Below are 72,089 nucleotides of genomic sequence, written 5' to 3' on the forward strand. Positions count from 1 at the left end.
TGTTGGTCATGATCCTTTCAAGCTGTTTGCTATCTGAATTTCATTGAATAAAAAAAGGCATCTAATGGTAGAACTTTCTTTCTTCATCTATAAAGCAATGTACAATATCCTTAGTGCTGAATCTCTTGAATCAAATTATTTTTAGCTCCATAATTCAAGTAGCTCCATTTTTTCCTGTTGGTGAAATGCAGACGGTTAAATGGTTTTTTGAAGATGAACCACAGTGTTTCATCATACAATTAATGGTCAAGCAGATAATTATCTTAACTTTAGTGAAGTTTATTCATTACCAGAGGTGTTTCAAGCAACTAGATTCTATTCTATCCTAGAAGAAAAACCTCACAAGAGCTAATGACGTCAGTATAGTGAAGAAGCATCTAGATATTTCTTTTTCCCCCTAATAAATGTATCTGCAGGCTTAAGCAGTCTAAACTCATATGGACTATTGCCACAGTAGGCAAAAAAAGACCTAAACTCAAATCCATTCCCCCAGTCTAAACTAGTTACTCTTTTTTGTGTTTGTATTTCCAAATACATTTTAAACCAAAAACAAAACTATTCTAGCTGAGATTAAAGCTACAGTGGAACCATTTCATATTTCAACATTTCTTCTTGCCCTCATTACACAGGGTAGAGGAAAACCTATATATTTTGATTTTTTCCCTTGATTCTTCACAAAGCATCACTGAACATAACTGAGGTTTAGGATGGCTTTATTTTTGATGTTTCTTGTTTCTGAGCTTCAGCTTTTGTGTCTTTCCGGAGCTTGAGCTTGTATAAAAAAGGCAACACTGGAGGTATACAAAGTGAAACATACTATGCTCTCTAATCCATTGGTTTTCCCTGCTGTACCATGGCATCCTCCCTGTTTCTCTTCCTCTTTGGTGTTACAGTAAGGGTAGATCCAAAAAGAGTTTAGATTTGCTCTTGGAATGGAATCCAGATTGCTGTGCTAGGTGCCAAGGTTTTCTTTGCAACAGTAAGAAAAAAGAAAAAGATTATGCTAAGCTTCAGAAAAGTAACCCAGCCAGTCCCCTGAGCAAACCTAGTTGATTGGGAGATCTAGGCAACAGGAAACATATTAGAAATACAAGCAATATGTTTTCTGAAATATTACCTCTCTCTGGAGCTTAAGTGCATTACTCCCAACTTTTGTGGTTGCATATTTAGTAGTAAGCAAAATAAGCCACAAACCATTCAGTGATCCTAGGATTAGCTGGCATATGACATTTCAGCTAAACCCTCTTCCCCACCACAAAAGAGTAGCCACAACAATACGATCTATTTGCCTGTGCTGACTCCTGAGTCAGATCTGGGCATTGCTTTCAAGAGTGTTTCTTGGCCTGGTTCAAGACTTCTGCTGCTCCTGCCAGGGATTTGGCTGTGTAAATTATTGTGTGACAGCTCATGGGCACGTGCCTTGGCTTTGTCACATTCACTAATGTAGATATAAGTTGTAAGGTATCTTCATCACTTCAAAATAAAGGAAGCACAAACCTTGTGTCTTCTCTCTCAAATAATGTCTCTAATTGTTGTTCTACTTTTTAAGCTGTGCTACTTTTTAAGAGGAGTGAGACCTCAGTTTGTCTCATATCCTCATTTTGAACTCCAGATCTCTGAAATGTGATTATTAAAAACTTTGTGCTCTGTACACACATGATAAGACATGTCAGATCACATTCTCTACTTTTCTGTGATAAGACCTTTGAAAATACCAGCTCCTATCAACCTGATTTTTCACAGGCTGAGCTGCAGCATTCTCATCTTCAAAGCCTAAAGTAATTGATCATCTCTCTTCCCTTCTATCTGAACTTTGTCTGAGACAGATCCAAATAAATATCTCATATGTTTAGCTTTTTTGCTGTTCTAGGAAATTTCAATCACAGAAATTATTTGCTCTCTGTTGTCCTTCAACTGTATGATTGCTTTGACACTGAAGTTCAAAGAGGGAGGTTAAACAAACATTAATTACTGCTGTTATTACCATCCCCAGGGTAGCAATATAGAATATTTAGCATTTTAATGTAACATTTGATTTAATTAGGGAAAAGGTGAGCAACTGCAGGATGATAACTGTGAATAGAGTAATCCCACATGAGGCTGGAAAAGGCCAAAGATCACCTACAACCTTGCTGCTTTGTTCTTTGTTGATAATCCTAGATTTAGAGATTGGGATGTTTCGTTACAAGTATGCAAATTAAAGGGGATGAAGATTCTTTCAGTATATTAAATTCAGTATATTAAATTCTAGATACAACCATTATCTAATTCTGCATAAGTTGCAGAAACATGATCATCAAGGAGTTCACTTGAGCAGAGATTCACAACAGCAATTAAACAGCAATGCAGGACTCTTGGCAAACTGATTCTTATATCAGCATTCACAGTTGTGACAACCCATTTTCCCTATAAACATATGGAGGAAATTTCACCAGTGACTGCATAACATCAAATATCTGGGCAAGGAGATAAAATAATCAAAGTTACATAAAATCTGAATAGTATGGAGAGGGCAACGATGACTTGGTTATTTGCTGTTTTCCAGCACAAAAATGAGGGCACATCATATGAATTTAGAGATTTAATAGAAACAAAAGGGGATGGTTTTCTGGCAGTGGGTAGTAGTTCTGCAAAATTCCTTGCCAAAGGATGTTGTGTACACAAGAAGTTTATGTGGATTCAATAAAAAATTAGTCATATACTTAGAAGAGACATCTGTTGGGGGTTACCAAACAGAAAAACCACACTAGGCTTAGGAATTCTTATACTGAAAAGAGCTGGAAGATTTAAAAAGATGATGAGGGGAGGATCCTGTATTTTTGGCTGCCTGCTTCCTCTTCCCTGGCATCTGCTTACATACTCTGGGCATTGGGTTTGGCTGTTTAGAAGTGCACCAGCCCACTGGCGATGAAACATAAAAGACCTTTTCAAATGTTCTTCTTCAGGTGGCTTCAGAGAAATTCAGGGGAGGGAGAAGCCCTCTCTGCAGGTGCTGAACATGGCACGCTGCAACTGGGAGGCCTTGGGACTATGCAGAGCCCTTGATCCCTGCTGCACAAGATTGCACAGAGGGTTAGTCTGGGTGCTGTAGTTAGTAGATGGCCTGGGACCGCTGTGGTTTCGAGCAATTGGTGGATGGCTGCTTTCATGAGATCATATCTTACTCTCTGTAGGTGTAGGGGCTCTGAGAGCCATTCTGGTCATGGCATAGGGGTGGTTGTCTTCTTTTCATGAGGTAGGGTACAGGGGAAGTATGTACAGGGAGAGATCTAGGGAAAATGATCTGCCACCAGCATACTCCATCCACCAAGCAGCAGGGCATGGGATCCATTCTCCTGATTAAACACTCATTGCACTATTCAATTTAATTCATTTTCAAGCCACTTTTATTTTTCCCTTCCTTGAAACCAACCAGAATAAAGACCAAGGCTTACTCGGCAGGCAAACAAAGTCTGTACAAATGGTGTACACAATACTCCACTGTTTATGGTAGTGAAGGTGTTGCTATAACCTCCAGCACAGCCTGTAGTGAGCATTTCAAGAACACGTCAGAGGAGAGATGGCTCCTGCACACTCGGGCCAGCCAATAACTGTTCATATTAAGAGAACAATGTCTTAGTCATCTGTCTTAAACTTGTTGCTGATGTAGGAAATACAGGCAAGGGTCAGTTTCCAATATATGGACTATGCCAAGCCTAGATCCGCAGTTCTAGTTGATGAAAGCAGGGAGGGGATTCAGTTCTGTAAGGGTTGGACATGACTTAACCCTAAAACCTTGCTTTACATCCTGCTCTTGGCCCCTCAGACTCCTGAACCGCACTGCTGGAAATGGGAGAATCAGAGATGGACCTCCCATTTGAACTAGTGCAGCTGTACATGTGTTTTTTGATAGAATTTGGCATCGATACTGAAATTTAGTCTCCCTATTCCCAGTTCTTTCTCCACGGCTAGAGACATTTTGCATTTTCCCTCCTTCTCTTTGATTCTAAACTGAATGGCTCAGATGAGGAAGGCAAAACAATGCCTGCTTCATGCTCCCAGACTAGTATTTGCATGCAAGGGTCAAGTTGCTCAGTGGAGTCAGGGGTAAAACACTTTCAGGCAGAAGTTTCAATGCCTGGAAATTTTAATCCATTAAATTTAGTTGCTGAATGTCTTCTGGCATCTTCAGAAGAAGGTGATAACTGCACAGGAGTTTTAAGAAAATGCTGATTTTAGCCCCATGGTTTCCATTGTGGCAGATGAGAGCAGTCAGGGCTGTGCTTGACCTTCAGGATGACCTGTTCCTCTGTACTGCAGGAAATCCCTTGACAAGCTGCACCAGCAAGAGGCTGGGAATGACAACGGCAGCCAAAAGGGAGGAGAGCTATAGAAAGGTGAGGCAGGGAGCACACTGCAACAGCCTGAAGGGTCACTGAACATGAAGTGTGCTTTATGTCACTGTGTCAAAATTATCTCCCCATGGGATGACTGTCTCCTGACATACAGATATTATTGCTATGGAGGGGACAGCCTACTCTAAATCCTCAAGCGGGGGAGATTAAAAGAGAATAGATCATATTGTGAGACTGAGGTTAATATAGAATAGATCATATTGTAAGACTTCCTGTCCCAAGGGTAGCTTAGCATGTGTCTGGAGGATAAAAACTTTTAAAATAATTTATTTTCAAAGGTTTCCCCTCATCTATCCAGCAGTTTGTAGATAAGTATTTGCCTTGAGCTACAGCTTCCCTGATTTTCCTGTGAATTGCATTTATATGTACTTTTCTAATGTAGCAATTTTTGGAAGGATGAAGGCCCACTCTTGTCAGACCCTCACGCTGGCAGGACAGAACTCTTATTTAATTTGCAGTCTTTGGAACTGACTCAAGAAGGAATAAGTACACAAAAAAGCAGCCTCAACTCTAATATTGTAGCAGCTCTGATATGTACATACTACTCCTCTTGTCTTGGAAATCCATAGGAATTTTCTAGTCTTTTATAAGAGCAGCATAATTCAGAATATGATGGATGTATCTCAGTGTAGATATTTAGACTGCTGGGCTGATGTTTTTCTATATTTTGTAGTTTAGTTATGTGTCAATAATCCTGAAACATAATGCAACAAATCTCTGTTGTTTATGCTAACATTGTTACCTAGAACACAATGAAACTGAAATTCACTGGGATGAGCAGGGTTCATTTATATCGGTATAGGTCTAGCATAGGCTGTATTTTGCAAGTAATTGTGTTACACACATTGAGATTTTATTTTTATTTTAGTCATCAGTTCTTCTTACATTATATATAGTTGTTTAATTAGGTCAGGAGCATAGATAGTGGATGACAATTTAAGAATAGTTTCTTGATAAGCAGTTGGAACAAAAATCTGCAAAATCTGCTAGGATTATAACATTTAAATCTCTTGTGATGGCTTAGAGTTCAACCAGAGTAAAACTCATAAAATAGACTATAACTGAAATCATTCTTACTGATGGATAAAGTTTTGAAGGCAACACTTATACTTGATAAACTACAGGAATCTTAAGGTCATTATTTCCTTTATAGGATTGCATGTGATGTATGTAATAGGTTAAATGTTGCTTGTACCTGTTTAAAAGCTATGAGGACATTTATAGTGCCAAAAAAACCTTTTATTTTTTGTAAGTTATAAACACAACCAAATGGAAGCAAAATAATTGCAGACTATGGCAAAAAAAAAAAAATCTAAAGAAGTAAGATTAAGCAATTAGAGATCTATTATGCTATTATGCCCTAGACAAACAGGGAGAGAAAAAGCACTTCTAGAGGTCATATAAGTCCACGTTCTCCACTGGTAGCAAAAAGTACTCAACATTTAGAGAAGTCTGTGGAGCTCTAGATGATACTCCAGCAAATAATTTTCATTTGTGTATCTGCAAAAGCCATCAGCAGCAGGGCAACATCAGGCAGTCAGGAGCAGATTTACAGCCCTGGCTGCACTTGCTAAGGAGCAGGGCTGCTGGTGCATCCTGGCGTGGCTGCACAGAGCTGCAGCCTTCTGCTCCCCCAAGTCACAGCAGGGTTTGTCTCTGAGCAGGCACTGTGAAAATGAAGAGAAAAGGCATTGCCTGATTTATTAAACTCAGAGCTCGTAGTCAAGATGGACTTGTTATGACAGTTACATGTGGCTTAAGACCTTAGGTTAATCTACCCAGTCTGTGAATTTTGTATCAATGTGGACTGTGGTTTAAAATCACAGATAATTTTTGGCTGGTTTAGGTCCTTAGAAAAAAGTCTTGTTGTGCCCCTGTTTTTCATAGTGTGTATCAGAATATCTATCTACTAGAAGGCAGTATCCTCAGTAATCTCAAGTGGTTTGTCCCCAATTAATTCATTTTCTCTAAGCTAACTTCACACCATTTGAGAAGTTTGTCCACTGATTTTGCTCAAGAAGGACATAAACCAGACATGAACTAACAGTTTGAGGGAGTCCTTTAGACTGACATTTAAAAAATGCACAATCAGAGAAAGAAAAACTCATTCTAATTACTGCCTGCTTTCTTCTTCAGGCTTTTGAGCATCCCTGTGATGTTTAAATATATGTTGATTTTATTAATTTGTGAGTAAAGACAGTCTCTTCCCAGACTTTTCATTAATGTTGATCCTTACAGTGTTCCCACATCAACAGCTCTTTATCAGAGTTTTATAGTACCCATGTCCCACTTTCTGTTCAGTATTTATTCTTTGAGATTATCTTTTTGCTCAGAGTGACTCTATTCCTGGTTTATGACTTGTTTACAAGGATCTCCTTAGTTACACACATGTTGATGTAAGCTTTTGGATGAACTTTTCAGGCAATCCTCTTGGGGCTAGAATTCACCCCACCTTTTTGCTGAATGGTGTCCTCCTTTGCAATTGCTGCCAACTCCTCACATGTTTTAAATTTGTCATGGGTTATGTTACAGCAGCTAAGAAGTCAGTTCCAGAAATGATTCCTACACCATTACTTGTGATGTAACCTACTGCTCTTATATAAAAATGGAAATCATATCTCTGCTGTTGAAAGAAGCAGTAAAGTTAGAACAGCACACACCGCTAAATTATTAAAAGTAGCCTAATCATGGCTTTAGATCAGGTAAGGATTGTGTGTTGCACTGTTTTGTGATAAAATGGAAGAGGGAATCAGAAATCACTTTTATAAGCTGCAGACAGTTTTCACTGCAGATAAGGAAGGAAATTATTTTGCTTTGGCTGCACTCACTAAAAAAATGTTTTATTGAATTGCAATTTGTCCCTACATTTTTTTTGGGAAGACATGAAAACCAGAATGACAACATCTTGTTGCTGAGACACTGAAGCACTCAGAGCTCTATAGTGGATTTCTGAGAACACAGCAACCTGCAGAGAAATGCACAGACTTGCCTTGAATTCAGAATTACTTTGAATGTACTTTGGGTGCTTGGGTGTTCAACCACTGAAAGGCCCTGAGGTAACCTTCCTGATTTCCAAATGCCTCTCCAGGAGTTCAAAATCCTATGCCATGTCCACTCTGTGAAGTCTCAGACAACTGAAGCAGAACCTCTGATCTTCACAAACAGAGTGGTATAAAACACCTATGATCTAGGGTCAGGAGTAAATAAAACATTAGACCTGGAATACTGTAAATTTGGACCCTCAATAGCACTCTGACTCAAGAACAGACAATACTAAAGTGACCTGTCATTATCTCCCATGCTTTCTCTTAGCTGTACAGATGGAAACCAGAGGATACTGAAGTTAAATGCTGAAAGCTCTACTGGCAAAGCTTTTAGACTCAGAGTTTGACAGATCTTTTGTTTTTAAAACCTGTTTGCAAAATCCAAGGGTTTTTTGAAAGGTTTATTTTCCCCTCAAGGAGTCTAAGCAATTGGTGCCAACAGGCCAGCTGTCAAGTCCCAGTACTATATATCTGTGTAGAGTGAAGTTGGATTAATGGAAAAACTCATAAGAAAGCATTTCAGTGTTGAGATTTCCAAATAGTTTGTGTTAATAATAAGGGGGTTGGGAAAAATAATTTGAAATTGTTCATATCTGGTTCTGGTTTTTCAAATCTGGCTTAAGTGGACCAATTCAAAGACATGCCACACGGCTATGGCTTTGTGAAAAAGGAGACTATTAACTGTTATGGACTCCAGAATAGGTAATAAGTTGACTGTATGCCATTGCCAATTTTTAATAATAAAAAAAATAACAATAAAACTCTTTTAAAATCAAGATGAATATATAGTATCCATTAATATGGATCTCATTAACCCCATATAAAAAGGGCAAATGGGATTTTGAATGCTAGTGATTCACTGGACAGTAGGGAATTTGAACGAGATGGATTATAAAGACAAACTATCTAGAACATCTGCTAATTTACCAGTCTTGAAATAAACTTATGACAACAGCAGCATGTGCAGTCAAATCTGCCAAGTATCAGTTATTTATTAAGTGTTGTTGAAGATTTTGTATAATTGCTTTACAATAAATAGTTATTTTCCAAAACTATATCTGATTGAAAGATCAGACAATTTCCCCTAATACTCCAGTCCTTCACTCGCTGGTATCTTAAACTTGGGTTGGTGGTAATTGGATGATCAGCTGTGCAGTTACAATCCTTTGGTGATTGCTCTAAAGTAAAACTGTATTTTCCCCCAGTCTACCCTATAACCTCCTCCTCTGTGAGCCAGAACATTAAGGTTTTGCTCAGTGTATTGTCTTCAGCAACTTCCAAAGGACTGACTCTCACCTGCCCCTTTCATCTAAACATAAAACAAGCCCCAGCCTTTTTGTTTGAGAGTTGTTGAACACTCGAACAAAATGTTCAGAGAAGCCATGGAGTCTCCATCCTTGGAGATATTCACACCCATCCTGGACAGAGGCCTGAGCAACCTGCTTTGAGCAGGCGGGTGGGCAAGAGGCTCTCCAGAATTCCAATCCAATCTCAACCAGTTCTGTGACTCTTTTATTTTCACTAGCAACAGATACGTGTTATCCTTTAAAGGCTAAAAGGAAAAAACATTCTTCTCTTTGCTTCCAATATGACAGAAAAATGTTTTTCCAGTGATAAATGAGAGTCACCAGTTTACACAGGAATGCCAGATTTTTAAAAAACAGGGCCTGCAGATATTTAGGCAGCTAAGCAGCTACATTTTAAGAAGTGCTGAACTGGTCTCCCCAAAGTGCTATGAAAATCAGGCCAGTATTGGTTTTGCACCCTGGAATGCTGGGTGTATCAGGTGGTTCCTTCACTGTTGAACTCCTGTGCAATTTTACATAAATGTCTTTACTGGTCCTGTTTCCCTGATAGCCTGAGACTCAGGCAATCATCTGCATCACTGAAGTGAAACACTTTCTCAGCTTTCTTCAGGCAAAAAGCAAATGGATAAAAATTAATCAGACTTTGAAGGCAGAAGAAGAAAAAAGGGGTCTGGATAAAAAATTAACATTCTGAAGTGGAATTTGGACTCTGAAAAACATGTTTGTTAACTAGGGCCAGGTGAAAAAATCCTTATTGGCTCTTCCTTCCAAGGTGCCTTTGTTATATTGCTATAAATTTAAAATGCATTCTACTATTTGTTTTGGCAGGAGTGAGCAGAGTTGTTCATTAATTGTGATCCAGAAAAATGGAAGTTCCTACAAATATGTTTTCTGAGATGAGCCATTGGTGTTAGGATCCTGATCAAATTCTCTTCTTGCCACCACTTTCTTTTGAAAAAAATGCGAATACCAGAAAGATGCCAATCAGGGTTTATGCCATACCTTAACGGTGAGAGCACTGTCTGTAGAATTTGCAGAGCTGAGTTTCATTTCCTGTTCAGTCTGAAAGGGTCCAAATTCAGAAAGTCTCCATCCTAGGGAAGTTCCTTAACTCTGGCTGAGCTGGGAACAGTCAGACACTTTTGCATCCCTCCTTTTAGTATTATTCTATTAAGCAAAGGCATGAAAGATTTATGAGCTCAGCAAGCAAAACACTAAAAGAAGTTTAGTCTTTCAGCTGAAAATGAAGAATTTTATTTTGTTTCCTGCCTTGGTCCCTGTTTAAACATTTTTCATTAAGCAGTTGTTAAATGGAGTACAGAAACAGGAGCCCAAAGCATCCTGATGTTTTCCACTCAGCAGGGATGGATCCTTCTTTTAAAGCACTGAGGAGGAGGAGGCCATGATTCCAAGGGTTAGTTTGCTTCCGAGCAAGCATGAAACCTGGGTTCCAGGTCTGTTTTAACATTAGGGATTCAAAATTCCTTTCCAGAAGACTTCCTTGCCCACAAAGACATATTAGGTATTTTAGAGGGAATAAGCATTGTTTTGCAGCTGGCCCAGTGTGCAATTCACAGGCCAAAACCAAGCACTAGGAAAATGGAAGTTACTTCATTTTACAGACTGGGGGCACAGAGAAGACATTAGTTTCTAAACTTTTTTTCCCCACTATTCCAATGGTACTGTTTAATGTAAACTGGATAAACAGCTAACAGAGCAGGAAATTGAACTCAGATGTAAGTTGAAATTGTCCGAGGTGAAAGAAACTGTGAAACCATAAGATCCTCCCTTTTGTTGGAGAGTTGCATGAATGCTCATCTGTTATGAAAATGCTGGCATAAAGCTGGCATGGTGCAATTTAAAAGAGGTGGGCCTGAGTTTTTATTTACCCCAAAAAAATTTTCATGGAGCTGGGATTTGAAGTGAATAGAAGCAACTCCACCCTAGCTCTGGAGACCTCAGGTTGGATGGTGGCAGAGCACTCAGGTCCACACTTGTGATGGATGTTTTTGTTCCTGGGTATCTTTCCATTTCTTGTGTAGGTACTGGGTTGCTCTAACGAGACACCTCATTCTCCAACCCAGTTCAAGGCACTGTGGTTTGGGTCCTTGAGGGAGACACCCAGCAGTGAGAGACAATGTGGTGCCCAACTTTGAGGTGTCTCCTCCCTTCACCAGCCCAGGTTCCAAATTCTGCATTTGTTTTCTTGCCTGGAGGATGACTCTAATAGTACTTACTTGTGTATTTTTAATACATATGCACAATTCTTTGAAGATTTCTAAATGTTGACTTACAGCAAACCCATTTTTTAATCTCAGAGAAAATCTCCTGGTCCTCATTAAAATGAATAACATGCATTTATATGGGTATAATTCATTTTGCATTAAATAATACAGCTACAGCAAGAGCTACAGCTGTAATACATCTTACAAGGTAAAGATCAACAAAAATGAATCTTATGTGCTGTACCATTAGCAAATCACTGATTCTTTCTCCAGGTGGAGGCAGGCATCTCAAGAGGGGAAAAATATTTCTAGAATGACAGTAAATTAGCTCAACAGTAAACATGCAGTAATGAATTCCTGGATTAGAAGAGCATGGCTATTCTGCTGCAGAAATTAGCCAAGTTGGGAAAATTTTTTGAATGCAGACAGAAAATATCCCAAATGGCACTGGAATCTAACAAATGCAGACACAGTTTTCAATCCTTTCTTCATTGCTCTGTGTATGAAGTAGAAAAGGATTTAAAAGGAAATTGATGTCAACAGAAGTGAGGGTGCCTTGAAAGTACAGCTCCTCATGAACCTGACTATATTCTCATGGTTACCAGATGGTTATCTCCTCACCCAACTCAAACCAGCCCATCTAAGGCATATCGATGTATCACACGCAGTAATTAAAGCAAGCACAGCTTAGGGGAGATAAACTGAAAACCCTGACAGATCCTCAGCTGGTTTAAATCAGTACAGATCCACTGATGTCAACAGGCTTTTGCCAATCTACACAAGCTGAGAATCATGTCCCGTGTGTCCGCATTTCATCCAAGCCCAGTCTGGACTCATTGCAGCTAAAGTGTGAGATGGCGGTGTTTCTAAAAAGCCACTCTATTCCCTTCATCCCAGACCATCTTGGTGTCAGAGTGGCTCCTTGCCTAATTTAGGAAGCAGCTCTGGCTGCTTGGGTACCTCTTCTGGCTGCTGCAGTGTGGCAGCTTTCAGGCTGGTAGCACAGGAAGAGCACCACAGGGAGGAAACAGAGTGAGAAGGTGGAAAAAGTGAAAAGAAAGAAAGAACAATCAGTTATAGAAATAAAACAAGCTTTGCCACTAAGTTTCTTGGACAAATCTGGTTGGCCTTAAACTATCACCCCATACTTTTCCAAGTCACTGACTAACTTCTGAGTCTTTGGCATTCCATCTGAGTCACCACTGAATTTTGTACCCATCTGTTCATCCATTCATTCTCCTGGTCTGTTGCCTCTGCAACAGCACCAGAACAGCTCTACAATTTATTCCAGCACCTTTTTGGGTCTCCAAGCTCCATCACAATTTTTTTTTTCATTCTTGGGAAAAATACAAAAAACCCAAACCCAGATTTCTCAGCTCTTCCTTCCTTTATGGTGTCTGATGTCTGGATTCACAAGATGATTTTAATTAGTGATCACAGTCTCCTGATGTCAGAACAAACTATCTGATGCTTGTCAATTATTTTCCACATTTACAAGGAGCCTTTGTGGCCACAGACAGATCTACTTATTTCATAACCTTTTCCTTCCAAATGGTTCCCATTTTCTACATATCTTTTGCCATCTTTAATTCATTTTATTTTTTTCTTTCAGTTGCATTAATATTATATGGTTGAGTCACTATTCTTCAGTGCCACCTTCAGTTTTGTTTCTCACAGCAAACGAGGTAAAACAAATGGACCCACAAACTAGTGTGGAAAATTAAAGTTTATTTTTGCTTTTTAAATCATGCATATTTCTTTTCTGAGATTCATGACAACAAACAAGGGACTTAACCTGTGACCCATTTAAACTTGTTTCAATGTTTCCAGCGAGAAACTTCTAAAGAAAAAAAAAAATCAACTATCTGCTTCCCTCAGAATTCTAAAAGAAAGTAATTATTTACAGTTTCTCCTTTATCAGAAATCAGTCTAGTTATGCTACTTTTTCTTGAATTTTATTTCAGAAAGTTGAATGAAATTCTATATGTTCAATGGACTGTCCATTTGTCCAACATATACAAATTCATGACAACTTTTGATATTGTTCTGGTCGTTGTCATTATGTTGTGAAAATTTACATTAACTTCCGATTTTTATGTTAAATTCTATTGCTTTATTATCAGAAACATTCATCTGTGTGACTGTTTTGAGTGACCAAAGACTGTCCATTGTTTATTAGCCAGGAATATTTGAGATTAACAACTCTGCTTGCAATAGATGGAAACAATGCTGAGAGCTGGAAAACGATGTAAGTATTTACACCAACCAGCAGTGCAGTCTGACACTTTTCTGTTGTGTTTACTGCCAGCAGTGCAGTATCCAGATCTCACAGGCAGTTTGCATTAAAGTTGATGGGAGATGTTTCAGTGGTGACAGCCATGAGGGCACGTCTTACCCCAATGTGTTTGACACATGCACAGCCTTGCACCAGCCCTGGCAGACACTCACACGGTATCTCACCAGGTTGTCTCTCAGCACTCAGAGAAGAGCCATGCAATTGAATATACCTCTATTGACAGAGAATTTGCATGATTTTGTCTTGACTGAAAACCTGGTCCTCAGGTCGCTACTAGGGGCACACTTTCCTTCAAAACAGCTCCTTTTTCTTTTTCAGTGGTTATGATACTCCTGGAAAAAAGAGACAGAGACAAAAGATGAAAATTAAACCAAACATCTAAAGACTTAAAAGCTAAATTTAGATCTTGACTCTATGAACATGACTCAAAGTTACTGAAAAATTCAAGACTACTCAGGCTTCTAGAGAGGAAGGTTTGTCTTGTGTAAAATTCTTGACACTGTTTTCTATAGACACACACATATATCCTACAGAGCACACCTCTCGTTTCAAAAGGGATTTCAGCAAAGGAAAAATCTGTCTTTTACATATAGCTGCTACTATGGTTATGGTATTCTGACATCTCATATACTTAATCTTGCTTGCTGTTGAGTGTGCCCCCTTCAAGTCAATGGAGCTTGCCCTGGATAAATATTAACAGAATATGACCGTGAATTTACCCCTGTATTTATTTCCTGAAAACATGCAATTAGAGAAGAAAGAGACACTAAAGATACAGAAAATGAAAATACTTGGGACCCACTTTTTTCCCAATGGCTACATATTACATATTGAAATATGCTTGAACTATTTTACTGCTTTGCTCTGAGATGATACGCAGTGATAGTTTGCAAAGGGAGAGAAGGTAAAACGAAAGACATGCCAAAGATATGCAGAAATAAAAACATTTCCAGGCTGGAGTTTCCTTATTTTTTTAGCATCAGTCCTAGAAAAATATGTGTTTTGGCTAGCAGGTTTTGCTTCAACCTGCTTCGAGGGCAGCCTTTAGTATGATCACAAGCAGCCAAATACAAGCTGTTACAATGCTACCAATGACACTGGTTTACATCCATGTTGATTCTGGCCTATGATTGTGCAATTAATGAAAGAATAAATTAAACAATTAAGTCACTAAACTAAATATCATGTTATGCCAGAAGACGAAATGTAAAAAACCTAACATTGGGTTGAAAGACTTAAATTAGCAACAGTTTTCCCCTTTTAACAACTGGAAGCAAGATATGTTTCTCAATTCTTTGAAACACACTGGATTTTTTTACTTCATGTTATATACTATTAATATATATAAGCCATGCTAAGTGCTTAATTCTGCAATGTATATAACAGCACACAAGCATAATTTCCTTGTGAATTGCTAGTGTTAAAACAGCTATTTTTAACTGATTTAATGAATTTATATATATATCTACAAGTTTTTGCATGAGACAATTATCAAGCACATATTACTTTGAAAATCCTGCAATGTGTCTTTTGCTCCTTAATAGATCTTAGCAAATAATCTCTCTCATACTTGAACCATGCCAACTTCTACTTTCCAGCACGTGCACTCACTGTAGGGCAAAGCTGAGCTTTCTATGGCACTGTCTGGTTATTTGAGTACTTTTGTGAGAAATACACTACAGGGAGAAATGCAGACATTTGGGGAAGTGGGTGTCTTGTTTTGCATGCCTGGGGACAAAACCTATTGTCAGGCATCCAGGTGTGTTACACTATGTAGTGCTGAGTAAGAGCTGCTGTGCAGGTCTATAAATGTCACAGATCATATCCAAGATCAAACCTGGTCCCAAACTGTTAAGCTGTGCTTTCACCAACACCCTATACTCCATTCTTTCTATCTGGATATTTTGAGTTTTAGTAGTGATGTATTTTTCCAAAAGACCAGATGGAATTTATTATGATTTGAACTATTATAGCATTACAAAAATATGACTGTTTTTTTAGATGATGTGGCTTTCTTAACTCTTTGGACCATGAATTCTGTATTTCTGTATTTTAACCACACAGTTAAAACTAAAAGTTTTAGTGTCAAGGAAAAAGGAAAAAAAGATTAAGGATACATTGAGGTACCTGAGGTTTGCACAAACCTAAGACCTAATTTTGGCTCTCAGTGCAGTGCCTCTGTATCTTGGATAAAGCTGTTTGGTCACTTGATGTTCAGGTTGCAAAAGTTAAGAATTTACCATCTGACACTGAAGTGATGCTTGTTGGCTTGATAGCATGAAAATAGGATCATGTTTGAGACACAGAATCACAGAATCATTAAGGTTGGAGAACATCTCTAAGATCATCGAGTCCAATCATTAACCCAGCAGTGCCAAGTCCACCACTCAAACATGTCTTTAAGCACCACAACTGCACATTTTTGAACATTACCAGGGATAGTGATTGCAGCACTACCCTGGGCAACCTACTCCAATGCCTGACCACCCTTTCAGTGAAGAAAGCTTTTCCTAGTATCCAATCTAAACATCCCCTGGCTCAACTTGAGACCATTTCCTCTTGTCTTCTCTCTTGTTACTTGGGAGAAGAGCCCGACCCCCACCTGGCTACACCCTCCTTTCAGGGAGTTGTAGAGAGCAATAAGGTCTCCCCTGAGCTCCTTTTCTCCATGCTAAACAACCCCAGTACCTTCTGTCACTCCACATAAAATTAAATAAACCCTTAATGGTTTTTTACAGTTGGCCCAGTTCTTCACTCATTTAGGATTTTCCTGCTAAGGGTTAACTAAAGAATATATGACATGCAAATGCAAATTCAGTGAGTTAGCACTGGAACTATCACCTTTCCCTGGGCAAGAATTGGGATAAATTAATAAAGTGATAAGTGATCCCCCTGTGTCGCCCATAATCCCAAACCCAACAGCAAAGTATCCAAAGGGTTAGCATTTCAAGCAGGGATGAATTTTCAGCTGTTCCAGAGAAATAAAATGATATCATACTTGCAGTTGCTCAGCAGACACGGGACATGGAGGTATTTAGTGTGACTGAAGGAGAATGAGTCAGATCCTCAGCTACTGTGAATCAGTGCCATTGCACAGGACTGATTAGATTAGCTAACTAACAACACTTGGTGTTACACTCAAGAGACCAATAATCACAATCAATTAAAGAACAGGGAGCTTTACATTCAAAATTGGTTTTCATTTAATGTAAATTTGATATAGAGGGCCACAGATGAGCAAATCAGCTTAGGAGTAGCTCTCTCCTAAGTAACAGTTTTATTATACCTCTTTTTCTTCCTTTGATTATTCAAAGTGTCTGTGCACTTAACTTAAATCACATTTGTCTTTTAGACCAATGCAACAAGGTGAAACAAGTCTTTTCCCAAGAGCTTTAGATTTGTCAGAGGCCCATGAAATAGACAGGTAGCCTAAATTTAGTGTTCATGGAAAAGTGTCAATACTAGAAAAAAATAACCCTGCAAGTCAAGAGAGGGAAAAAAGGAGGGAAACTGCTGATGGTCTTTCCAAAACAGGCATTTTCCAAAAATTATGTCATCGTAACTAAGGACAATCTAAAATTTTAGGTCAAACTTTTGCAATTGTTTGAAGTAAGAGTAATATTTTTAGTTTCATTTAAAGTGTTTTTCATGATTAAGTTAATTTAAAAGCTTTTTTCCTCAATTTTCTTTGTTTCCAAGCAAAATATTTTGTTATCTTGGTGATGCCATGATGAATTTTTGCCTTTTCTTTTATACCCCTGTTATACCTTTTTACAACTTCTGTATTCCTAGTGCTTTTTGCCTTCATTCTTGGACTTGTTTGTTCAGCCAGGAGACTAAACATTTTAGAAGCTTTGTAGCTAGGGATCAGTGTGCCCCAGACCCCAAGGTCCTCTCCAGAACACATTCTGTAAACTAAGATAGAACCATCCAGGGGAAGGTTCCTCGGGGGGAGGGGGCTCATTCAAGCCTCTCATTGGGGAATCTTTGATAGATATGCTAATTAGTAAAACCTATAATGTTATACCAGATCTTTTGGGGAGGGCATTTTTGTGGGGTGCATTTCGGTGCATTCGACCTGGACATGTGCACCTAAGGATCCTTAAAATAAATATCAAGGTAAAATCCCTTTTTCCCTTCTAACTGTGTTTGACTCTTGATTTTAAGACCAGGAAAAGGTATCATTGGAGTGGCATGATTTCATTGAGAGAACCTTGTAAAGAAGGATTCTGATACTTTTAAAATTTCCCCCAATTGCTTCCAACTTCCATGTCCTTTCCAGCTTTCTCAGTCCCTTATGCCTTTTCCCTTTTTCTTATTGTTGCTAAGGTGCAGAAAATAACCTCTTGTTTTAACAAATCTGTATATTTGAATTCAGCAGCAACTCCACATTTGGGGTGATCTTAATATCTTATATAAAAAAAGGTAATAATAATCCAGGTTAAACAATAATCATGGAAAGCACTAAAGAAAATACAGAGGAATTGTCAATACACACACAGAATATAGATTCAATATTGTTGTTGCCACACAACTTTTTACTCCAATTTTTAATTAGAAATGGAAAACCTGTGCAGAGAAGCTGTTTTGCCTGAGAGGTCTGGACTGGTTAGAAGAATGGTCCCAGCTCTGGCACACTCAGCACAGGTTAGTGGCTGCTGCAATGACCTGAAATAGATAATTTTGAACGGTTTTTTGAGTCTCGGCACTTCTATCCATCACCCAGACCTGTTTTAAAATAGATTTATGCATGTGTGCATTGCAAGGAGATTTCCAAATTAGATTACCTTTTTTTTTTTTCCTCTAAGTTACTTGGAACAACTTGCCAGTTAAAGGAGTGTTTGTTAATTGTCTTAAAAAGGGTATTTTCTATTACCACCCTGCTCCTCCTGGAAAAAATATATTTAGTCTGTTTTTGTCAGTGTCATACATGCTGGATCTTTTTTAAAACCTGATAACCAGATTAGTTGAGAAACTGGAACTCTTCCAAGACAGCCGTTTCAAGTTTCTTGGTAAATAGTCTGTACATTGTATATATTTGCTAAATGTACATTATTTACTTTATAAAGTCTTCTGATCTTCCATAAATCTCTGCTCACAGAGTAAATTTTAAGGCACTGTTTTCCACTTCTTAGGAGCTGGCCTCTTCATCTCTGTAATACCACACATGAAGTCACATGGAAAAAGGTTCATGTGGGATGTCTTTGAAGTGTAGCCATCAGACTTCAGATGGACTGGCTTTCCAAAGTGAGAAATACAAATCATGTCTGTTTATTGTCTCCATGAAAGAAATTCACTGCTTTGTTTAGAGTCTATTCTGAGGTGAGCACATGCTTGTCTGTTGTCACTGAATGACACCTTTTCAATAACATGAACATGGTGAAAATGGTGAAATCCTATTCTTTATATGATTTGATTCTTATATGATTTGAAGCTTGCAGGATGATTTTTTTGTCATTTTTGGTGGCAGTGGCTTTGGTTTATTAATTTCTTTTTGTTTGGGTTGGGGTTTTTTTCAACTATGCTCTTTGACTGAAACACGGTAAAGAGAAATGATCCTGTACTTCTGTCACTCTTGGTGCTCACTGAAAGCAGGCTGGTAGTTGCAGACAAACCAAGCCTGCTGTGCCTACCTTCAGCCTGAGCAGAACAGGCAGATTGCAAAACAGCCTGTGTCTGACAGCTGCCAAGCTGTGTGCAGCCAATACCCAGCCTGAGCTAATCAGCCCTGGACATGAAGATTTACCTGTTCGTTTGGCTGATTTTACAGTGTGGTCATGCCCACGATACAGTCCTGTTCTGTAGTGCTTGTCTCTGCAGGCAAGGATCACTTTACCATCCAAATGTCAATCCTCAACAAACTGTAGGGAGCTGTAACAGAATTATTACTCTTCCATCAAGAGATTAGACATCATGATGTATCTTGACAGTGTCTCCGTGACAGAACCAGAAGCTAAAGCCAAATCTCCCATAGAGTCCTCAACTCTTGTCACGTAAGAGAAATTTCACTGAAGTCAAAGAAATTGTTTTTCTTCTAAATACATAGAACAGGCTGAAAAATGAGGTACGAGATCCTAAGAATTCCTACAGTTCAGCAGGTATTTGCCCACTCTGCAATGTCATTTGGATTTAGAAACCAGCATCCTTCAAATAGAGCACCCCTGTTCTGGAAGAACCATGTTTTAAGCTTCTGATGCAAAACACCTCAAGGTTGGCATAACTTCAAAATCACACTTAGGTCCAGATCCAAATTTTGTACTGTTCCTCTGTAAACTAAGCCAAGGACCCCTCTCCTAACATCTGTGGATATTGGGGTATTTGAAATCCAACTCCAAATTCCAACTTAAGCCATGGTCTAATGTAAACAAAGTTAATGGCTTGTCAGCATGGGGCTGTAAAACAATGTGGGTACTGTCATAATATTGATGTAAGGAAACTTTAAATATATAGCCATTTTTCTGAATATAACAGTGGCTTTTGCTCTTAGGGAAAAGTCATTAAATCAGTATGTCCAGGTTATGTAGCAGCCAGAGAAAATATACAATTGTGGCAGCCAAGAAATTACATGGAAAAGAAATTGTGCCTTGACCCATTGACCGCAGTGCCAAACAGTGAGTGCCATTTATTGTTGTATCACCTGGGTTTTATACCCACGTGTTACAGCTCACAGGCAACTGTGGTTGTATGGGAACAGGAGAAACGTGTTAGACCTGCAGCTCTCAAGGGATGACTGAAGCATGAGCCAGGCAGAGAGTTCGAAAGAGTAAAGAAAACAAAAAAGAGATACTGTACTGGAATATATAATCTATTTTTGGTTTGTACCAATGAGGAGTTGTTGTCAGCAGTACATCATGAACTGATGTTGAATCAAGGTCTGTTTTAAAGACTCAGGTGACATACTACAAACTCACAGTGTGGTTATTGTTGCTCATCTGAAATCCCAAACAAATATGGAAATTCCCTAAGGATTACCTTCTAATACAACATAAAATAATTTGAGCTGACTTAATGATTCACAACTGTTGGAAAGTAAGCTTAATTTACTTTGCAGTGATCTGTAGAAGCTGTGCATATCTGTAGAAGCTGTGCATATTTAAGTATTTCAGCCCATCTCTGTAATTAATTCTTTTAGCTTCTGAATTGATTTCTGTCAGTATTCTTATATTTTCTCAAAATTACCCATCAATTTATAATACGGAAGTGCCAAAAATGTATTTTATATTTAATAATCCTTATGCAACTTTATGTTGCATTTTTAATCTACATGAATCACTGCACAATATATTTTTTGTATGAAACTGTGGCCAAAGAACTTTGTTCAAGAACAGCAACAGCTACTCAGTGTAAAATGTGTGCTTGGACACATAATAATTTTGCTGAGTTTTTGTGAGGTGTGCTCTGAGACCATGTTCTCTCCATACTGCTATTTTGATTTATACCAGTAAATAATCTCACTATCCTTGTCTGTGTTACATTAAACTCAAAGTTGTACATGATGGGATGAGTTCAGATAAAGATTTGGACTGATTTTGGAGCTTTGGAGAGATAAAGCATTAATACTTTCCAAAACTTCAGCAGTGATTTGGATTTGGGTAAGGGCCCATGTCTGATTATGTTTAAATATTTTGACATGCGTGGTATTCTATTTTATAAGATAGAGAGATCATAAGAACTTCATTTGTGCTGTTAGTCTATACTATGGAAACAAATGACATGTTTCACCCATATTGAAGAAATTCAGGATGAAAGATCACAGAGTAAATCATGTTAATATATAACACATACAAGAAATATTACAATTAAGAATTTACAGATGTGACTCAGGGATAGGCACTAATTACATGAGAAATAGATTTTTATTTAAACCCAAGGTTCCAAATTAGTTACCAAGATGAGCTTTCAGCTTTCTAGGCTTGTGTGAGCAAATATTGTGGTAACATATCACAGTGCTAGAAACTTGTATTTTTAGTAAGGTTGAAAGGAGTGGTGGTAAAGGTTGAGCAGCTTTTTTCCATCTCTTAAATTTGAGGCTGGACAGTCTATACTGACCCTATTTCTGCTGAACTGGGATTCTCTGAAGCCTTAGGGCTTGTTCAGTGTCACCAGCTGTGTTTCTCGCTAGATGCTCACTTGTGACATCTGTCCTGATGTGCAGATCAGTTTGTGTCCTGACTCTGATTCAGCAAAGTAGGTGTCTAACCTGCCCTTTGGTTGCAGTCAGTTTCAAAGAAAATGCACAAAACTTTAAGTCCCTTGCAAAATTGTCCTGTGGTGCTCCAAACCAAGCAAGCAGAAGTCTATAAGGTGAGGGAAAAGAAGGATTTAGCTGATGTCACTGTTTTACCAGCCAGAGGACACTGTGAGCAAAATCTGACAAAATGAAAGTTGACTTCAATAATTTGCCATTGCTTTAAGAAGCTTGATATATTTTTATCCTGTTTATACATTGTCCTTTACCAGTAGACAGATGAATATCTAGTCAAGAACTTGGGCAATAAGTGCAATGTCTTATAACATTTGTCATTTAGCTTTCTGACAACTCACTTGAATATTGACTGAAGTGCTCAGTCTTTAAATTTAGCACTCCAATTGATTTATTTTCCTGAAGATGACCACAGAGAAAATGCACTAAATATGAGATGATGTTAAAAGTAATATTTCAGTTATTATGTGAATCTCAAGTTGATTTTTTTTAAATCCACGACTGTGTTATAAAAATTTCATATTTAATCCTGACCAGTATTTCATAGACTCGCAGAATGGTTTGAGTTGGAAGGCACCTTAGAGATCATCCAGTTCTAATCCCCTGTTTTGGGCAGGGATGCCATCCACCAGGTCAGGTTTCTCAGGGCCCCATCCAACCTGGCCTACAGAGTTTACTGTAAATATGGATTATCTCTGCATCACAGTTGGTGATACCCATCAGAAAACACAGGAAATACCAGACTAGACTAAATGCATTTTCTTCAGCTCTTCCTGCTGATTGTGTCCAATATTGGGATTCTTGAGAGGTTGCAAGAATTCTATTCCTCTTTCTGATACTTAGAAACTGTTTTAAATCCCTAGCACAAAGGGACAGATACAACAATTAGCCTTGAAAAAGGCATTGCTCTACTTACATGTAGATATGTACATCACCCACAGCGACAAGTGTGAATTCTAACTCTGGCTGCTAAATCTGACTCTGCTTTTATAAATCATTAATTTGTTTAAACATTGTTAATTGTCAGATATTCTTAAGTGTCACTAAATTGTAACACATAAAGTTAGAGCACAGAATTATGTTTTATGTACATGTCTTTAAAATTAATGAATTATGAATAAACTCCCTAATTGCACTGAAGTACAGATGGAAGCAATCTTCATGAAATTATAAATAATCACCATGCTGCTGATTGCAACAAGTGGAGTTTAAGCTTGCCAAGCAGTCTTAGAAGTTTAATTAAATGTACTAAAAAAGCAATTTGATGCTTTAAAAGCCAAGCTGTTGCATGGCACTGAAGCAAATCAAAACTTCAGTTAGGTTTGCAAACCAATCTTTGCTGCTGACCTCAGAAATGCCAACATTCCCAGTTTAGAAATTTTATGCTTTGCAAGTTCAGTGCCTCGAATAAATATAAGACTTGACTTTTGGAAATACTATTTAGGTGAAGACATGCAGATAAGCAAGAATGATTTTCAGACATTATAAAATCACATGCTTAACAAGACTAGTAATTTTATATAGTATTGAGAGAAGAGACCCTCTGTACAGTAAGAAAGAGTAAGATGTGCCAGATGTCATCAGCCAAGCTTAGAGTTTATGGAGTGTAGACAAATATAAAGGAGCCTATATTTAAGGTTGTCCCTTGACCCTTCATGACCTTCTGGATCTGTGAATCTACACTCAGAATAACTAGAGCAAGAAGAAAATTTTGGCAGAATCTTGGCTCCATAACTCTCCAGTGAACTATCAACCCTGCACAGACATGTGTAACCTGGTACTTTGCTCCTGATAGACAATTTCTTCCTTAGTGTATTCTTCAAGTACAGCAACTGAGCAATGCAAGGCAAATGTAATGCTTGGCTTCATAAGTAAAGCTCATACCCCCAAAGGAATTTATCTTTTATTCATTCTTGAACACTTGACTTGAAATGAAGTATAAATGCTGAAAACTACAATATGAATAAACTTTATGCCAATGCCTTCAAATCCCACACTTCCATGGTGAATCTCTACTTGGCTTCTGAGATCTGTTTCTACTTCAGGTTTAGATGGAAACAGCCCTAGCCTGTGAAATTCAGATGTTATTTCAGGTTTATTAGCATACATGTCTGGAGCCTTTTCACAAGACTGGGTATCTATCCTGTATGGGTTTTTCTTCCAGTCTGGAAGGGCACAAACATTTTTGGTAGGTATTTGTGTATGTCCAGCAACTTCAGAGCATCTCAGATCAGGATAGCTTGAATCAACCAGGTGAGTGAGCTGATGCCTCTGTGTTTACTTCCTACCTAAGCCTAATCAAGACAGAGGCAAAAAGCTTTATCCCCATCTGAGCTTTTGACTGGCTGCCTGTGGCCCATTAAAGTGCATCTAATGCACGGAAAGATGATGACTCTCACTAAATCCATCTGAGACAAACCCTAATGTGCTGACATTGGATCAGTAAGTAATTGCAGAGGTGGCTTTTAGTATAATAATGTACCACTTAGACCACTCACACAGGAAGTGAGGAAACTGGTTTCTCTTCCTCCTCAGACAGAGGAGACCAGATCCATATTTCCTCATTCCCAGGAGTGTGAATGACAGCCAGAATTTATGTCAAGAGGGTTGATAGGGGAGGACAGAGGCACCTCCTACGTCTCCAAGGGGGAAATGGATACAAGATTTACAGTCCCCAAGAGTGAACTAGGAAAAAAGAAATAAGCTCTGTGTAATATGATGGTTAGGGCTTCTTAAGAAAAATGGAGTCACAGGTTTTGTTTCCCCAGTTAAAGGCCTATTTTGTGTTTTCCAGTAAATCCTAATTGAAGAAAATTAGACTAGAAGTCAAAATTCCTTGTTGTCAATTGAGTGTCCCTATTCACAGTGACAGTAGAATTTTTTTTACCCTTGGCTTATACCGAGCAAAAAGTGTAAAAATGTTTTGTTGTAATATTGCTAATTTAGAAAAATAAAATATTACAAATGAGGAGGCTCAGGGAGGACCTTATCACTCTCTACAGTTATCTGAAAGGAGGTTGTAGCCGGGTGGGGGTTGATCTCTTCTCCCAGGTAACAAGTGGCAGGAGAAGAGGAAATGGTGTGAAGCTGCAAAAGGGAATGTTTAGATTGGATATTAGGAAAAATTCTTAACTGAAGGAGTGGTCAAGCAATGGAACAGGGACATGGAAGAATTGCCATCTTTAGATTTGTTCAAAAGATGTGTGTATGTGGCACTTGGGGACATGGTTTAGTGGTGAACACAGCAGTGCTGGGTTAATGGTTGGATTTGATGACCTTTGAGATCTTCTCCAACCTTAATGATTCTATGATTTTGTATTTCTTCTTCTGAAAAAAAAAAAACAACAAACCCCTGTGTCTGGATGGCTGAGAAATTAAACATGCAGATCAATTTGTTTTCAGGGAAATTGAGGATTGTAATGTCTATCCAGGACTGTATCTTTAAAACTGCAGCATGCCTTTTTAGAGGAACATGTGGAAATGGTTAAATTTTTAATTAGAAAAAGTAACAGCATAGTTTAAAAAGACTGTTAGTGTCTCTTGGTACCTCCCCAGTTCAGTCCAAAATAGTGATCTTCATTTACAGGGGCAACCTCTGAAGCACACCTTAGGTTTTTGTGTTGTATATTTGATCTGTTACTGGATGTAGTACATCCAAAGAGCATTTGGGTGCAGCACAAAAAATAGACAGGAAAGCAACAAAGTCACAATTGCTTTAAAAGGTCATATTTTCACATCTGCCTTGCAGGATATTTGGCAATTTCTTTCCTCTGTAGAAGGGGCTACATAAAGAAAGTACAAAGTTCTTTTGATCTAAAAAATCTCTGTGGGAATTAATAATTTATATCAGAATTTAACAGCACAGAGGAACCCCTTTTTATATGCTGGAGTAATTTTGCTTTGCTTTTGTCAGATCAGCTCTACTTGAAACAGAGACTTGCTATTAATGGAACTGAACTATATTTCAATGTCTCAGACATTTTGGTGGCTTTTATTCTACCATATTTCACTCTGATTCCAGTTCAGCAAAGATCTTAAACACATTCTTAAATCTAGTGGGACTGAAGACCATATGTAGACGTTTTATAAAAAGAGAGTCAGCTGATAAACTCTTGTTTATGATACTTTTGATGGAGAGTAGCATGTTGAGACAGATTCTTTTTGTTTAATTTTCTTTAGTAACTTACTCTACTGATTGAATATGAAATAAGGCGCAAATATGAGGGCTGGAAGAAAAAAATCTTGTGATTGGCTTCTGCATAGAGCCATAGTAACAGGAATCACACATATCTGACCCAACCTATATAATAGATACCCTCATTTGAGATAGACATCTACATTTTCTGTAGTATTGGTGGGTAGAAATAAGTGTGTTTACAGTTCATTTTGCTCCTCCCTAATACAGAGGCCTGAAACAGTCCAAACTTCTGTACTTCAGGAGTGTCTGTTGCTCCTATCAGACTATGAAGAGGACTTCCACATAGGAATTTACATAGTAGATACCCGAGTTTGATGGATGAGGTGACATGCATCCTATGGGACATTTAGAGTAGATGGGAGAAGACCTATCAGACCTCCACACCTACCACCATCTTGTCCCTGATGCTGGGCAGCAGGAGACATGTAGGCAAAGAGGAAAGAACAAATTCATGTACAAAAATGTCTTGGTCTAGCAAATTTTCCAGTAATCAGTGGTTTCAGAACTTCCTGATCCAGATTTCTTTCTGGCAAATCATGTTTAGTAACACTAGCTGATTTACTCTCCATTAATTTGTTCCTTTTTACATCCGTGTGTATTTTTTACCTCCATGAAATCCTGCGGTTACGAGCTCTATAATGTAATTACATGTTGCGTGGAAAAAAAATACTGTGCTTTGGTGTATAACTTACTCCTTAATGCTTTCATTATATGTCTGCTAATCCTTTTGCTATGAGGTGAACATTCACTCTGTTCATGTTCTGCATAGAGTTTATGACTTAAAGCCCTCTGTCATTTCCCCCTACCAGTCATCTTTTTCCCAAGCTTAAGAATCCTAATGTATTTTCTCTTTCCTCATATGGAAAACATTCAGATCTAGGCATTACTGATGCAAACAGGATTTTCAAAATCAGAATTTAAATGGCTTTAGTATAAAGTAAGTCAACAATGACAGGGGAACTAGACTTCATTAGAACAAGTCCTCACCCTAACAGTGTGATATGCAATAAACCCCACACAAATATTGAATGCTTATTAATCATTGTGTAGTCCTTTATATCCATATATAGTCCATTTATATATATAAATTTTTGTGGTTATTGTGCATGAATTTTTTATAAAGAAAATTGAAGCTGGTTATTTTTTAGCTATTAGAAATACAAAATCCTTCAGAAGAAAAAAAAAATGGACACACTAGGTTACTTCTTTTATGTCCATTTTTATATATGAGACCCTTCAAGTTGGAATGAAGGGCATGCTGACTCTTCATCTCTGTATTAACAGTTACAAATCAGCCAATACCTTATGGCCATTTTGTTGTCTCCATCATTATGTGGAGATTGTATTGTGACATGAATTGGTGGACTCAGTCCAAGTCCTAATTGAAAGAGTCATTAACTCACAGTGACAGGAGAGAGCAAAGAATTGAACATGCATGAAGGTATTTCATCTCCCTTAAGATATTTTTGTGACTCTACAACCAGTCGTGCAGCCAAACTTGCATTCTGGGTTTGTTCCTGCTATTTATTACCAGTATTAGTGCACTCCCTAGAAGCTCCCTTCAAAAATGGAGTCCCATTGCGGAATAACATACTGGTTTCCAACATATTTTATGCACACATGATTCAGTAAGAAGTGTGTCTTCCAAAGCAAAACAAAACAATATGTTTTGCATGATTCACTACACTTTGCTGCAAGAAATACAATATAATTAAGCAAGACTGCAGTAACTCTGATAGTTCGTTGTGGTTTTTAGCTGTACTCAGCAGAATAAAGTGGCCTTGGTTCACAAACTCCCAAACTGTACTTGCAAAGGTGAAATTACACATTGAAAGGTTTCTGTAGAGAACGTAACTCTAAAGGCTGACATTTTTAATCTGTAAAGTTCATGCAAAGGTACATGATGAAAAAATAAATGCCTTTTTCTCTGTGGCCTGTGAGAGGTTCAAGTTACCACAATTTCAGTTTCAGTGGTTGTGCTGGAGAACAATATATTCACAAATTGTCACTCACATTCACCATTTGAATTTGTGTGGTGTTTAAAGCCCTGCACTTGTCAGCTGTATAAAGAGGGGAAGAGCATTATTCCCTTCACTGAGGAATTTGAGGTACAGGCAAGAGCTGGAAACAAGCAGGTGGGGGTTCAGGTGAACAGGCTGACAGGCCAGCTGTGGTCTTCATGCACTGGCAAGAAAATCCCTGTCAGTGAATGCTTTAGCTTTACTTTGGAGTTCAGGGCTTTAGCACAGCAATATTCTACTGAGCTGCTCCGTCTCATATTGGAGCAATCTTCACCCATGCCTCTGCAGTCAGCAGGAGAGCAATTACCAGCTCCTTGGCCATATAAAGGCCACAAGAGTAATCTGTGACAGATTTGATGACAGCAGGGGAAATACTCCTGAGAATTGTAATTGTAAGGGCTAACTGCAGACCCACGTAGCTCTCAGCTGATGATCAGGAACAGCCCCATAGTCAACGGCTACTCAAGCTTCAAAGATAAGAACATGCTCTGATTTAAGAGCCTATTTCTGTGGGCAAGGCTGTGAACTCTTCACTGCTGTTGAAGACATCCATCAGCCCTTTGACATTAGCGGGATTAACTCCTGGTTAGAAGGGCAGAAATCTAGCTCAGAGACACTGATAAATTTCTGCTTGTGTATTGTCACTTTTTTCAAGCATGCACAGGAAAAAAACCCAAACATAGGCAATGCTGGTTGCATAGAAATTCCCTCTGTAAGGATGTGTAAGAATGGAATATGGTTCTAAGGATTTAGCCCTCCAGGGTCATCGACAGTTTATTTCAGCCTGGATGCATTTCTGGGTCCTGGCCCTAGTGCTGTTGTCTGGTGTGGTTCCCATAGATCAGTTTGTTACAAATAAGCATAATAAACTAGAACAATCTGTCTGTATCCTTAGGAAGGAAAATAAGTCAATGTATATTATAGAAAAGGTTACTTTTAGGCATGTTGTATTTCCATCCTGACTAGTACACAAGGTGTTGTGTGGTACTTGCTTTTGTGGTATCAAGATGAATGTATCACAGCAAAATGAGTATATTCTCATGGCTAAACTTTTCACCCAGTTCAGTTTGGGAGTGTTAAGGACATCCCTCTGGTGACAGTATAAAAATTTCTCTCCATGTTTCATAGGCTCTTCTGGAGCTCCACCTGCAACAGGGACATGATTAAAGTATTGATAGTCTGGCCTCAGCAGAAAAGTTCAGCAATGGTCGTTCAGAGATTTGTTCAGTAGAAACCCGAGTGTATTCAGGTCTCATCTGAGATTAGATGGCAGTAGTTAAGAGACAATAAAAACCTGGGCTTAATTTAAATATCTGACTAATCCTATGGCTACTCTAGCCTCTTTCTCTGAAATGACACCAAGGAGAACAGTCAGCAGGCAGAAAGTCCCACATTTTTCCATTCATAAAAATGGAATTCTAAACCGAAAAATTAACATTTTCAAGTTGGTTGGTGGAACACACCCTTTCAGTTCCAAATTTTTATATCCATTCCGCTCATAAGAAAATTAATGTCCTTGGTGTCTCTTTGTCAGACTAGGAAGACTAAAAAATAGAACTTCCACAATAATCCCTGTAACTGTACAATTCATGGACTAAAATGCTAATGCTCTGCAATGAGGTAACAGGGGCTGGTCTAATTTCAGCACATTTTCTTCTCCAAATTTCAAAGTGGGTACTTTTGAAAGAAACATGCAACCTTTTTCCTCTGACTGCTGTAACTAACAACCATATTTTTGGCTTACGTGTTACAGAGTGATAAGGAATTGCAGATCAGAAAAGCCAAATTTTCTGTGATTTGAGCTGCAAGTCCATCACTGGAAACTACAACAGTTCATCCTGATTTTGAAGTGGCCCAGAAGAGGGCCTAAGACATATCAACCAATGTGTTACTTCCATGTGGGGTTTGTGCCTACTCTGGAGTATATGGAGTATAAGAAGCTAATGAAATGCATTCACATTTTCATATACCATAAAATAAAGGCTGTATTACTCTATAGCATTACACAAGCATGGTGTCATGAGATGAAGCAGAAAATCTCCCAGGCCTGTTTCTTCAGTAATGCTTGTGTTTTGGTTCAGTCCCCAAGGTTTCTGGCTTATCAGATGCAGACAAAGTGAAAAGAAACAGTACCAGTGAAAACTGCTATAGATTCATACATCGCGTGATGCAGTGGGGAATGAGACTGAAATGTGTTCTTTAATAATGAATACTAAAGTCAACATTTATAATAGTAACAGGAGATACTGAGTTTTCTTTTCATTTGAGGGTCAAGAGTTAATGTCATATCTCAGCTAGGGAGCTTAGACATACAGTGCCCCATTTATTACTACTGCAGTGTGTCAGTTGGACGCCAGCAGACAATGTCAGTATCTGGCACAGTTTCATGAGGAATGAACTTTTTAAAAAGACATGATCACTTCTGTATTAAAGTTTGATGATATTATTTCTTAGGTAAACTGCAACTTCTCTGACACTAAATGTTTTCTGGCTGACTGAGATGATTGCTATGAATGACAACATATTTTTTGCCTTGTATCCATATCTCATTTTAGCTATGGAAAGCAGCAGAGTTGGAAAATGCTGTCCTTTGTAGCATTTAGTAAGACAAGGGTCTTGTTTGTGTCCTGAACCCACCATATTCCAAGTCAATAAGGTAATAAGCCAAGTCCATTTGTTCATCTCTATACTTGTGTGCATGTGTTTATAAGAAGATTGATATTTGACCATGAGTTTTTGCCAAACACAGACTTGTAGTGTCAACACCAGTTGGAGAAATAAGCAGGGAAGTGTGCAGGGAGCCACATGCAGACTACTGTATATAACAACACCAACCCTGAAGATAAAAACAGATTAAACAATAGGCTCCCGTGACTGTCCCACCATTTTTTTCAGTACCATCTGTGCAACATCAGTTTCACCCAGTACTAATGGGAAAATCTGAGTATCTCAGTTGATGTTAAGCCTCAGTTGACCAAAGAATCATTCTCATGCTCGGTGGTGAATATTGACTTGCATCTTGTGTCCTTTAATATTCCCTGTTTCTTCCTGCAGATGTAGAAGTCATGGACTAACCAGAATCACTGTTACCCAAATGGCTGTTACTCAAAATGCTCTTGAAATGATAAGAAATCTTGCACAGAGGCACTTTCAGATAGTTTTCTAATATACTGATGTAAGAAAATGTAGAAAGATGATCAAATCTCCACTTAGTCTTGTAAACCACTGCTGGCGTATATATTCAGCATATTCAGATGGTCTGCTGTGATTGCTAACACATACACAAGTTTTGACACATCCTATTCAGAGACTTGAGAGGTGAAAGAGTTTGAAAATTTACTATATGTACCTAATTTAAGACTTTTCAGAACTCTCTGTTGACTGAACAAGGTACAGAAGTTTGACATTATAATCACTGAGACATCCCAGTAGACATTTAAGTCTGTGGTAGCCTTCAGAGATTCTATTGTGAATAGAAACCTTTTCACCGATTCATACTCTCAAGAAAGACATCTTTGCTCTCCTTTGAGGTAAGGAAACAGACAACTGCACAGGCAGCAGCTTGGTCAGGGTATCTGTTCTGTTGCGTGACTTCTGGTGGGGTGGAGACCACCCTCTTTTTGTGAGTGTCACAGAACACAGCTTGATTTCTGTGAGCTGGGGCCAAAGTTTTCTTTCTTTTCTTTTTTTCTTTCCCTGCTCCCCTCATTCCTTTCCCCCACATGGTGTCTGCTTTCAAGATTGCTTCAATAGCCAGCATTGTAACATACAGAGATGGATTTCCACAAAATTAATTTCAGCACTTGGATAGGAACTGATTATGAGTCTTTGTAGTCCTACAGATGAAGTCATTAAGAAAGAACTCAGAGTGGAATGCAGCCAAGGCTCTTAGCAAGAGCATGGCAGTGATTGCGCAACAAAATATGAGAAGAGTAAGAAAAATGACAGAACAATCATTTCATAGCATTAATTAGTTTCTTCAAACAATGAAAGAACACAGTGGCACATGTAAAATCAAAACAGGCCTCTAAATAAAGTAGCAGAACTACATGTGTGATCCAGCAGGCTTTTGAGGTGAAAGACATTTGGACAACAATCTTAATTGTCACAAATCTCTCTGAAGTACATCCATAATATTGTAGTAATTTCAGTGATACTTTAAAGAACCATTTAAAGTTCTTCATATGTAGTAAGGTAAATACAGCAAATAGAATTATAAAAATTGCAGCAGTGCAACAGTGGATATGAAAAACTTATGAAGTTATATACTTCACTATGTTATAAAATAGGTTGATAATTTTCCATCGTATTTTTACTAGAAATTTTTTTTCTTGACTTTTTTTCCTCTCAAAAGGAGAGGGAAATAGCAGTAAAAAAATGAGAGTGGTAAGTTCCTTAACTGAACTAAGTTTTGCATTATGTACAGTTTTTTACGGTCCTCAGTTAACAACATTACCCACAGCATTCCCATTAACATCATTTATTTAATCTTCAGAAAAAGCATTTATCAGTTACAAAAAAACCCACATGTATATGGCTAGGTTTTTAACCCCAAGCACTTTCAGCTGAATGCCAAATATAGAAAATATCTGGACAAGCCATGTTCAGGATGGATTCATTTATTCCCTTTTCTGTAATTCAGCTGTCTGGTGTATAAGACTACCACTTGGAATCTGGAAAAGAAAGGCCCAGTCTCCTCCTCTATCTGATCTATACTAGGGATTTCCAACACATCCCTGGGGAGTACTCTTCAATACTGAAAATGCGATGTCTTGAAGGATTCATGATCTGTAACTCCTGCAACGTTTAGCATAACTAGTTCAGACATAGAAACGATCTGATAAACAGCTGAGACAATTCTCCCTTTGAAACTGGTTCCATCTACAGATTAATGTGTTGTTGAAAGAAGTATTTCTCCTTCTCTTCCACTAGTGCTATGTCCATATGCCCCATGTTCTGGCTGTGTGACCCAAGTAGGTGACTATAATCCCTCTCTGAGTTATTTAAGAGTTTTGTATAAAGTCAAACTGCTTCAAGAAGAATCATGGGAGAACATCAGGCATTATTTCAGAGAATCATAGACTATTAAGGGGTTGGAATGGACCTTAAAGATGATCTAGTCCCAACCTGCCTGACATAGGCAAAGACAGCTGCCTCTAGACGATGTTGCTCAAGGCCTTATCCAACCTGGATTTCATTATCCATTTCTTTGCCTTACCCATTTCTTGTGAAAGGGTGTTATTTCTGTTGCAGGTTACATCTACACATCCCAGTGGAGTGTTACCCAGAGAAATTATTTTTCTGAAAACCAAATAGAGAGATTAAAACAGACTTACACTAAAGTCACCAAACCCTGCTTCTAAGTTGGAGCAGCTTTATGCTGACTTCCAGGCAAGTCCTTTTGCTCAGGTGTCTCTAAATTACAGTCCCTATCAGAGTTGCTGAAGTGGCCTTAGATAAATCAGGTGGAAATGGATTTGCTTCTTGACAGAGCATTGAGAGTGGTGTCGATCCGCATGAACTGTAGGCCTCTGAGATTTGGATGTCTATGTGTTAATTTTCCTATGCTCTATTTATATTCAGTGAAGAGAAATAGAAATTCTTGTGGCCTAATTTATCTCATCTACTGAAATATTTCACATGGATTGCTAAGATATTCCTTTTTCTGACCAGTTACTGTAAAGAGAGCATCTGTTCAGCAGCACATGCTTATACTTTATTTAGGTGAGAAGAATCTCACCCTAGTTGTCTGTCACTTGCTTCGCACTTCTTGCTTACCAAGAACACATCATTATACTGGTCCTGAATGTCTGAATGCTCCAGGCAGAACTCGCTGATGCACTGGGGATTAAATAGCACAGAGGAATTTTGTAGATGGGAAAGAGTTAAAATGACATTATGAGGTTGATATTATGAGCTGATAAAGCAAAAAAAAAAAAGCAAATAAAAGAGCAGAATTGCAGAGAGAGAAAAGGTTCATATGTGCTGACATGCCTGTCCTGGCACAGTTTAGCTTAATCCACCATACTTGCTTTTTTCACCCTATTCTTCAATCCTCCCTTCCAGAAACAGATTTAGGTATCCCTTTATCTCTGTGAGACTGTACTTCAGTTACCTTCACTAGTAACTTATTCCATATGGCTCTTTCCCTGAGAGTGAAGCAACACTGCCCAAGTCCCTGTTTGCTCATTCTTACCTAATATTTCAATTTAGTTCCTTAGTTTTTCTCCTTTAAGTAGTAATAACAAAAGCCCACCCTTTGAGGTTGCTTTATATTTTCACTCCCTTTCTTAGTACTGGAAGTTTCAACTATACCATCTCCCAGATTTTCTTGTCCATGGAGAATAGCACCAGTTCCCACAGTTTTTCTTCAATTTACATACACACATTTATGTGTATATATATAATCAGAACTGTTAAGAATAGAAATTAAATTTTCCTCTTTTTTTTTTCTTTATCACATTGCAATGACTTGATCCTGCAAAACAGTCTTTAATCAGGTGACTAATCCAATTATTCCAATATAGCAGACAACATATAAGAGTTTCTGAATGATAATTTGGAGAACATAGAAGCAGAACATAGTCTCATGTCAGGTAGCCACAACACACATGGGCTTCTCCAAGTCATGCCACCAGGAATAGGTGGGGTAGTATAGTACTAGCAGGACCAGCAGGAAGGAGAAGAAAAGGTCTGAAAAGCTTTGACATTTCTTCTTGGAAGGAAAGTGTGTTTTAAACATTTTTCTGTTAGTGCTGGTGCTAATGGTAAAAAATCAGATTTTCTTATCTGGAGAAATGTAGTGAAATAATAAAGCAGTGAGTTGCCAGAATAAGCCTTTTTTTTTCTTTTACAAAGATAATATAATTGTTTTCATATACCTTCAAAGAGGATTAAAGTTGAAGAGATAAAAATGGAAAAATGGAGAGGAATAAGACACCTTTTATTGCCTGATTCTCTTCTGTCTTACATTGAGCTCTAGTTTACACTGGCAACTGTCCAGTGGGTTGCTGCTGATTTATACCTTCATTTGTGAACTTCAATCTGTGCGAACAGGCTGCTGTTATAGTTAATACACTAGACACAGATTAAAACAATTTGACTTTAATTCCTGATGTTGCCAAAAATGTCCTAAGAAACAGCCTAAGAAAGATGTTTCTGAAAGTCAATCTGTGATTTAGGAGCTTCCTAACTATTTTGCTAAGTTGCTTAGATACTGTGTCTGGTCAGTTTTCCTTGAAAAAGGGTTCTCGGCTGTATTCACAAAGAGATTTATATGTCTGCATCTTTAGGTACTAAAATGAAAATTGAATTTTTCATGGACCACCTTTTCAACTGCTCCTAAATTTGTAAGTACTGTAGGTCCATTTCCTTCTTCTTAGAATGGTATTTTACAGTCATCTTCAGTTCCCCCTAAGAATCTGCCTTAACTTCATTTGTCCTCTCTTCTGTCCCATGTTCAAGTGCACACAAAGACCTCCTGCCCAGTAGGGTTGAATCCACTTAGTGTTCTTCAGTATACTTGGAATGTGAGCTTCTGCACAAAGTATTGATGAAGCTTTTGCATTCCCAGGTTCTGCTATTAATACATAGCCCAGGGGTTAGGACACTTATGAGGAAAGTAGAAAGGCTGCCTTTCTTTTTAGCTATAAGGAATTTGAACTTAAATTGCCCCACGCTTTTTTTCAGTCAAAACTGCTCCACTTTATGCAGAATAATTAAATATTAACTGGGCCCAAGACAGTGACCTGGTTTACTTCTAGCTCTTGCTCTACAAACTAGGTAATATAAACCAGGGAATTGTTAACTAGAAAAAGAAATAGGACCCAGAGCTATTTTTGTTCAGGTGAGTTCTATAACTGTTTAAAAAAAATTTTTCTCTTGTTTTGACCTAATTTGTACTTTAATATTGCATGCAAAATACAGCTGTTTCCATAGGAAAGACAGACATCTTGTAATATCTGGGTCATGTCAGTTATTCTTCTAGAGAGTAATAAAATGGATTTGGATTACTATAGGTACTATGAAAGAATAGATTAATTATTAATTTCAGGAAAGAAAACCCAACTCTCAGAGTCCCACATTAAAGAGGGGGTGGGGAGGGTGAGTGTTCTACAATCCTACAAACTCACTTTTGTGTGGCTGTACTTTGAAAGACAAAATGTGAATAAGATCCAGGTCCTCCAATGAGAATTTGATGGTTTTCAATCCCAAGCAGAAGGAGACCCTAGAGACGAGGATAAGAGTGTAATGTCTTGGAGGAGTTTTATTATTTCCTACAGGCCACAGTAAGTAACCACAAACTAGGGGATTCAGATAACAGGGCATATTGAGGGTGCTTAGCTACTAGAGGTGGTATATTTTACATGAATGACCTCCCAATTGAATTCACAGCCTCTGAAACAGTAATATCGGCTTCCCACACACCGAGGAGCAAAAAGTAAGCACCTGAAAACAGAATTCAGGAAAGCCAGAACTCTGAGTGAATAAGTGCTTATACTCAAGATGGAAACCCTTGGGAGAAGATAAGGATTACTTAAGTAGTAAATCCTTCCATTCAAAAGAAAACAAACCACTTTCCCTTCGTAATAAATAACTCAGCACACCAAGCGCTCTGACATTAGATTAGATAGCTCAAGTTCAAGTCTGACTTAAGGGATTTGAACCTACAAAACATACCTTCACTGTCTAAATCTTCAAACAATGAAACTCACTGAGGTGTAGCTCTTGTTGAAACTTGACTAAAAATAACATCTAAGAGACAGGAGAAAATAACTGTACTGCAGGTGACTGCCACACTTTCTTGAGAGACAGATTTAATTTTCTAAAATTACATACTTGAGTACTTCACAAGAGATTAATATATCTCAGAAAAAAAACAAGATTCTTGCCTGAGATGGTATTCTAGACCAAGAGGCAAGAGATCTCTGAGAGGACGAGGTAGACTGGAAGCCTTGTGCAGCAGTTTGTGACGTGGGAGCACAACTCATGCCCTGCCAGAGCCACCCAGTCACTTAGCAGAGCAATGCAGGGGGTGTCATGGAGCAGGCTCAGCACCCCCACACCCCAAGACATGCACCCTTAGGAATCAAAGGCCTAATGTAGAGAGGAGTCAACTGCCTACAGGAGTTACCTTTTTCTTCTACTTCACTATGCAGAAACCAGGGACATGGAGTTGAGGGATTCTGTGATTCTGAGTGTCCTAGAAAATCTCTTCCTTAAGCTCTTTGCATCTTATAAAATAAGTATGATGCTTTGTCCTACTTTTGTCTCTTCCAGTTTAAGTCATTTCTACCCTGTACTGCCCAGCAGTAGTCTTGTGGCATTTCCCAAGCTTGAGGCGTGCGAAAACTATTTGTTATTGTAATAAAAATACTAACAATAGGATCATCTCAAATCAGTGCTCCTCTCCATTTCTGACTGGTTTAGGCTGCCTGTGAGGCCTAAATCATATAATTAACAAATTTTCTATCAGAGCTTTTACCTAATTTGGCAACAGCTGTTAAAACGTGATTATATCCTATGAGCTGGTTCTGTTATAAAATGGCTCTATAATGTTTTTATAGAAAAAATTTTAGTTTACTTTTCATGATTTCATTGTACTGTGATTTATATTTAACACCTCTGTTTTCCATTGTCAGCAGGAGCCAGTACTTCCATGTGTTCATTTTACTGATCAGAATTTTATGAACAGTGCAGAAAGCTCACAACAAGCTGGTATTCATTACTAGAAGCATAGAATTTTAAGATTAAATTTATAGTTTAATAACTCACTGATATTTTCACCAGGAATGTGTTCACTGTTGGATACCGAGTTGTTTTTTTAAATTTAGGCCAGCCATCAGAAATTAATGCCTGCTTCTTCTGAACTTAATCTGATTTATAAAGTACAGAGGATACACACACACGTCCACACTCTATCATCTTACACAAAGTGCAAATGGTATGTGACATGACATTGCATAGCCTGTTGCTTTAAATCAATACTGTCAAACAATATTGAAGTAAGAGTTTAAAGCAAGGGCTTACATGAATTCCAGTAACACATACAATGTTTTGTTTCTTCTGCTTCTGAACTCACAGCTTCAAACCTTTCTCAGTGATGGAGAAGAATAATAAAGATGTTTCATATCACTGAATGAAATAATTGACAGCAATGTCTTCTCACTGACATGATACATTTGAGATATATAATACAACACTTCACACTCCAAGATGCACATGCTCATACCTGCATACATAAATATAAACATATACATGCAAGTCTATGTTTGAACCTGTTAAACAGCTCCACACAATGAAATAGTCCTATAAATAAAACCCTTCAATCAAGAATAAGTATATGTAACTATCCTGAACCCAACACAACTATATCAGGTGAGACTAAATAAAAATTTGGCCCAATGTCAAATGACACTAAATAAAAATCTTGCCCAAATCTTCTCAGCTTGACTTACACAACATAGTAGCCTTTTTTATTGTATCAGCAGCTAGGTTTCAACTCATGTAAACAATTACTAATTGTACCAGTACCATGATGAAAATCTTGGGGTTGAATACTGTTTAATTCTTGTAACCTCGAGGTGGCAAAAAGCAATAACTACTCATATTTCCCTTTAAATGAATTTTCTTAGTAATGAAGTAGGATGGATTGAATCCATGTTCAAGTAGTGGAAGTGAACAGTATCAATAGAATAATTAGTGTATGAACAGCTGGGTTTTTAAGCACATTTGTGAAATTGCTGAGGAGATTGGTATAACTCTATAAAGGGCAAAACCAAATTTTCCTTAAAAAATATGTTCAAAAAGTTATATGTTGAAAGAAAAAATTATATGACTTGAAATAAACCCTGGTTTTGCATCGAGATTTTAGAATACAATTTAGCAAGCAAATACATTTTTGGGGAAAAAAGACAAGTTAACATGTAAAAAAAATACTCCAAAATCCACCATTGTCTTCCTTTCATTCTCAAATACATTCATTTTTTGAGGCTAGGAACAATTATCTTTTTTTTGTCCGACGAAATATTTTATTACAAGGATTTATCCTATTCAGCTGCTGATACCTTTAAAATAGTTTTCTTTCTTCTACAGTCTGTAGTTTTAAGGATTTCAAGAGACATCTCATTTAACATATAATAAGACAGTATTTTCAAAAACCATGTCGGTTTCCCTAAAGTAAATTCCCTAGATGCTAATTTGAGTTGAAATTTGTCCATGTTTTTGATTTTGCAAAAATTCTGAGAGGATTTGATTCCAGGCTGAGTGAAAAAGCACTTACTGGCAGAGCCATATGGCCAGTGACCTGGGCACAGGTCAATTTCATTTGAAGATCAGTTAGCTTCCACTTACACAATTAAGACCCATGGTGTTTGGCCAAGCAATGACATTAAGGTTTGTAAGCTAGGAGGGCAAGGCTAAGTAATTACTGTCTTTAATGACTTACCTGGAGAAGGCTTTAAGCACAAAGAGGATCAGAACTGGTGTTCATGGATGCTCCTAGAAGACCACCAGAGGACCTTGTCAGAAGGGCTGTATTTATCAGTGTGGCTCATTGGCGCTGATAGCAGTGTTTGACTCACATTACACACAGGTGTGAATAACTGATGAAGAGGAATGAGGGCCAATGAGTTCCAAGCTGTATTTCTCTCCCTCCTCTCAAGCTGGAATCCTCAAACATATGTTTCCCAAAGATTGTACTCTTTTAGAACTTTAGACTCAACGTATTTCCAATAATTCCAGTCAATGTGTTTTAGACTTTTCCTTCATTTGTCTGGAAAGCATCCAATACATGACACGATTTCTCCTTCCTCTCTATCAGTTATGCTAAGTAGAGATATGAAAAGCACAGAAATGTTCCCAATATCACTTACTCATTTGCACAGTCTTCTACCCTCCCACACTGCCTGCTGTGCTCAAAATCCCTTGTCTTCAGTTACATACCTAGTTAAACAGGTTTCCTTTAATTTTAAACTATTTCAAATGTAAATCTTGAAGGGCATGATATTGCACTCACTGAAATCTTTCCAATGTGTAGAGATGGCCCAGCTATAAACAAGGGAACTCTGCTGCAGGGAGGGAGATGAAGGCATTGAACTAAAGGCTGAATAAAGATGACAGTATTTCATGAGTGATTGTTCAAATGTAGATGGCAATGCTGTACTTTTTCTCCCACTGGTGGATCTCAGAAAGTCAGCCCTTATGAGACCAGAAACTTGACTTTACCATCATGTCCCTTTTTTGTCAAAATAATCGACAATGAAATTATTTTTACAATTTTCAGGAGGCCATAAACAATATGCTATAAATCTCATGTCTCTGCTGTTCTCACAAAGCTTTCTGTGAAGATTCCCCATTGCCTTACACCTGTTATAATGGGACTCTGGTTTGTGCCTTGCACACAGAAACTGTAAACATGGAGAGTAAATAAAAGGGGCTGTGTGATCAGGAGCTCCAGCCCAGAAATATTTCCTTGTAGACTGTTGTAAACCAAAATGCATGAAGATCCCCAAACTTTAGAGCTGGCACTGGTTATTGCTGCCATTATTTTTGAGGAATGGCTTTAAACTGAATGAGAGTAGGTTCAGATTGGGTATTAGGGTGGTGAGGCACTGGAGCAGGTTGTCCAGGCAAGCTGTTTATGTCCCATCCCTGAAAGTGTTCAAGGCAGGTACAGTGGGGCTTTGAGAAACCTGGTATAGCTTGAGATGGCCCTGCCCATGGCAGGGTGCTTGGAACTAGATGAACTTGGTCCCTTCCAATCCAATCTTAAGAGAAAGTAATGTATGTCATGAAAAATGGTATTTTCTGAAGAACAGACACTGCTCCTCGCAGCTTGAAAAATGTCATTTTCTACATTTCTAATCCTTTTAGTAATTAATGCCACTTATGAGAGTTCCATAGTAATAGTAATGCTTGAGATATTTAACTTGGTTTTAATTTTTAGTCTCATGAAACATTTTCACATATTTTCCAATCTAAAGTGGTAAAAGCCTGAAGGAAACACTTGGTTGTATTATATAACCGATAATCCATAGATGTGTTTAACAAGAATTGTAAGCAACTGGAGTTATTCATATCCTTTTACTCCTGCTCTTTACCTAGCTTAACTCCAGAGTGAAAAAGTACGATTTTGAACTACTTATTCACAGTTGATGGATTTGCTCTCTTAATTTTGTTATGTTATGGCGGATTTGGAAATGGGAACCTTGCAAGCCAGATAATTTCGTATCACTGTTGGTATTCTCAAATACCTCTTTCCCACAGCTTTGATGGTGTTGTTTTCAGCTAATGGCATGCAATAAATATTTTGTGAAACATAGAACATTACTGTGGTTTTATTAAGGGATATTTAAAAAATATACAGCTCCACAGCATTTCCTGGAGGATTTAACCTTGATTCTTTTTAATGAGCAAGTAATGCTTATCACAAACCTGAATTGTGTTACTGTAAATTTTCCTGTTGTTATAAAACACCTTTTTTCCAGAAGCTTGCTTTAAAGAACTACTGCAAAAAATAAATTATATCCTGGACCCTGTATTTTCTTATGGAAAACTGGAAGCCAGCATTTTTAACCATCAAAAATAGTATTTAAAAAAAAAAATTCTGAACAGAAGCAAAATTGAGCATTCATTTCCATAGAACCAAGTAAGTCTAAAAAAATTAACTATTCCAAAATATTTTCTAGATAAAAAAAAAAAGACACATGCAAATTCTTGTTTGTGGTATAGCAAATTAATTCCTCTAATCATAGAATATAGAGATGAATCTGAATTGTAGAATTATGTTAGGCCAGAAGGAACCTCTAGAGTTATCTGATCCAACTCCTTTCTCAAGAAAGGTTTAGTTAAAGCAGGTGCTCAGGACCTTGACCACTTAAGTGTTGAATATGTCAAAGTACAGTCTGTACATAATCCCATTAGGTATTTTTAGGCTTACTTTCTTAAGATTTAGTAAGTCAATTCCCTCCTTAGAGATCACATTTCACTATTAGTTCCATTTTTCTCATGAAGTTTCTTATGAATAATGAGAAGTAGAAACCCTGCTTATACAAGCTGTAGTGTAAGAGGATGCAAACAGGAACTTCATAACCTGTAATTTCTACCTAATTAAATTAGCCTCATGTCTTGGATCATGAACTCATCTCATACAAAGAGAGCCTGTAGTTCAGGCATCCTTAGGATGATACAAAATTCATGGTCCTTAGGGCTCTATGTAACCACACCCATAAGTCTCCAACAACTGCAGCCTTGAAAGCTCCTAGAAAAATAAATAAAACTGTGATAGAAAATCAGTAATGGGGAAAAAATCCTAAAAATAGCCCACAACATCAAACTTGCAAAATCAAAGCATAGCCATAAGTAAAGCATTGAACTAAACCACAACTACCATGGCAGTCCAAAACCTGGTGAGAAAAGCATGTTGCACATATTAAGAGTGTAAACTTCCAGATAAGAAATATAATTCTCACCTAGGAATTCCTGTTGGTGAACTAATGCTAATATGAAAGGTTGGTATCAGCAGAAGTCTGGGTTGTGTTGCTGTCCTCTCCTGTGGGTGTTCCCGTATGAAGTTGCTCTAAACCATGGTGGTTTTTGCTGTGCTGTGCATAAGGCTTTTTTGTTTCTGACCAAGGTGAGATCTGTAAATCTCTTCTTTCATATTTCCCATTATTTTCTGCAGAAGTAAACCCGTACAGTCACTGTCAACACAACCATAACCTCAGTGATTGCTTGTTGGCTATTTCATGTTCTTCTGGTAAATGATAAAGCAACACTCACTAAATGGGAGGTTATTCAAACCACAAAGCTGTTCTGATTAGTTATTGAAAACAGTATTGTTTTAATAAGACATCTTTATCTGAGCCGTAAGAATAGAAACAAATACACTGTAGACAACCAGATGATAATTTTATTTACAGTTTTTCTTCTTAAATTGGAAGTTTCACAGGGAATTTGCATCATGAGCTGATCTGTACGTTTTAAACAAGAAATATAATCTTACAGGAATATGCTTCAGGATTCTTGGGTTCATAAGCCTACAAGGAAAAGGCAAATCCTGTGCGAATTAAAGGAGTTTTTAAAAGGAATTTGGGAAAGACCTGGTGCAAAGAGGTAAATTGTCAGCAAAATCAATGCAGATAAGTTAACTTACAGCAGTAGAAAATATGGACATAATTTTTTCCTATAGGGATTCCAGTAATTTTGTAAAGATCAAATTACTCTGTTCTCCTGGAATTGTGTGGAAAATGTTGTGACATTTAGAAAAACTTCTTGGAGAGATTTTCTGTATTTTCTGGTTTTGGATAGGCTGTGAAGCTCATAAAAACCCTCCCTCTGAGCCAAATGTAGTAAATTTAGAAATACAAACATATAGCTGATACTAATTTTCTTCATCCTCAATGAAAAAGTTTCAGCTCAATTGACTCTGAGTTCTGATTCATTTCTTTATACTGAAAATGTCATCTGTCCATCTGCCCTACACATATTCTTGAAATCTATATTGTAAGTTATATATTTGAAGGCAAGATTGAAGAAGTTCAGGTTTAGCAAATGATTAAGTCATTCAAAAGCTGGCCTGTGATCACAAGAGTTAAGGTTTCTCATTAACTTGGACTCCATGTTACAGATCTTGACTGAAATTGTCAGCTTGCTAAAGCCAGTGGGATTGCTGCCATTGTTTTCCATAGCTTTGGGATTTCAAACATCCTTTGAATATATCTTGTAAAATATTCAATCAGAATCTATTTCTATTGGATTGAAACTCTCTCTTCTTTATCAGGATATGATCATTATTATCTTTTGCTGGGGTTCACATTGTCTTTGGAATAAATGTCCAGCATTGCCTTCCATTACTCCTCACAGGTGACATGACTGATTTCTCACTGGCTGCTCTCCATGGTTTAAATTAATTGTGTGGCAATAGAACAATTGGAAATAAAGCCCAGTATTTTCCAAGAACCTAAGGAAAGCAGTATTCAGCCTTCCTTGAAGTCAATAGCAACTGTACCCTTAATTGCTTTAGGCTTTTTTGATTATTTCATGCCTCCAGTTGATGAAAAAGTATTTTAGCCTCCTTTATAAAAAAATATTCTATACATCCCAGTGTCCCTACTATTGCAAAGGAACTGTTCCCTTCTCATTTTCTAAGTTCCTTGATTTTATCCACATGCCTCTCACCACTGTGTGTGCCCAGACTGAGGAGTGAGATGTGTGTCCGAATGTATTTCTAGGAACAGACTGCAGAGCCGATTAGGCTTTAAAACTTGATTGCCCATCAGCTGTTCTCTGCAGTTGTTTGCTTATTTTTCGACAGAATACAAAGAGGCTCAAAGCTGAGCTTCGAATGTGTGCATTTTAACTCTTTCTCTGCTTTTCTTATTTCACATTACCTTTACAAGTCATTACTTAGCATCTGTAAGACAGGATCTTAGCCCTGAATTTCTGCCACTGGGAATTCCCCGAAGTGCTCTAAATTCAGCAATGCTTACACACAGGGAAAGGTTACAACAATATCGTAACATCAGGGCCCTGTAGTCTGTCATGACTTCTCTATTGTTTCTGATTGTATCTCTGTGTTGGTATAGCAACTTGCTCTTCACTACAGATGGCAGGGAGAAAACCGTCCTGTGGAGCAGCTTTTCATCAAAAAACACTGTTCCACCAAAATAAGAATGTTTAGTGAAAATGCTCCAATTCTGAATTTATTTTGTTCAAAGAGAAAAACAGGGAAGGATGCACCAAAGAGGGGGCAGGCCTGGAGTCTGTTCCTCCTTGTCTTAATACTTAGGTTTTGGGGTTTTTTTGAGACAGTGACAACATGTTCTTGGGCGCAAAACTGGTATCAGCATCAGGAATGCTGATCTATTCCTCCTAGCCAAGAGATGTAGAAACAAAATGGTGGAAGAGGATCATGACCCTCTGGCCCTGGGATCCTTTTTTCTGTGGCAGTGGCTGCAGTGCTTTGGCTTCAGCAAAATGGTAGAGAGGACAAGGGCTCTGCTGAGAGGTTTGGGCACTTGCTTGAGAAAAATTAACTGTAATTTTGGGTAACTTGCAATGAATGTGTACAGTCTGAATCTTGCTCCTTAAGCAATTTCAAGAATCCTACAAGCACATGTACTCAGCTTTCAGATATTTCATTTAGCCATACATAAAACTGAAGGAAACCCTTCATCTAGACTAAAATGTTATTTAGTGGAAAAACATTTTGCAAAGTGACAAAAAAATCAGTACTTCTTGCTCTATAGGATTAGATTGTGCTGGAATTGTAATTAGATATAGAATTTCAAAGATCCAAGTAAGAAAGCAAGATTTACCTTTCTTTTTCCTGATTTCATTTTGACACATTAGTTAAAAAATCAATCACCAATCTGTCAGCTAAATATGATTTGTTCCAGGTCAGTATTTTTTAAAATAATGTCATTTTATCTCCCATCTAGTGTGTCAAATACATATATAAAATAGTTTCACATCGTAATCTATTAATCCGTGACTCTCATGAATTTTAGAATAAAAAGAATTGTTTATGTATAATTTTCTATGGTGTAATTTTTTTCTAATTGGAACATTGTTGCATCGCTAGGACAAAAGGGCTGAGTGAAACAAACATGGGAAACTCAGAGCAGATAATTACCCAGAGATCACTAAATAGAAAAGTTATGCACCTCCAGTTCTAAATTACTGACAGCATGTGTTTAACAGAAATTTGAAAAACATGTTTGTATTCTCGCTTATACTGATCCATGAACTGTAGGCAACTGGCTGAATGTCCTGGGATAATACTGATGTCCTGTACATGTTTGGCATGTAAGAATCTCATTTGTAGTGACTTGAAATTGAATCAGGCATGTCAAAGGGAAGTAGAGTGCCTGTATCATGTTTCCCAAAGTTTAAGAGAGCAGGCAACATTCTCTTTTCAAGCTTAGTTAATGTAGTACTTCATTAAATGCCTCCTGGTCATTGAAAACATCTTCCCAAATACATGCAGTTTTATAAGAATCTGAGCAAGAGCAGATACTGATAGCAAATATTTTAAAAGGATCAAAGAAAAAAACAGTGACTGTGTAAACTCGAATGAAAAATGGTGCATAGGCAGTGGGTTTTTCTTTAAATTTCTGTTAGTTTTTCTTGTTTGGGTTTTTTTGAGTGAAGAAAAAAAGGCAGGGACACACACTGTCCCAAAACAAAACCCAAAAAAAAGGGGTAAAAAGCTGATGTCATCCAAGATAATCAGATGTTACTGATTATCCTGCCCTCTCAAAATCCAGGAAAAAGGGGGAATCAGCTCCTGTCTTAAGAGCCATTGTTTCAATCCACCAATCCATGACAATTCAAGTAGTAAAACTCCACAGGTTTTCTGTCAAGCCCTGCAATATCAATGCACATCCCTCCATAGACAAGGAGGGAGGGCTTTGTCAAATCTAAGTTTGATCATGCCTTTTTGATGGGGAAAATTCTGTTATGAAGGTGCACTCTAAATATCAAGAAATCCCCTGGGAAATTTCTCCCAGTCATACCTTGGGATTTTTGAACAGGTCAACAAGATATAATGGACTATGGTAGGATACTTTTCTATCAAGGACAGAGGTGTGGAAAAGAACAAAAGCTTTCTGGTTTTAGGGTCCTGCTTCCAGTTTATCTTTAAATTAGAGACATGTGACCTCTGTATGAGTCTCATAGACTTATAATAACCAAAATTTTGGGGAGCCATCATGGAAAAATCACAGGGAAATTAACATTTTTCACTTTTTTCCTGTAGCCACAGAACATAAAAAGCGTCAAGACCGTATGCCAAACCGTTCTTTCAAAAGCTGCTCTTGGTTCTTATAGCTTCTGTATTTAAAGCTGGAATTTTGAAAACACCTGGAAAAATAAATCAAGAAATTGTAAAAATAAAGGTTTAAAAATGAAATAAAAAAGAGACTGACCTAAACTACAGTGAACTATTTTTCCTTCCTCAGCAAAAATATAAGTGTGATTGGGTTTTGAGTCCCCCAAAGCTCATATAATCCCTCTTTACTGTTAAATTCTTTCATGCCTCAAAACTGCTCTAATATCAGTTGAACCTGTTTGAACTCCGCACCCAACAGAGCCTTTGGCAGTCACTTGACTTTCAGCTTATGAGTGGCTATAGCTAACAATTAGTCTGTTATTTTACTTCAACATCTTAAAAAAACCTACATTATGTCAAACAGCGGTAAAATCAATTGCTCCTCTCTCTACGGCTTTTGCTTTGTGTTCTCAGTTTTGCCTCAAACTCCGGCTCTGTGCAGATAAGAAGTGAATTTCCAGCCCTTGGTGATGGTGACAGGACACCCTCGTGCAACTTCAGACATTATGGGAAGGTAAAAGGAGTCTTTGGGGTAGCTGACACCTGCATTTTATTTTTTCTTCTACATTGTGGAGACCCACATTTTTAGAACAAGCAGTCTGAACACATTGCTAGAATTGAGTAGTACTGCCCATTCAGTGAATACTTAAATGAGTGAAGTTAAGTATTAGAATAATAGTTTGCAGGATTAAAATGTCTTTTCTGAATGTTTCACTCTACCAATCCTGGAATACATAATGCCTTCCAGAAAATTCCATCCAGGTTTTGTTCTGGTTTTTTTGTTTATATTACAACTGCATATATTGTGAAGAAGGTTTGGGGTTTTTTCTCAATTCCTCTCTCCTAAATATATTTTCAAATGTAATTTTAAATTATGTAGCAGTTCAGAAGAAAAGTGCATCACACATTCCCTCCAACTTTGATAAAAATTAAAATAATTTTAAAAATTAGAAAACGTCTCAGGATCTTGCTGTCACAGTCCTACATGCTTAAATCCATGCAGTAGAAATCATCTGCTCATACTGACCATGACTTATTTCAGGGAAGTGCTTGCACATACAAAATCCAGAGAGGCATAAATTACCCCGAAATCCAGGGCATTTGTGTTGGACAGGTGAGGTGAAACATGGTGGGCTTATACAAATCCCATCAATGTTAGAATCTGAAATGCCACAATATTTCCAGTTTCCAGATACATTTATTGAAGAACCAGCATGAGATGACTCTGACAAGGTGACACAAAATGGATAGAGATGAAATAGATTTGCTTAGAGGCAGACTGCAAAATATAGGTATTTTGGATCTGTATTTACATAAACATGCATCAGCCACTATTTTAATGTCCGTTTAAACATATATGTGTATATTGACACACAAGCATTGATTTGTTACATGTTCAATACTTAAAAATATATTAATTTGGGCATATAAACTGTTTCTTGTATTACTGACAATCAGTAATGAAGGCAAAAAACTTGACTTTTATTTTTTTTATTTTACTTATTTCTTTACTTTCTCCTTCTACTTCTTTCCCTCTCTCTCTTTTTTTTTTTTAAGCCCTTTTATTCAAACATAAGATGTCTGCTAATATCTAAACAGGACAGAGGCATTTACAAGTAAGTTGACCAATGTGCCAAATCAAACAACATTTATTTTACCAGGGGAGAAGAATATGTTAGAAGAGAAATCTGTTTTCATATTTAGAATATATTCAGAATGTTTGAAGGGAAGCAGAGCAATCTCCCGCAGTTTTCTCTCAACAGAACATACTGTGTCACCAGTAAAGCTGTGTCCAAAAGCAATAGTTTTACCTCTCTCTTCTTCCAATTTTCCACCTCAGTTTTTCTTTGCCTTGAAATGGTTCATGGAGAAACCAGAATAGTTATAAATCAATGAGCTTGCAGCAGACACTCAGATCAGCTGCGTGCTGTCTTCCTCAGAGAACATAGCTCATTGAGCACCTCTGGAAGCTGATTTGCTTCCTCTGGTGCATCAGCAGAGGTTGAATTCCTTTGAGCTTCTGTCTGCCATGATAGGGATGCTTAGGAGGATTTGACCCCAAGTGTATGGAAGTGCAGTAAAACCTTTGCAAGGCAGCAATCACCAGCAAAGCTTGTTCATTCATTTGTTCTCTAAGGGAGACTGCCCAGCCACATTAGTCCCTTGGTGTACACTTTCCATCTTTACAAAAACATTTTTAGACTTCGTCCTTAAATTTTTTCTTAATAAAATTGCAAAGGAACCCCAAAACAAAACAAAAAAACCCATCCCAAAACAGCCCCAACACTTCTACAAAGTTATTAATATTATTTAAAAAGGAGCAGTTATTTTAGAAAATCCTTTACACTGGCTTCATTTTTTAAAGAAGCATTCCAAAATAATTTGCGACTATTATTTATTTTAGATTGTGTCTACTAAGAACAGGCATTTTGAGATGTAATCTGAAATGAGTGGCACACACTCATCTGTGTTCAGGTATGTTCATACCTGCATAAGTGGGTGATGGCCATGTATGATAAAATCACTGTATTTTTATGTGGAAGAGAGTCCTTTACTTCCATCTCACAACACAAGGTATAATGATGGCATTTTTGACAAATACTTCTATAGATAAACATGTTTTAAGCCTTGGCATATTTACTTTAAATGCAGCTCCTGAGGACTGAGCTACTATCTTTACTTTGGATTTCTTTGCCCCCATGCACTCTCTCAACAGAGACCAAGGTTCCAGGAAACCCTCTGCTAGGCAGCCATGTACCTGAAAGGAGCTGTTGTTCTAAAAGTTTGGATTCTTCTTGGGTCTTGCTTGATTGTTACTTTCTGCTTTTCACTTTTTCAATTAGTTCTTTGTCCTTGTTTGGTAATTTCTTATTCTGTGATTGAATGTGTTAGTTTATTGGTTGAAATACCTGCTTTGCTTTAATAGAAGGGTTAGGATTTTTTTTTTTTTAATAAGCAGGAATATAGAAAATTCAGCAGATTATAATCATAATTTCAATTTTTTCATATTGCTTTCAGCATTCATGGAGCTTTTAATTGAATTGTATATTAGTCCATAAACAAACTCATACAACCAGAAGACCTTAGAATTGGTGATTTTACTTTTATCCAGGTAGCCTGAAGGTTTACAGCCTTGTTTCAACAAGTTCACTAATGGGCAGGGGGTCGGCTTGGCTGGAAAAAATCCAAGGTCCCTACAGGTGTTAGAAGCCAGCACTGCTGGCAATTCAGTGGTTGGCAGTTTTCCACCTTGTGTACTTCATAAGCATCTTCCTTAGGATTTTATGAAAAGTATGAGACAGGTTGGTCCAGCTTTCAGACAAACTGGAACATCAGATTGCTGAAAATCTAGGGAATTATACTTTTTGTAAGAAGAACTAACACACATGTTATAATATGATCTTTTGAACTGAGCATCCTGACTCAGATTTCTAGTTTCAACCTCTGTGTTCTAAAGACAGATGAATTATAATAATCTACATCAAATGCACCCATGAATTAGTGTTGAATGTTTCAAATTTTTTTTTCTCAAATTTATGAGGAGCTAAAGAATCAGAATCTTTCATATACTCAAATATTACTTTGGAAAAAAAATCCATCAAGTTCTTTGTGTGCAAGTGCAATGCCTGAGTACATCAAGCACTGACCTCTCAATGATTAAATGTTGGCAATATGCTGAGTCTGTATCAGCTCCAAAAGGTATGTCTCAAATTATGATTTACTGACACTTGTATGCACTATTGACCAGCTCATGTCTTGTGCGCTCAGCAAAAAAGATTTTCAGCTTGCCAGCTACTCAAAAGATCACTTGACATGGCTTTGTGCATTTCTGAAGTGAAAGGTACATGCTTTCATCAGCTTTTTCATAATCTTTGCATCAGTGTGCCCACGAAGTCTTACATTTTGCCCTTTAATGTTGACTTATTTCACAGCTATATTTGGTGAGTGCATTTCTGCCATTTAGTTTTGTATTTTATTATACTTTCCACTTCTTTAAATTTCCCCTTTTCTTGATAAATTCATTTTATAAATTAAATCAGCATGGCCTGACCCAGAACATATTAAAATGCCATTTGAATCAGTTCCAAATTCAGGTGCTTATAAAAACAAATTTGAGGAGCAACTGTAATTCCAATCCCTCCTATGTTATGTGAGCAATTTAAAATTATGGAAATACTTCCAATTTTATAGGCAATTTGAAATGGAAAACAACCAGAGTTCTGGGCATATGCTCTGTATATAGGGATTTTGCAAATAGAAATGCTTTTAAAGTTAATTTCCATGTGCACCCAGTTACCTGGTTCTGTAGATGTTAAAATGAAAATTGCACATTTATATTTTAAAATTCAAAATGCTGCTTTTATTGGATTTCTAGCCAATAAAGAGAACATCTGTACTATAAATGCAATCTGTCTGTTCAATTTGTACTAAATTCATGGATCTGTATATTTACTATTCTTTCCATATGATAGAACACATTCTGGGGGGAGAGGAAGAGAGCAGGCTAAGAGTTCATTGGCTCCTTAGGCTATAAAATATTATAATAAAATATACAATCTTCTACTTATGCCTATATATTGCATAAGAGAAGCACACAAAATCCTGACATACCAACATGAGTCTCTTTGTGTAATGCTCAAGTTTTCTTTGTTCCTTGTTCACACGCATGTTACCTTGGTTTTATCCTTTTCCTGCCACAGTGAATCTATTCTTTAGGCAGGTGGAAGTAGTAGAAGAATTAGATTCAACTGTGAATATCAGTGGTAGAACTCCACTTTAACAATGCTGCTGTTTATTCCTTCATTGAATGAACAATTATTTCCTAGTTTACACCTTAGGCACCCCTAAAACTATGAAAGGTTGTATAATCAAAAATTAGGGAACATATTCTTTATAGTAAGAATAAACCCATAGCAAACTAAACCTATTTCTAGTCAATATGGTTTATACAGATCTGGTGTAATGATACCTTTCACTGAGGATAAATACTGCGGTTAATCAGTAAGTGCAGCAAGGACTTATTAGATCATCTCGAGGTGGACTTGTCAGTATAGACATACCCTTGCATTTTCAGATGTCTAATGAATAATAGGAAATTAAATTTTAAAAATATTTTTTTAAATTTAAAAATTAATAATAATCTAGTCCCTTCACTGAGGAAGCTGTGTTTGTACCCGTGTATGAAAAGACATCAAAGGAAAGGTTGTTAAAAGCTTGTTTGCAGGTTTTTGTCTGGTGTAGACTACAAGAGCTCCATGGCTGGTTATGGATCCAGGCATCATCAGAGGATAACAGCACTCACCAGCACCTGGGGGTGCTGAAGAGTCAAGGCCCAGAGCATTCATGATGGTGGAGAGCTAGAAATTAACCTCCACATGACCAGGCAGAAATTTGGAAAAGCAAAGGCTTAGGATGACACTACAAGGGTTGTACAGGGAAGAGTGGTTCACATTTTTCAGGAACTAGGTTATCTGTTAGAAGAGAAAGCATTACATATAGATTTTGTCTAAACCAAAATAGAACGAAGGACCTAAGGGGAAAAAATTAAACTGAACATTACAGAGAGACCAAAGATGTAGAGAGACACAGTGTGCAGGATTATTCATTCTTTAATGACAAAGATTGAAACCTTTATTCTTAGGCAAAAGAGAGTCAGTAATCCTTGAAAGAAAATGTGTTCAAAACCCAGATAAAAATTTCCTAAATGAAAATCAGTTAAGTGGTAATGTTTTGAAGACATTTTCTCCTGCACAAGAAGTTTGCAAACAGAAAAACCCTGGAGGTTAACCAATTGTTTATAAGGAATGCTTTTTAGAAGCAGCCCTCCATTTCCATCCTGTCTTTAAATTCTTCCCTAGGCATCCATCATGACTGCTGACAGAATATGTGACTGGAAGCACTATTGCCAAAATCTACAGCTGTAGAAAAATGCAGAATACCAGAAAGTTCAATATCATACAAGCATACTTCAAGCCAGAATGTAAATAATTGTTAATATGTATAAATCTGTGTGCCTGTAGGTCAGAAAAGTTACTCTAAATTAACGTGATTTTGACCTAGTCATGCCTACTGTGAAATGTCTCATTTGATGCCAGTCCTTCCAAAAACAGATGTTGAAGAGGTGGACAGAGGCCACTTTCATGCCACAGCAAGCAGATCACTTTAGGTATGTTTTCCAGTGCAGTTGGGCTTTTTTGCATTTTCACTTGGTCAAACATTAATAAGGCACTCTTGTGTAAGTTACATGACTCACGTAATAAAATATTACATTAATATAGTTTGTAAGCACAGGGTGTTGGGGTGTATGAGATGGAGCCTTGCCCCTTGTTTGTCAGAGAGGCATAAAAGCCTAACTTTAGTACATGAAGTCAGAATTCCTGTTACTGTCTCACATTTCCAGCATATCTTTGTGTTTCTGGGGCTCAGCTTCTTTCTATCCAGCTCAGAACTCTGAAATGTGAAAGGTTCAGGGGTTTGTATTACTCTGTCAGTACTTCCTGAATTATAAAGTAATGGACACAAACTTAAAAAGAAAGCATTCTTTTTTAAATGGCATGACATCTTTTGTTTATTTGTTAGCTTCTTTGTTAGATATTCCATCAGAACCTCAAGGTAGCTACACATGACCTCTGAGATAATCTCATTCAGCCAGTTGTGGAACCACCCAGCAGTTTTATCATTCCAATCACATTTGAAATTTTCAAAAATAGGCTTTATTATTTTCTTACGATTTTTTTCTTACCCAGATTTTTTCCAATCCTAATTTACAGTCAGTTCTTGCATTTCAAAACTGAATTCTCAACTGTTAATTAAGATCAAATGTTTGAAAAGCACATCCACCAGTTATGGTTGTTCTGTTCCCCACTTCTCAAAGGCAAGTTCTGCTTCAGAATTCAGTAAGACACTGGACTGAGCTGCAGTGATGTTGCTCCTTCTACTGGCTACCTGTGAGCACCATTCACAGCTTACTGACTTCAGTGGGGAGAGTCCAGGGACTTCCATGAGTCTTTTATTAGTTTTAGAAAACTAATTAGCACGATATTCAACAATAACTAATTAGCAACTGATTAGCATGATATTCAACTCTATTGCATGGTTCTTGTACTTAGTCTTATTTTTGCACACAAAAGTGGCAGTTTCTCATGATGGTAGATGAGTAATACAACAAAAAAATGTATATTTTCTATCATGTAGAATTTATATTAAAAAGAGACTTAAGAAGAGACTTCTGTGCAGCTGTAAAGGTGCTGCATCCAGTTGGCATCAGGTTACTGGTGCTGTCCCACAGGCATCAGTGTTGGGCCCAGTTCTGTTTAATATCTTTACTGACTATCTGGTTGAGGGGATCTAGTCTACCATTAGCAAATTTGTGGGTGACACCAAGTTTGGTCAGAGTGTCGACCTGCTGGAGGGTGGAGGGCTCTGTAGAGGGACCTGGAGAACCTGGATAGATGGACTGAGACCAACAGCATGAGGTTCAACAAGACCAAATGCCTACAGGAGTAGAGGGTGTAGTCAGGTGTGGGTTAGGTTCTTCTTAACCAGCAACAGGACAAGAGGACATGGCCTTAAGCTGTGCCAGGGAAGGTTTAGGTTGGACATTAGGAAGAAATTCTTCATGGAAAGGTTGTTAGATAACAGAATGCACCGCCCAGTTTGGTGGTGGAGTCACCGTCCCTGGAGGTATTTAAAGAAAGCCTGGATGTGGCACTCAGTGCCATGGTCTGGTTGACAAGGTGGTGTTCAGTCATAGGTTGGAATCAGTGATCTCAGAGGTCTTTTCCAACCTGATTCTGTGATTCTGTGAATTAAGACAGTCCTATCAGTAAGACTTTTACCAATATATCTCGCTATGCCTTGAATACCTCTCCAGGTCTCCAAGAATTCATTGCATTTGCAGTTCATCCTACAAAGGAGTTAAATCAAGAGTCCTGGACATGAGGAAATAGAAAAAGTTAAAAGAAGTGACATAAAAGCCGTGACTTAGAGAGCAGATAGTAGGATTAAAACCAGATGTATAATGTAACAGTTTTGGACCCCTTTAGGTTCAATGAATCTGCTGAAGCTGCCAGTGTTTCTGTGCTGACGATAGAGGAAGACCAGATGATGAGTTAAGGAGAAGTTACTAACGTTTGACTGGCTAAAATTAGGGTGAATTAAATGCCACCTACACGCTTATGAAGGAAATGTGAGACAAGCTTATGAATTGTTAAAACTGCAGTCAGTCTAGAGATGGTAAGGTCTTGATGAAAGAAGGGAAAAGCAAGAAGGAACACTTGGGTGATTTATTCAACCACCCTGTCCCAGACAGCCCTGCTGTGCATGATGGGGATGATTCATTCAGTTAGTCCCAATGCCAAGGAAAACAGCTCTATGCAATCTGAAATGAAAATGGGCCGTCATGAAGTTGAGGAACAGCACATTTCCCCAGGGTGGATAATATCCATGCAAAACTACAGAGGCAGAAAGGAGACTTTAAGATATTTGGTAGATTATTCATCATTGTTTCTTTCAGAAGTGAGTTGGATGGCTGCCCTTCAAGTGCTGAAGCAAGAACAATCATGTAGTGTGGATATTTGAAAAAATATATCCCAGTAACTTGGACATACAGTCCCACTGGATTTTGCTGAGATCTGAGTGCAGACTATTTATTTAATCACACCAGCAGAGGATAACACAAGTCTACCAAATAATGTAGCAAAAGAGCACTCTTGGCATGACGACCAGGACTGGGCTGTCACTGAAGGAAGAAAGTTGATTGTCCAGCTTAGGGGTAGTGACTGTATGAGATGTAAAGAGATAAATAGGAGAGGCACAGATTGCTGAGAAATGTTGGAACAGCAGTGGTCTGCCAGTAGATATTTATATCAGTATACCTGTATTGTGCCATTATACCAATTTTGTTGGTTTATCAATATACCAAGACTCATATGAATACCAGGAGATAAATATATAGATAGATATAGATATAAATAGACATGGATATAGATATACATCAGCAGTAGCACAGAGATTCCCACCTCAGTTCAAAAGTTAAGGTAATCGGCTTAATTGTCTTTGGCATATTATTGTTCCTTCTAAATGCAGAAGTGGAAATGAAACTTTGTCAACAGAAAAGGCTTCACAGGGGAAGTAGTTACAGCAGCAGGCCTTCCAGGGTTCAAGGAGCATTTGGACAACGCTCTCAGGCACGTGGTGTGATTCTTGGGCTTGCCCTATGCAGGGCCAGGGGTTGGATTTGACAATCCTTGTGGGTCTATTCCAACTCAGCATATTCTGAGATTCTGTGGTCCCATGAATAGCAGGTGTGTTGAACACAAGCTGCTCAAATGGACTTACAACTTGGTCCATGCTTGTGTACAAAATAAACACATACTTGTGTGAGAGCCTGAACTTTACTGTAGAAACTGCTGCAATAAGATTAACTCAATTAGTGGCTATGCAGACTGCTGCAATCTGTGCTGAGCTAAAACACATGTGTCTGGGTGAGCTTGGGTCCACACACCTGCAAATCTCTTTGCATTTTATTCAGTGTATTTATTAAGTTTTTATCCTATTTATTTTGATTGGGTGGCGTTTGTGTTTGCACAGAGCCTCATGTATTTTAGAAACAGAAGTAACATATACATAAATGTTTCATTATTATTACTATTACTACTACTTCCAGCATCTGTAAGTTGAGGAATTGGTTTGGAGAATTTTCCCAGATGTTAAGCAGAATTTGTATCGGTGAGCAGTGAGAGGCAGAAATGGGACAGAACAAAAGTGATGTGAAAGGAGCAACTGCAGAGTGAAGGGAAAAATCTCAGAACCATCCAAGGAATAGATCTGACAACTTCTGAATCTGCAACAGACCTCTCTAGAGGAGAGCAGCATGATGAAGGAGGGTGTGTTTTAGCTCCTGGTTACTACCTTAAATTTTTACTGTCACCAGCCAATCTAAGTCTCATTAACATTGTTAGGGAGAAGGGGGAAATAAGGGCATATATGTCAGATTTAGAGGCTGTTCCTGAAGCTTCCACACATGATTTCTGTTCTGCTGAAATATTATTTCCTCTAACCACATTTGAGATGGTTGTTTCACTTGGAGTCCAGGTCTAAGAGAATGCCTTTTTCTAGCAGTGAGATCAGAAATGGATTTAACTTGAAAAGATGATTGTGACTTAATAACACAGATAGAAACCTTCACATAAAACTCAATTTATGAGATGAAAACACTGTGAAATGAGAAACGTGTGACTAAATATGAAAGAAATGGAGAGGAATATTTAGAGACATAGCTAATAAGCTGTCCTTCAATGAGCTTTTGGGGCCTGCTCTGGAGTTACTCTCAGAGCCCTTTGGAGACTAAAACTGGAGATTCAGTATTCACTGTAGCCTAATCAGAAATTCAGGCACTTGAACCTGGGCAGGCAGTTTAGCAGTTTTCTAAAAGCAGGGGGGTTTTGTCCCATTGGTTATTTTTTTCTTAGTCAGCTGGTTTCCCTCTGCCCCTTGCCTCCTGAAATTTTCTGATAACCGTGCAAACAAATCACAGGAGTGGGCCAGGAAGGGATTCACAAATGTAACTCATCTTGCCTATGTCATTAATTTGAATGTTATAACTTATGTGTTCATGACATTTAGATCCTTTGCTTGGTGATGGCCACTGGTTGTTGATTTACTGAAGCTTTGAGCCTTCTCCCAGTGGGGTGGTGTTTGCACCATGTTCTTCTCTGACCAAATCACACAGTAATGCTTTTGTTAGTTCTGACTTCAAAACCTATATCTACCTTTCTGAAAACCATTCATTCTTTTAAATGATTTTTCCTTTGAGATAAAGCAAAGGAAAATTTATTAACATTAAACTCTATTAACATCCTCTCATTTAGTTTGCATGGAAAGCCACTTAAAAACTCCCCAAATCTCTGTCAAGAAAGTAACTAAAAAAGTACAGGTAACTGCTTCCTTCTTACACCTAATTCCTTCTCTTCTTACCAGAAATTCTCTAAAAAATGTAATACACTCTGACAAAAACTGAAATTTGAGTTTTCTTTTCAAGTAGAGAAATGGATAATGCAAGAAACAGAGAAAAGTAAGTTGAATTTAGTAGGATTTCTCCATATCTTTTCAATCAGCATTTATTTATACTTGGGAAACCACTTCCCTTTTGAATGCTTCCCTAACATTAAGGCCAGAAACTTTCATCAACAATTTACAAGCATGACTGAAGCTAAACAGCATACTTATACTGGATGGCATCAACCCAGTTATAACTTCAAGGAGATAAGTATTGCAGCTGAATGTGTTGATGCAAAATGGTGGTGAAAGGAGAAATAATTCGATATTCTGCTCAGAGATATATAAAAAAAATGTGACCAGGTTAGTGCTTTAATTCAGAGCTGGATGTTCCCAAAGAGTTTGGGGGACTGTTTGGTATTTTGAATGTCTGCCATGAAATGTCTGGCATTGATTTGAACAAGAAGATTTTATACAGTTATTCCTCTGCAAACCTTGAGTCATTTGGGTTATGATTTTTATATAAGAGTAAATATGCAGGGTCAAGATTAGACATTTATCTAGTCACGTGTCCTGTCTCTGACATGTCAGCCAGCTGCCATGGTGGGGGAGGACATGGTATGAACCGGGGAAAGATATAGTGACACTTTGCAACTATGGTCCTCAAGCTTCCAGGGATATCTCCCAGCTCCAGGACTTTCTCTGCCAGAAATTGTAACCTTGTGGTTTTGGGAACATTACAGGAACATGTCCAGAGTTTATAATGAAGGAATCCAGCTTTTTTTTTTTTTTTTTTCCCATTTATTTCCTTTTTTTTTAATATACATTTCACAATCCCTCAAACTATTGGAAATATGCACACAATTTTTTCATAATTGATCATGGAAAGCATAGATATTCCTCTCCTGTGACTTATGATATGTCACAGGAATGCACTCCCTTGCAAATCTCTGTAATTTCAGGGTTTTAGCAGAAGCTAAAGTACTTCAAATATATATATATATATATATATATATATGAGAATGTGTTGTTTGGAACAGTGCCCACCTTACTGCAAGCACGAATTATTACAAATCTCACAGTAAAAATTATTCTTGTGAGGATTTTTTTCCTTCATTTGTAATAAGAATCAGGTACTTTGTACTGTTCTTAGATAGTTAATACTTAAAGAACAACGTTTACTCTTACTCTAATAAGAATTCCACATTAGATTAAATTAAGATAAGAATAGATAATAAAGGGATCAAACTTTATACCAAGGTATTATTCTACTGTTATTTATGTAGAATAATAAATTGCATACACACACACACATATATAAATATATATTTATAGACAAACACTGTGGATATGAGGCCACTATGATGAAAATATGTAGGTAGTAAAGATACATATAGCGGACATAGTTGTGTTTTTTTCCTCACGTTGACATGCAAATTATTGTAGGACCTGGCTTTGCAAGCAGATGGGAGTCAAAATTCCTGCCAGGTTCCTGACTTATATTCTGGAAGCCAAATCCCCAGAGTCCTCAGACCTTCCTCCAGATGCAGAGTGTAACTGTCAGCCAGATAAACATGCATTATTAGGTTTTTGCTTTTATATCTAGGAATAATTTTGCATTTTATATGTAATTAGTCTGTAAAATGGATATACAGGAAGGACAACAGAAAGAAATTTGCCATGGCTGTTCCTCTGGCTTTGAGAAGTGGTGACACACCATGACTCACATCCACATTCCCCTGAGGAAAAAGGTCTTCCGGACACTGTCTAAGCATTGTACAGAGAAGGCACAGACCAAAACCAAGCCAAAGCCTGGATGAGCACACTACAGAGAGGAGGGGTACAAGGCCCTGAGCCCTGATTGTGCACCACTACAGAATTTATGGGCTTTTCTGACAGGCAGTAGCAACTCAGACTCCTGTGGTTCCTGACAATGTTGTTAGAAAGAGCTGTAGGTGAAGATCAGAAATAATTTATTTATGTAATAACCAGCCCTACTGGAAGGCTTGGGTGAGCAAGGGCAGCAAGGCCATTGTTTGAATTCATGCAGTTTAAGAAAGTCATTTCACAGCTAACCTTGGAAAATAGTGTGGACCTTGTCGTCACTTTGTTTTCTTTTAGTATAGAAGTGGGTGGCTATATTTGTTGTGGAAAGCTTGTAAAAGTAAACAGTGCAATTATTTTAATCTCTTAATATGTTTGGAATTACAGCTCATGGCTGTTCAAAACACTCTGGTCACTGGGGTTTGCATAACACATATGCCATAAAGTCAGCAAATGTCTACCATATGAGCAACAAATACAGAATGATAAAATAAATTCAAAAGAAGACCTTTCCAACCCTGGATACCCAGGAGATAAGGGAAGCAAAAGTGACAGCTGTCTTCAGCAAGAGAAAATCTATTCAAATATTGTTTTTCAAAGGATTCCTCTAAGTAAGGAAGATTTATTTTACCATGGGCATGCCAGAAATGCCATGATGTTAGGAAAAATATTAGAAGAGTTATCTGAGACCCAAAACTCCACCATTCCATGAGTAATTATTAAAAAACAAATAAATGGATACTTCAGTCCTCAGGTACACAAAGTAAAGTAGAAGTAGGAAAGTTTTTGTCACATTTTCTCCTTTTGTCTAGGATATATTAATTTTCTATATTATTCAGCAAAATAGATTAGAGTCAGATCGTGACAACCATATTCACGTTTCATAATGATTTACTCATTCCCATACAGATTATTGGGAGTACTTGTGGATTAAAAACGCCATTCATAGGTAGTTAGGTATGGTAATTTTACTAGTTGTGATTAGAAAAGAGCAATACTTTATAAGGCAAAGCACCCTGGTGGTGGTTTTTATTAAAATTAGATATATCGTAAGACATTCCACTTGATTATTATATGGGATATGGCAAAAATACTGGAGTATGAGAGCCTTTCTCCTCAATGTCTTAGCTCAGAGCTAGGATTGCTGCTGACTTTCAGTTCAGTAGGGAGGATTCAGTAAAACATTACTTAAAAGAAAGGCATGTGGTTAGGTTAAGATGATAAATATGGCAACTTGTTCACAGACATAAAGTGAAACTAACATTTTTTTAAGATAGTGTTTCTCCATGAGAGTAAACTCACTTCCTAAAACACAGTTTATGTGCACTGTATCCTTGACCACATATGTGGAGTTGGATCCCATCAAATCCCCGTTTCTGGTCTCTGGATATATTATCCAAAAGGTCTGATATCACTCCCTAATCTGCTCTTGGTCCCTTGGTCAGTCATCTTGCACAGATAAAAGTGCTTCAGTGCTATTTTTCAGTATCAACACACTTGTTTATTAAATTCTATTGAAACTTTCTCTTCTCTGCTAGAAACCAGCTTTGTGATTTAATAGAACATCAATTAAAAAAAAAAAAATTGCTAGACAGATTTCTCAGCTTCACCACAAAAAAATCCATGAAAAATTTGAACACCTACAAAGATGGAAGAAAGTTAACACAAAACAAAAGAGGCAGTTACAACTTTTGTGTAAAAAGTAACTTCCCAAAAAGTACCACAAGAATTTTCAAAAGCCATCAGGATTTTCCTCCTATTGATCATAATTACTGTGTTCAGAAAGCACAAAGAATAAACTGAACATCACATCAAGCACTGAGCAAGTAGCCTCCAAGGATGGCTAAAGATAGATCACCTTCTATAAATTTACAACATAGCACGAGAGTACAAATTCCAGAAAGAAGTTGTTGAAGTACAGCATTAAACTCCTTTATAAATCATTTTTAGTGCAGGTAATTAAGCGGAGGCAAAAGCCATAGAAATTTGTATTAGATTTGGAACTGTATTTTACAATCTGTTGTGTAATTCCTTAGTCTACATGAAAAATTTCTGCTTGAAATTTATATTCCAAGTGAGAATAATATAGTCCATAAGTGAAAAATAGCAGGAGTAACTTGATGAATGGAAGTAAAGAGATGATTGTTCTCCCTGAAGTTTAAGATAAAGTTTGAAAGAGTAAATGTGAACAAAATTATCTTTTTTTTTTTTTTTTTTTAATCTAACACAGCAAGAATCATGAATTGCAAATGGCTGAAAAATATTATATTGCATATGATACTGGTTTAAAATAGTGCTTGATTAATTCAGCAGCACACAGCCTCAGTCTCTTTAAGCAGTATAGACTTAGTAAATCATTCTCAAGGAGAGAAAAGCTGAGATTCAAAGAAAGCAGTGACTAAGCTAATGAAAACATATGACTGCAAGAAAGCTTTCTCAAAAGTGTTCATTTCATTTAAATTTGAACAATCAAACTATTAGAGATTATCAGACGTCTGTGGTTTTTTACTCTGCTTGCCCTCATAGGAACTGAATGTGTGTTAGAAAGTTAGCTAGTCAGCTCAGTGGGGTCTTGTTTGGGAAGAGAAAATAGAAATACAAAGAGGAAAGATTTTTATAATTTGTTTAGGACATGTCTTTTGGCTGTTCTGAAGGATTTAAAAATAACATGACAAGATCAAATTACAAAGGAAGAATTAATCACTATCAGACCTAGAGAGTATAAAAATCTGTGTTTTACCAATTAATTAAAAAGGAAAAAATTATGAGATTGAGCAGAAAGTAATAAAACTATTCAAAGATTATGAAGGCTGTACCTGAAGATGTGTCAAGTATGTCTTGAATTTAATCTAAAAAAGTTATTCTAATATTAACTCATTTCAGCCTAGTGTTTTTAAACTGAATCTAGAATATTGTTTTGCATTAATGGTATTTATAGTAAACTGGAAAAAACCCCAGTGCCATTCCCATCTGGAATATCCCACGTGAGCAAGCCATGCTGTGCTGTGTACATTCTCTCTGGGCTGAGTTATCTGTGAAGGGACATTTCTGCATGTGAACAACTTGAGGAAGCAGGAGTTGGGATGCACCTAACAAACACATTTTCAGCTGAAGCTGGAAGTGGTGTAAGGCTTTAGAAATTCATCTACTAAAAAACACTGAACAGCAGAGTTTTACCTTAATGGTTGAACTCCACTTAATGGTTGAACTCCACTTCTGTAATGGGACCTGAGTTTGCAGTGGTGTCTTTCTAAAGATGGAGGTCATGTGGGGCCAAAAGGGAAAGGAGGAGCCCAAACACATTGGGGACTTGATGCAAATTCTGACACCAATAGACAAAGTCAACAGCAAGGCTCCCTGTGGTTTCAGTGGCCCCCTGATGTATATTTGAACTTTTGCAGGCCTAGCTCTTGAGTTTCAGTTATGATTCATCTGGCAAAAGCTGCTGTTAAATCTATTCAACAACTAAAATGAGATGTTGCTAAAATCTCCTTGGCAAGTAACTGCTACACTGGAGCTGTCTTTCAGAAACATCCACAACTGCAGTTGGTTAGGATTGGTTCTTACTGCTGTTCACTGGGAGATGAAAAGAGGGGAAGTCTGACTGGGGATGAATATTGGAGAAAGTAATTTTAGTCTTTAGAAAGGAAGGAGGTAATTTTAGAAGTTCAGTAGCTTCTGAAATGTACATATATATGTGTGCATACATACACACACACATACATAGCATGTGTATATAAATACATATACATACACAGAGCATGTGTATATATGCACATATAAATCTACATCTACATATCAAAGAATGTAGAAATATTTTCCCAACTTGTGTCAAGTTCCTTTTCTCTGAACACAAACCATTAAGCACTCTGCAAGTGTGCCAAATGCTGCTTTGAATAAAAAGGGAACGACTGACATTGTTTCCAGCCCGCCAAAATAAACCCACCCCGGCTGCTGAGATGGAGACTAGTGGGACATATGTGTGTGATAACCTCATTCCAGACCAAATCCAACCACGATACTAAGGTGTAATTTGAATAATAAAAAAGTTAACTGTAAATCAAAACACATTTTATGCCTGGGAGGCAATTCTGAGCTTTCTCCTTCTTCCTACTCCCTTCCTGTACCCTTCATTACAATATAATCAATTAGGAATGAGCTTGAATCAAAACTAGGATGCCAAGAAGCTCTAAACACTGAAGAAAATTTGAAATTGTATAAATCCGCATTCAGTGGATGATTACACATTTCTGGCAAAATTTTGGTAAACCCAGGCAAGGTGTGTTTTCACCAAAGGGTAGCTTTCACGTGAGTGGATTGGCTTTTGCCTGTGACTCGATTAGTAGTAGCTTTCTATGTGACTTCCTGCCCCTTCCTACTTGCAAAGTAATGTGCTATGTCTTTAATCTCCTGCATAATGGTTTATGCTACAACATTTAATGCATATTTGCAGTTAGCCAGAACGCCACGGTCAGCAATCACAATTGGGCTGGAAAGCAACAATGAATTAAGCTGTGATAAATTAATCACTTGGAAACTTGTGAACATGTCCTGAGGAACTTATGGTTGCCCCTTAGCAGAGTATTTGTTCCACTCTATCATTTTAATGGCTTTAGCCTCTCAGCACTACCGTGACAAAAGCAAATTCCCTTGTCTTGCTTTCTTTTTTTTCTAAAAAGGAGATTTAAGTCACAGAGAGGAATGGTCACATAGGATGCATATGTCTGAAAAGGAAATTAAGGCTTAATCTTCTCAATATTATGTGGATTCATTAATTGCTGGACAATTCTTCCTCTTGGGTTACTTTCAGCCATAAGTTTTTAGGCATTTGGGCGGATGAAGAGGGCAAGGAGTCATATTAACATTAGGAATAAAGAAGACCAGATTCAGATAAAATAAGAATTGGCTGAAATCCTTCCTCAAACCTCAAAGCCCTTCTGAGGTTTGAAAAAGTTTAGTACACTCCTTTTATTTGCTTCATCTGCTTCAACTGCACTTCCTGATACTGGAGTGGGGAACAGAACAGTGCAAATACCACTGAAAAGCTGAGGTTTGACTGTGTTTTGCCAAGTGTACACTCCCTCAGTGTTTTTGTTGAGGATGCTTTTCAAGATTGTTTTTATTAGGTTTCTATAAACAGAAAAAACAATACCAGCACAGTACACTCAGATATCACAGATTTCTGAGCATCGGGCCTAAAGAATGCTGTGTTATGTGGACTAGACACAGCTCCCTGGGCTCTGGATTTGCTATCAAGCCCTTTGGGTGCACCCTGGCATTGCTTCAGGAAGGCCCTAGGGAGCCCATAAATGTGACATCACCTACTTAAAACCTTTCATGGTGGCTGTCAAACATATGGAAAAAACTGGGATGGAAAGAAAGGAGGTGCAGATTCACTACCGATGAAATCTTTTTATTTTACTGATGTTCTTTCAAACATAATTTCTGACAGTCACAGAAACACCAGAACCACTTCTGGGATGTCTGAATTAATCATATATTGGTTATACATTTGTCAGATTATTGGAAAAATATTTTTGAAGAGCCCATACGTGCATGCACATCTGTATTGTCATCATCAATCTCCCTGAAATCCAGAAATCAGAGGAATATCTCCTTGCAATGTTCAAGTTGAGGTTTTAAAAAAGTCATGCAAGTGTTCAAGGTATTCCAGAGTCACCGTGAGTTTTAGGGGGTTTAGCTGCTTTTTTTCACCTCCCCTGCCCACCCTTTAGTATCTATAAATATGATAATCACAAGTGAGGGTTTGTGATTGAAAGATCCTGGCAATTTTCGGTCTAGATGAAATGAGTTACTGCTATCAGACAACCATCTAGAAACCTCAGCAATTCAATTAGCACTAATTGAAATGGTAATTGATAATGTCAGCTCAATGGCCCCAAAACAAATGAGCCTTAAATCTGAACTGTTCCCTTATCTCCAGTACTTAGATTTATATCCTGGAAATGCTTATTGACACAAAAATGCATTTGTTGGCAAATTCGTTGGAATAATTACTGGAAGTGTATCAAATGAAACTGGAAGAAATGTAAAACTGAAGAAGGACTCATGAATGTACGATAAGGTATAACTCTGCCCTGATAGGAGGGAAAGTAAAATGTCCAGATGCTGTTATTTAAAAATAGGATTCATTTTCCCTAACTTTAGATTTTTATAACATAAGCTTCTACTTCTTAGCTAAGGTTTCAATTCAGGGGTCTAGTAACTGGCACCTAGAGCCATTTCTGTTGACCCATGAAATCCTGTCTGATCCCCAGCTCCTGCTCCAGAAAGTCACAGATTTTCTGGGAGTCCTATGCCATTTTTTCCAGCTCCAGATGCATTTTTGGGATGCTACAGAGCACCTCAAATGGCAGTGGATACCAAAGTTGAAGCAAATTAATCATGCCTGTGGTGCTTACACTCTTTTTAGAGGAGCAGAGATCTTTATTCAAGGAACCAGTGTCACAGTCTCTGGCTGTGATGGTGAGAGGCTGCCCACATGTAGATCAGCAGTGTAGTTTGAGATGCCTTAGGACTGGCCTAAGTACGGGTCACCCATAATTCACATCCCTCAGCAAATACCACATTCAACCCAGGGCTGCTCAAATGGCACAGGGTACCTACATGTGGACAGCTGAAATGAGCCCATATATCTCTGAATTGGGAGCTATATCTCACATTTAATGTTAGGGAAAGTTAATCCTGTCATTTATGTCCCTGCTTAGGAGTATCTCCTGGATGTATTGTGTGATTCAATACCAGGAATCCATGCAAAGAGAAGGCATCAGTTTTCTGTACTGTGGACACAGCACTCCCACTGAGCTTTGAAACTGAGGATGTGGAAATGAGAATGGAACTAATATGTGGGGATCTCAGTAGTTTAAGTTTCTAACCTTAACCTCTAACCTTCTCTTAGTGGGCTATTTAAGCAGCTGACCTGGCTGGATTATTGACATAAACCTGTCTTTGAAATAACCATCCTGAGCTGTGTCTCTACTGAGCTATCATGGTAAACTTATACACTCAGAACAAATACGTAAGGAACAGAGAACAGAGGGTCAAATCCCTAGCTGAAGGAAATTCATCAAGTATCTGGCTAAGCATAAGTCCTTGCAATGGAAAACTGTAGCAGAAAATCTGTTTCCACAGTTACTGAAGGGATGTATGTACACATGACACCTGGTGCGCTCCAGAGGGAAGCCATAGGACAAATGACTTTCCTAAACTTGTAATTTATTGAGACTATGGTCCAGAAAGACACTTAAGACACTTGCATCTTTCATCATTGCTGTGAAAAGGAATAGGCCTGCAATCGTGCAAGAGTTTAAACATCTTATTTTAGTTTGTCAGAAAACTACTTTGTCTGGCTGATCTATTAAGCTGCTTTACCCAGCTGGAAAACACTGTGCACTTTCATGTCCTATATTATTCCACCACTCCGTTTATTTTGCCCATTAATGAAAATGCTTTCAGAGTGGATTAGATATAATCAAAATATTATGATCTCCCCACCTTCAAGGTTTGGCAGAACATAAAGCACAGGCCAACGCAGCTGACCAGCCAAGGAACAGATTATCTGTGAGAGATAGAGAGTGTCATGTTGCTGTTGCAAAACAACCCCCTGCATGTGTGAGTGGCTGGAGGGAATGCATTAGAGAAATAAACTTGCAAAGAAAATAGGATATATTTGTAAGCATAGAATGCCCATCTGAGTTACACAACCTAACCACTGCCTATGAACACCACTTGAAAACCTGCTAATATGCACCAAATAAACTCTAAAATGAGGGTTTAATGACAAGATGACAACTCATTTCCTAAATGACTCAAACTTCAGAGAATATCAAAGGTTACCGAAGGTGACTATCTATGAATGAACAAAAATGTGTGTTAAAATTTTTGGAAAGGGTAGCAACTTCAGACATAAAATTTATTTTGACCTAATGCTCCCATGAGCAATTAACAGTTCCATATTTCCCACATAACAACAGATAGGATTTTTCTAGTGGATGTAAACTGCAAGCTTACAGAGTGTAATGTTTGTATTATGGATCATTATAATGATCAAATCATTATAACACACTGAAGGCATCTAAATATGAGCAATGCCTTATAAAAATAAATGAGAATAGAGTGGATATTCATATAGTTCCTTCTCCAGAGGCAAACAGGATTAAGTAACTTAATGAATGATGATGAAAAGACAAAGCACTGCAGTAAACTCAGTCCTGCTGTAAATGCACACAACCCCATTGACAACTGAATCTGTTCTTGTCCAAAGCCGTATTTAGGATGGAAGGTTTCCATCCCCATGGTGCATTCATTACTTCTGTCTCACACTAAAGCAGCTCCATTGCTTTCACTAAATGGAGCATGTCATTTTCTTAAATAAGTGCCTGGCCATAAAAAACTCCAGCATATATAGAACATTGGTTGAGAAAAACAGCTTCTTATTCTGATTCGTGCCTTTGATTTCACAAGTCCTATTTCTATCAGCAATCACATTTACAGCACATTTGTTTTAATTCCCCAAAGCACTACATTTATATGAGTGAACAAACTAATGTATCAAAACAGAGAGTCCTGATGTGCCTCCCCAGTTAAGCTGATGTAAAACACTTGACCTCAGCTCTTCAGAAAGTACAGCAGGTATATTGCAGGCTCAGACAGCAAAAGTGGAAATGTGAAGTTCTTGCTATCAATCCAAGTATTTTGGGACTTAGCTTTACCAGAGATTTCTCTCCTGGAGCTGTGACACAGAATCCAGTCTCTCTCCAAGTTTCTAGAAATGCCAAGCCTCAGGTACCAGAGTTCCTACAACAGTTCAGGGTTACAAGAAAAAGTGACCACAGACTTCACTGACACATTGTTGGGTTCTCATTCCCCAGCTATCAACACCTTTTGTTTCTTTTGCATACTGAAGTTCCTGCCTGGAACATTTGCTTGGATTTCCTTTCTACAAAATGTTTGAGAACAAACAAGAAGTTGCTACAACACGGAAGTTTCTGGGGGATTGGCACATTTGCTGTGTTCAGTATAAATTGAGAATATAAAATTTTCTGATGGGTCAAAATAAAGTCAAGTGTTTTGTTTAGTTATAAAACCATGTTGCCATGACTGCATAGTTTTCATTATAGATATGATTACATCAGCACCATGGTTTATCGCTAATTGTCAGATCATGATATAACTGTTATTTCCTGCTGGTGACTAGGAATTTTGAAAGTATGTCTATCTCTTTCTTTGTGTACAAAGAAGTTTCATCAACGTCAGAAGCACTTGTGTAAGATATATGGGGAGGAAATCCATTCAGTCTGGATGTTAGAAGGAGAGAGTGTTGAGCAGATTTCTAGAAATGATTGAATGTTTGCAGCAGATTTCATAAGCCACAGTGGGTTCCTCCAAAAGATGTCACTTTACACCTCAGGAACAAGTTGCCTACTCCTATACAGGTGTGCATTAAACTGATGTGGAAGTAACTGAGGTTTCTCCATGCATTTTAGAAAGTACTGGATTAGAAGTATGATCCATTTCTGCTCTGATCTCACAGAATGCAGAAATACCAATATGAGTAGTAATGGGTACAAATCCAAATGACTTGCTCAAAACAGTCCATATTGAATAAAACTTAACCTTACTGCTCTGTGCATCTTTACCCAGTCTCTTCTGGGATGGAATTACTGTGTTTGCTTCATGGATGCATAAGAAAGGCATTCAGATAAATGGGCATACCTTAATGGTTGCATGATGAAGTGTATGCAAAATAAAAGATATAACCTTTGTTACTGTTAATCCTGCGTTTAACTGAATTAACTGAAGCATGGAACCAGGGTTAGGAGAGGAGTGTATAGCAAAAAAGACAATATATATGCATTTAAATGAGGGGAAAGGTGGAAATGTATGGTTAATAAAGACAATGGGTCACTCCTTGCTCTCCAATACAAAATAAATATAACAACTCTATTTTCTTTCCAACAAATCAATCAAACCACTGCATGAGTACAATGACACCCTATTGATTCTTATGGCTTCCAGAATGAATGTGAAGTTATGTGTGTTTTGCTTGGCAGAATTGAATCTTCCCCTCAAATCCCACCAGCCAGGTCCCAAGACTTATCTTTCTCTGTCAGAACCCCCTGTAAATCATTATTTTTCATTTGAAGGATCTCTCCGAAACCTTTCCTGCTCTTCTTATTCCAGGCATCTGCAGGGATGTTGTGTGTTTTTGGAGCACAAGGAAGTGCTGTCTGTTTTCAGCTCCTTTGCTGTCCCCACCCAGAAGCCACTAGCATTTTTGAAGAAAAGTTGGAATACTTCCTTCAGCACCCTTCTCCTTCTGACTTTTAACTGCATGGGAATGTGAAGGGAAGCACCAAGACCAAGGGCATGGCTGAAGTGCAGCTCCTGGGTAAGGAAGCAGCAGGTGAGGCTTCTCACTGTTCCCCCACACACTTTGCTGTGTTTACAGTTTGATTCAAGGTTTTGTGGCTTCACCATATCAGACCTGACCTTGAACACAGGCTGCTAAAGCCCTGTGAGGAAGGAGAGGGGCTGCTGACCCTGTGGATGCGCTTGAAGAGTTGACACCTCCTTGACCACGATGCTGTTTACTTGTCTTTAAACTCTTGTTTACTTATCTTTAAAAATGTCCCTCTTAGAATGCCGCAGAATGGACACTGGCTGGCAACAGCTCACATTTTCCCCAGAGGGGACAGGTGAACACTGCTCCTGCACAGTTTAGTGGCTGTGGATCAGCACTATGAGCTCTTCTGGATCTTTTAATGTATCTACAGTGATGTTAAAGAGAAACCAATTTTTTTCTTGGAGTTGTGCTCAGACAACTTAAAATGGTACTTAATACACTCTGCCATCTATTGTGCTATCAGTGCTCAAAAGCCAAGGAATGCAGAATCCCCTTTTTCCCCTGATCTTATACAGTGAGAGCAGAAGGGCAGGATCTGTAACTGAACTGCTTATCAGAAGTGATCTGCTTAATAATAATTTCTGACTGTGTTGGACTTCTATGCCATTGGAAATTCTTACTTCCATTTTCATAGATGATTTATACACATTCTTGTGAAAAAAAAATCGTGGAATTCATTGCTGTAAGTATTAATTTATAAATATTATAATTGAAAAAACTAATACAATTATCACATGACTAGGAAACAAAGGCCAGCCTGGATCCATAAAGTCTTCCAATTTCTACATTCTTGTGCTTTAATCAATATTTATGCAAAAAAAAAAAAAAAAAAAAAAAATAGATCTACCTACTGGTTAAACACTTAGCAGTCTATCTTTCTTAAAACATTTACATCCAGTTCAGTAGCAAATAAATGCTAAAACCATCAACATTGCTTTTATGCACTGTGGTCATGCTCCTGACTTCTCTGCTCAGCTTCATCCATGTGTAGAAAGAAACAATACAGAACGGGACTTGTTAATGTAATTGCCCTGTCACTGATGAATGTTACAATAAAATAGTGTTAAGGGTTAAGGAAAAGGACTCTTTGCAGTAATGCTGGTTAAATGTTTGTGGGATGGCAGGAGAGTTGGTGAGATAGTTCTGGCAGAGAAACTCTTGGGCCTCTCTCTAAAATTTAGTTTAGCAGTTGCTCCACTTGAGTGGATCTTTTAGTGCCTTAAAATATTTGGTGTCACAATACATTTATTTCAACTACATTTATTGCATCCAAACATTTCTGTTTAGTCACATTGGAAAAATGAGATTGCTGGAAGTCTTCTGTATGCTCATTTCTTCTTCCAATTTCTCATTTGCTTGAGGCAAATGATTTTCCGAGAACCTCGTATGTGATTAAAGATGCAATAATTCTTCCCAGAAAAAGCAATAATAACCTCCAGCAGTATCACATTCCCACTTCTTAATTAAGGTTCTATGCTTTTGTTATTTGTTGACAGTAACCAGCATGCACATACTTCTGCATAATTATACCATGGGTTCATTAGGATCCATGCATATGTATGTGTTTGCCATTCAGCACTCACATCCATCCAAGCCTGACAAATCGTGTCAATGAAAATAAAAATAGTCTTAAAAAATGAAATCTAGTAAGATATGGGTAAAAGCAATTGGACATTTTAGGGGAATTGGACTTTATGGAGATCATTTTTCCACACTACAGAACACAAATGTTCCTAATATAAATTTGGGAAATGTACAGTAACAGCTGAGGTACAAATTGTTATATAGACAAGGTTGAAATTCTGCTCCTGATATTTCTCAATGTGACTTGCAGTTATTTTGCACAGGGTAACCTTGGATGTCACACTGGGATTTAACATGACTTTTTAACAGAAAAATTTCTGCAATCAACAACAAAACCCAAAAGTGTGAAGTTTAATGACTGTGGCCTAGAGTTCATGAGAGACTTTACAGTGATGCCTCATTTAAAATGTCCTGTGCAGCTGCATCTGTCAGGGCACATCTTTAACAAAAATCTCTAGAGACTCTTAGGACCAGATAGATTTTGCATCTGTTTAAACATTTAGCTGAGACATTTAAGAAAGGAGTTCGATTATTGTAGACTCTTCATTAGAGTTAATGAGGACAGATAAAGACCTGCAGAGGGAGAATTAGTTGTTAAGTAGATTGAAAAAACCCTGGTATGTACATGGAGCTGAAGCACCCTCTGAGATGCACAACTTCCTCTTGACTATTGACTGGCACCTGAAGTGGAGAGGAAGGAATCCAGCCTCCAGAGAACTACTTCTGCCTAAGCATCC

This window comes from Corvus kubaryi, unplaced genomic scaffold (genome assembly GCF_017639235.1).
Source record: "Corvus kubaryi isolate FWS band 111438036 unplaced genomic scaffold, C.kubaryi_AGA036_p1.0 135, whole genome shotgun sequence".
In the NCBI taxonomy this organism is placed as follows: domain Eukaryota; kingdom Metazoa; phylum Chordata; class Aves; order Passeriformes; family Corvidae; genus Corvus; species Corvus kubaryi.